Here is a 68,922-nt window from a genome sequence, read left to right as displayed (position 1 = left end):
CTAGGGATTATTTCAGGGTCTGTGTGCTGTGCAGGGCTCTTTGCCATCAGTTTCTGGAGGGTTTTTTAATCAAGAGCTGGTATCTCTTGGTGCTGGAGCAGAATGTCAGGCACATCTGGAGTGCTGCATAGGAGCCTTTGGGATGAGGATCTGTCACGAGGAAAGCAAAGTGTGGCTCTTCAGACAAAAACTTGTTGAAAAGAGGAGAAAAAGGAGGCTGGAAGAGACTTCTCTTGGTTTTCACAGGTGAGGCTGGCATGCAGCAGTGACAAAGCCTAAAAGCCCACAGGATGCAGCTGGGGAGGGCTGTGTCATCAAGCTGCACCAGCAGCTGGCAGGGGCTGGGCTTCAGCTGCTGCTGGAGAAACCACACCACAGGAGCGATGGCTTTTATGTTAGATGTGGGCTACAGAATCAGGTATCCACTGAGCAGCAACCTTAAGTACATTTCAGTACTGTCTTCTCTGCTTTTATATTGGATAAGCCCCTGGTTCAGTCCATTTCTCCCAGCTAGAGCTGTTAGTCTAAATAAAACCCTGCCCTCTTTCTGGCTCCAGGCCCTGCTGTCTTGGTTTCAAGCCCATCACCCTGCCCTGCCAGAACCTGGCAGCACAGTGGGATGCTGTGCCCAGAGCCACCCCTGGGAGCCTGCCATGCCCCCAGGAGAGGCAGTGTGCCTGATCCCTTTGGTGTCCAGCTCCTGTGGATCCCCCCTGCCTGTGCCTGCCCAGGGCTGCCCAGCAGTGCACTCACCAATGTTGCTTTTTTTCCAAATAACTGAGCCACTCCTGTGTGCATCACCTTTTGGAGGATGAGATGTTGGTCACACAGGTCTGGTTCACTGCCTCTTCCCTGCCCAGCTGGGAGGTGCTGCTGGCTTTGGGCTGCCTGCCCCTGGCCCTGTCCCAGGAGGGGACCCGGGGATGGGGAGAGGTGAGCGCTTGGCTTCTGCCTCCTCATCTGGTTTTGAGCTGTGATTCCAGCACAGAGCTCTGTGTTGGGGCAGTATTTCATGCTTGCTGGTGTCGGCTGATAAACCTTTGATTTTCACTTCTGGGAATAATAGCACAGTAATGAATTATATTCACAAGAATAACTGTAATAGTCATAAAACCGCAAATAGAAGAAAATTGTAAATCAGTCACCCCCTTGTAATGTGCTTGCTTCATCTGAATCACCCTCCCTGGGCAGATTATCAATTTTATTTGGCTTTTCCATCCTAAACTTTTATTAAGTGGGGTGCCTCATGCGTAAAGATACCGAGCACAGGCCATATGTTCCAGGGATTTATCTGTTTACTTTGCCTTCCTTCCCTCCCTCTTCCCTCCCTCTCATGGCTCTCAGGACCCACAGGCAGCTGACCTCGGACCATAAGAGACACATGTCCCCAGTGTCACTTTACCTTTATTATGCAAAAGAAAAAAAAAAAAAAATCAGGCTGACAGTGATGCAGAGGCCTTCCTCTGTGCCATGCAGCATTAGCCAGACCCTGCAGCTTGTTTAGACTTCCATGTAATTAAAATAGAAAGCCATTAGCATAGCTCCAGGGTAATCAAGAGGACACATCCTCAACTCCAGCATATCCTGGGCTGTGGCATGAAGATGCTGCTGCTCCCAGTCCATGGGACAATGCTCATCCTGAGCCCTCTGGGTACATGGGACAGCCCCTGTGCTCAGAGAGAGGTGGGAGGCAGCAGGGAAGCAGCAGGGGCAGGATGGTGACAATTTACTGCTGTGCTGGTGACAATTTGCCCCTGTGCTGCTGGGGCTGAGCAGATGGAGAGTGTGGCTCTGAAGGCAGAGCCGTGGCACCAACTGCTGTCTGTGTCTCTGCTGTGGAACTCCCTGTGTTTTATCCTGGCCATGGAAGGAGGCAGCAGCAGACAAAACTTCTGGGCCCAAAAATCTTCTCTTGCTTGGTGCTGCATGGTAATTTTTAGCAAAGTCTTCATCTTCTCCCTTTCTACGGCAGAATCATATTTTTAAAAATCCCTTTCTTTTTCTCTAAAAGGCACCTGTTCATGGCTTTTTCCTTGTCTTCCATCCTCTCCAGAAATCCTCTGGTTTCAGTTGTGTTCAAGGGGTGCAAGGCTGGCACACAACCAACTCCAAATCAATGCTGATGGGAAAGAGGTGAGAGTAGCCCAATGAGCTGGGGAAAGGTGCAAGTTCCAGTCAGCAAAACACAGCTGCTGGGTTCAGTGACCCTTTTGGAGGCAAGCTGCATACAGGAGTGGAGTTTGCTTCAGCTGGATGTGAACATGCCAGGGCCTGCACGGTATTTCATGGCTTTTGGAAACACCAACTGCAATTTTCCATCAGAACACAGCAGGAGAAAAGGGAAAAACCACAGACCGTGTGATTTACGAGATGCTTCTCTTGGATTTCCATCTGTGATCTGAAATTACCAAGCAATGTAGAAACCCCAAATTGTTGCTCCAACTGCTCCCATCGTGGGTGCTTTTGCCATGATTTTTCATGCAGCTCCAGCTTCTCCTTCCCCATGCCCAGCAGTGCTGGCTCTGGCCTCTTGCCCAGCAGCAGGTTGGTTTTGTGGTTCACGATGGTCAGAGCATTTTGGGTTGTTACTGATGGCTAGTGGAGCTGAAACCATCTGCACCCATCAGGGACTCTTGGTCAGTCTTTTTAGAGCTTAGCAGGACCTGGAACATCTGTCGAGTGAAGGATGTGCTGGAGACCAACATTTTCTGCTCTGGCAAATAGCTCCTTGCATGCTCAGGCTCATTTGGCTGAGCAACAGGGTCTTGGCAACCACTGGAGCTGTGAGTGTGTGTTAGTGCAGGCACCACCCTGGGCTCGTCCTCCTGGCCCTGCACACGTGGGCATTGCCTGGCTTGTCACGAGTGCAGGCTCAGGGGTGACCGGAGAGGAGTCAGGGGGTTTTGTCCAGCTCCCCCATTCCTCCTCTCATCGCTTCTGCTGAGGGGCTGGGCCAAAGCCAGGCTTGTGATGTGGTTTTCCCAGTCTTCCTGGAGGGGCTTGCATTTTCAGCCTGGAGCTATCTCAGATCAGCAGCCCTGCTCCTGCTGCTGCTGGATTCATTTGGGCTTTTCCAGAGCTCCTGTTTGGCCTCATCTAAGGAAAACCAGAGCCTGCCAGGCATGCACAATCAGCAAGGCTCCAGACCTGCTCGGCAGCTCAAATTGTTCCTGGCTTTGGCAGAGCTGGAAAACAGGCTGAAATCACCTGAACTGCAGAGGTGGCTGGGCAGGGGGTGGGTGGAGGACAGGCACAGGGCATAAGGTCACTGTGACTCGTGCAGGTGCTTCATTCAGCACCCAGAACCAGGCATTACCTGCTCCTTTGTGACCCAAGAGGCTCATCAGGGGGGAAGAACTGTCACCGGGGCGTGGAGAAGGGAGGTGGGAGTGGGAAAGCTTGAAAATACCACAGCATCTGCTGGCAGCTCAGCCCAAGAGCTCCTCCCCAGAGAGGGTCTTGCTTGCATTTTCCAGGTGATAGATTGACATGTGCTCTCCAGTCCTCTGTTTCCAGAGATGCCAGAGGCTGGGGGGAGCCCATGATGAGAGCCTGAGAGCAGAAAATCCCTTGTGAGATCCCTGCAGGGTGTGTGAACTGCCCTTGGTCCTCCAAAAAGCACTGTGGGAGTGAGTTGTTGCTCGTGCTGCTTCACAGCACTGCAGGGGGTTGGGACAAAAACCTCACAGGAATTGGATTTTAAAGGCAAGTTCAAAGTTCAAAAGTAGCTGTAATGTGAACAGAAATCTGCTCTTTGCAGCCAATTAGCAAGGCTGTGAAAGCAGCAGGAGCATCTCATGTTTTGACAGCATTAAAAAGGCAACAAATCTAAACAGTGTGGATTGAACATGGCACTCACAAGAGCTGCTCAGAGCCGATCTGGTGGTGGCTGCAACAGCACAGCAAGTCCGGGGACCAGCAAGGTCCCAGCAAGGTCCCAGGCTGCCCACCAGAACCAGCATCCCTGCCCTGGCCGGCTGCTGTTGGCAGGAGAAAATAACACATTTTGTGTTGACTCCATCCAGAGCAGTTTTGTGTGCAAGGGTCTGTGTTTGCTCCACGTGGCCCCCTCTTTATTCTTTTTGGGTTGAAAATTTTCTTGGGTAGACAGGTCTGGTTTTGGGCTGTCTCTGTGCAGGGCAGGCAGCATAAGGGGATGCTCTGTCTGCCTGGCTGTGCTTGCATGAACAGATGAGCATGCAGCTGTTTCACTGTCCCAGCAGAGTGAATCAATGAGTCTTTAATTAATTTATTAATAAATAATATTCATTAGTTTACATTAATTATTTTAGCAGACTTGGGGAATCACATAGGTCTGGCACAGTATTCAGGGTGTCACCTAGGGAGGACAGAGGAGGAGGATTCTTCCTGAGAGGGGCTTTCCTGTGTGTAGGGTGAGGGATGCTCCATTGTCCTGAGGATGCAGGAGACGGTTCCTCAGGTGATTCCTTTAGGGCCTATGGAACACTGAGGCTCCCAAAGAGACAGATTTTGCTTCTCTCTTGACTAACAAATAATGAAAGAGTCCACTTTGGCTGACTGGGGCTCACACACACAGAGTCCCTCTGGGACCTGCTCGTATCAAGAACCTCTTGATGCAATCCCCAATGTTTTTATTGCTCTGAACAAAGGGGGAAGTGCAGGGGATCAGCAGCATGTGGGAGAGGAGACTCTGCTTCCCGTGGGTGCTGGTGGAGCTCCTCTGGCCAGGAGCTCCAGAAGGACCATGAGGTTCACCTGCTGATTCTCTAGGTGAAGCAAGAGGACAGCGGGCTTGTGTGCGAAGCCTTCAGACTTTTATTGTGAAAAGGGGCTGATGTGATTACCACAGTGCAGGTGTGCCCGTAAGTGAGGGCTCCAAGTGCCTTTTGTCCCAGCTGAGGCAAGAGGAGGCTCTCCAGACATTTGTTGCACGCAGCAGGAACGGAGCAAGCAGGATCCAAGCCCCCTTTATTCTGGCACCTGAGAAGGGTGGACACCCCGTCCCTGGCGACCGTCCTGCCCCACTGACGAGCCGTGTCTCTTTCTCGGGATGCTTCCCCGGCAACAGCAAGCGACCAAGCCAGTGGCTTCGGGAACGGCACTTGGAGGCAGCTCCGGTCCCAGGCGGAGCCGGGGTGGAAGCGCAGCCCCCGCAGCAGCCCCAGCTCCGCGAGCGGGCTAACGAGGAGCAGCAGCGGGGCGCACCGGCAGCGGGAAGGGAGGATGCTCTCGGTGGCTCTGAGCCGCTCCCTGCTCAGGGCTTCTGTTCTGGAGGTGAGCACTGGAAAGCAGCTGCCTCCCTCCCTCCCTCCCAGCCAAAAAAAAAAAAAAAAAAAAAAAAAAAAAAAAAAAAAAAAAAAAAAAAGCGGTGACAGCTTGATTTAGGGCTGGATAATGAGACAATTGTGAGGAGGATGGGTACAGTGGGAGCCGCCGCTTGCCAAATCATTTGGCTTAATTGATCAAATATTTTTATGCATCGTTTATTCCTTTAAGGTGACCATAAGCCGCTTCTCCTGCAGCTCTGAAATGAGCAGAGCAAGGCTGGAATTCAGCCAGGCTGAGCCCGGTGCGACAGAGAGGGGTGGGTGGCCCCAAAGGACCTCCTGGCCACCGAGGACTCGCCCGGCAGCCGGCGCTGCCCGCGCCGAGCGGAGGTGGGCGAGCGGATCCGGCCTCTCCGGGGCCTCCCGGGGCACCGCCGCAGGTACCATCCGTCTGGCAGGGCTTGTGCCACCCGGGCTGTGGCTGCCCTTCCCCGGGGACGGCTGTGTGCCGTGCCAGGCTGCTCCTGCCATCCGCCGTGCGAGGGAAACACCCGGCGAGCCAAGGCGGGCACGCGAGAAATTGCCAGGAAATGTGCTCCCCGTGCAATTAAGTCGCTGTGATCGCTAAATACTTCAGTCAGAGCTGGATCTGTTAACCTACAGAGGAAAAAAGGACAAATCAAATCCGTTCCTTGTCGGCTGTTAGCTCCCACCCTCCCGCTGCAGGATGCCAGGGGTGGGAATTGCCCTCGGTGCGGGCAGGAGCGGGGCACACACCTCAAATTCCAACCTTCTCCTTCGGGTATCGCTGCTCCCTGGTGCCCACTTCAGCCCCCGGAGCCCCCCATGTCCCTGCAACCCCTCCTCCTTTGGGTTCAGGCTGGCTCCCACGGGGGTTTCTTCGCCCACGCAGGCTTTAACACGCGGTGAGTGGAGAAAAGCGGCTGCTGAGGGTGCCGTGGGTGCCCGGCTGGGCTGTGGCGAGGGGTGCAGCTCCCCGGCGGAGGAAGGGCCGGCAGGAGCAGCCCCATCGCTCCGGGCACAGCGCTCGGCTGCTGCTCCGTGCTCACAGCAAACCAAGAGCTGCCTCTAGCGGGGCTCCGGGCGAGGAGCTCCTGCCCGGCCCTGCCCCGGGGATGCTGCCTGGCTGCGGTGTGTCCCCATCACCCAGCAACGGCACGGAGAGGCGTCCCACCGCATCCCGTGCCATCCCGTTCCCACCTGCATCTCCCTTTGTTATCCACGTTTCCCTGCTCCCTGGCACGGTGCTGCCCCTCCCTCCTGCCACTGTCAGCCCAGATCCTGGCTCCGAGCTCACCTGCGTGTTCTCCTGTTTCTGCAGGGCACATAAAAACCTTGACCCAGGCTCCCTTTCAGCTGAACAAAAGAAAGCCTTGGCTGCTGAGATGAGAGCGGCAGCAAAGGTACACCTGGCACTTGGCTGCGTCACTCCAAGGACAGTTAAAGGGAAGAAAGGCACAGGTGCTCCCAGGAAAAGGAGAGAACAGCAGGGATGGCTGGCAAAGGATAAACACCTGGAACCTGTGTTTTCCTTTCCAGGGGCGGCTTCCCTGGTGCCCCGGGAAACGTCAGGGACTGAAGAGAATTGGTCAATCCCATTGTCCCCATGCCTGAGGGGTCCTGATCAGCCCTCAGCACTGTCCCCTCACAACCTGTGTCCTGTTCTGCCTCTAAGTGTTGTGTGTAGGTAAAACCTTACAAAGAAACCTTACAAACCTTGTAAAACCATGGCTCAGGCCTGCTGCTTTGGCTAAGCAGAAAAGGACTACGGGAAAATGACTCAGCTGAATTAGAGGTAGAAAAACAAGTCATGTAACCATCGTGTGTTCACGTCGTGGTGTGTGGTCGTTGGTTGAATGATGTTTGTTATGATTTAATACCATGTAGCTGATAACAGGTAGTTGCTTTAAAAGGCTGGGTTTTTGCAGTATAGCAGCTCTCCTTTGCACCTGCCTGGGGGGGGACCCTGCGTCACTATGGACCCTCACCTCACATCTAAGGACACGTTTCCAAGCCAGGGGATGCTGGAACCTGCTCTGGCTGAGGGCTAAGAGAATGGGGCAGCTCATGAGTAGAACATCCCCAGATGCTAATCTGGACTCTCACAGCCACCAAATTCTGTTTTCTCTTAGTCAAAAACCTCCCTGTGACAAACCTCCACTAACTGTCCTCTTGCTTCACCTAGAGAATCAGCAGGTGAACCTCATGGTCCTTCTGGAGCTCCTGGCCAGAGGAGCTCCACCAGCACCCACGGGAAGCAGAGTCTCCTCTCCCACATGCTGCTGATCCCCTGCACTTCCCCCTTTGTTCAGAGCAAGTCAAGTGACATAAGATTGCCTTGATCACACACCCAAGGGTGCTGCTCTAAACTTCTGTGCTTGAGGAATGAGCAACTAGACTGTGGGGCTTCAGAAGAAGGCTGGAAATCCTGGAAACATTGGAATTGAAATGCAGGGAAGAAGACAATGAGATAGAGGTGAATTGGCAGCTGGGGCTGACACTCCCAGCCCAGACTCATAGGAGGAAGAGCGGCTGGCCTGTGCTCCCTGCTGCCACTTGAGGAAGGTGGCACTGCGGCTGAGGCATGTCAAGAGAGCTGCCATTCTCTATGACCACTAATGGTATTTGCAGCTCTGCATTTAAAAATGATGATAAAGGTCATCAAACTGTCAGGAACAAAGAGAGATGGGGAGCTCCCTGGAGCCAGGGAGGGATTCCCTGCTTTCAGTGACCAGCATCCATTTATATTTCACTTGCACTATGGACTCAGAGCAAGGAGCACGGCAGAAGTGCTTTGCAAAAACACAGTAGGAAGGAGCACAAAGACATTGAATTTGTCTCTACTTGAGCTTCTAGACCTTTTTATGCCTTCTTTAGACATCACCAGGAGATATTGCAGGGGTTATAAACTTTTCCCAGAAATTATTTTGATGAGCAGAAGTCCCTGATGGGATAACAACAGGTAACTTCCTGTAGCCAGGTGCATTCTTCCCTTCCTTTTCCTCTTCTCTCTCAAGGCTTTGATGAGGTCCTGCTGGCAGGAACTGCAGCTCTTTAGATCTATCTGAGCTGTGAGGTTCAAGGTTCTTTCAGAAATACAGTCTGCAACACCAGTGGTGGAGATGAAGGGGAGGTGAGAGGACTCCCAGCTGCAGAGCCATTGACCTTGGCCTGCCAGCCAGATCCACAGCTCAGGTCTTTGATCCAGGCTGTGGATCCAGAGCTGTAGAGTGGAGACCTCTCTTGCTATTCTCTGAGTTCTCCCTTTGTCACAACTATGGCACCCCTCCTGTCTTCTGTCTTCAGATGTTGTCTCTTTTCTCCCCTTAACTTTGTGCGCTGTCACGCTGGCAGCGGGGACAGCTGGCAGCCTTTCTTCCTTTGTGACACAGAGTCATGCAGCATGGGGCTGTGTCTGTGCTGATACCACATCCATGCAGGCCTGTGTTTCAAGGACTGTGTTTGCTTTATTTCTGTGGGTTGAAAAAAAAAGCCCCAAAATCCAGTAAGAAAACAGCCTTGCTCAGAAGAGGTCTAGCAGTTAATTAGTTTCAGCATTGTAAGGCCCACTGCCCAGCAGCTAAAAATCATCGTGTTTGAATGGTGAATTAAGTCAGCCAAGCAATAAATCTGAGCAACAAAACAGTCTCTTTAGCTCAGAGATGTTCTCTTTCCCCAAAACACTGAGAAATGGCTTTTTCTGAGAGCTCACAAGGTCATCGAATTAATAAAGCATTTCAAGTAATGTGTGGAAGTGAAGTGACACCCTGCTGCAAGAGATTTGCTGTTAAGGCCAACTTTCTGTAACAGAGTGTGATGCATATAGGATTTCCAAAGCAAACCTGTCCTCTAATTTAGGACAGTTGTCCAAACTCCTTCATGTCTGTTCTGGTCCATTGTCTCCCTCCCTAGTCATTATTTAGGAGAGTTAAGCTTGAGAAAAACTAAGAAGAGAAAAGAAAAAAAAGAAAACTTGGGATTCTCCCATTGACCAGGCAGGATACTTCTGAATATTTTTATGCACTAAAGGGAAGACACCAAGGAGAGAAAGTGAATGAAATGCTGAGAATCTCTTGAGATAATGGTGGGACAGACTCATGTGCTTTGCAGTGGCTGCTTTCCATTCCCCTACCACATATAAATACAAAGCTATCATGAGACTGCTGCACCCAGAATACTGGAGCTACTCCTTTGATATAAACAGCTCTGGTGTCAGGGACATTTCCATCACCCAGCACAGACAGCAAGAAGGTCCAAAGCCCAAGAAGCATCACTTAGACATCCAGGCATTAAATAAACAAAAGGAGTTTGACTTCCAGTTAAATTCTGCCAGTTTAGGCCAAGCACAGAAGGATCTCTCCAGGCAAGGCAGGCACATGGAGCCGGGTATGTTTTTGTGTTGCCCTCCAGTTCCTTTCCTGCATGTTTGGTGTGGCCCTGATTTGGGCAGCAGATGTAGCAGCAGTAGGCATGGAAAGGATGAGTTGGGTGATGCATTAAGAGATGCTTTGTGGCAGGTATTAGGGAAATCTTTCCAGTAGTCTGGAGGGTTTAGCAGAACAGATTGCCTGGGAGATGCCAGCAGCTGTTTTTAAGCCAGGATGGACATCTGTGGCTAAGAACATGTCCTAGGTGGCCTCTCATGCTCCCTTCAAACCCAGGGCTGTTCTCAGTGTCCTGGTCTTTAGAAGAAGAGAAGGTAGGACAGGACAGAATTTTCACTTTCAGCTCATGCAGATTGCCCATAACAGGTCTTATAGGAGAGCAGGGAGCTCTCCTCATAGGAAAGCAGGAGGAACTCCAGCCAGTTATCTCCAACACCTTCAGTGGAAGTTTGTGGAATGGCAGCCTCCGGCTTGCACTTAGAGCTGAGTATGTTCCTTCACTTTCCACTGAAATGGCTTTTTGCACATTTGTAGAATGTAACATGAAATACACACTTAATAATATGGTAGCACAAAGAGGCACTGAATAGGACAAATATAAAGAAGAGATGGCAATAGCCTCTGCAATATCGTGTCCACTGGGTCCCTTCTCCATTAAATCCTAACCCAGGTTCCATTTGCCTTGGATTCACTCAGCACAAACCTCTTCAGAGAGTGTCCAGTGGCAGAGCTCTGCCCTCCCAGCACCGCAGCTCACAATGACCGTGCTGCTGCAGGCAGCTGAAATCCCAGGGATGCTCATCCCTCTGCAGCCCCTGACAGCACTGACATCCAAACCCTGCAGCACACAGGACGTGGCTGCAGCCTCTGCACTCTCATTGCCATGCAGCAGGACCCCCAGATCCCATCTGGAGCGTGGCTGCAGATGGATGGACATATGTGGATGTGTTCACACCCCCACTGATGGAGACGTCCCCGAGCAGCCGTAAGCTCGAGTGTGTGGTTTGCGTTTGGGGCAACAGAGGATTTTTCTCCCATTAAATAAATAAAAGACGTTCAGAGCAACTTGGGATAAAGCCATTCTAATCCTTTTATTCTTTCCAAAAGGAAAATGATTCCATATTCAGGGCATTGTGCAAACAATTAATTAGCCTAACACAAATGAAAGGCCTAATTGCTCAGCATTATCGCACTCATTGGCAGCCAGGCATGACCAAAGAATAGGTACTGTTTTACCAGGGAAAAAGAACAACTTCCCCAATTTTAGGGCTTTTTTGAAATTTCAGCATCTAGCAGAACGATTTTTTTTTTGAATGATGGTGTAATTCTCACTTCCACATGCAAAAAAGCTGGCAGTATTTGGAGACATCTGAATGAGCTGCTATCCAATTAAAAAATGAGGAGAGGAAAGAGACTCAGCTGGTGTGAAATGACCTGGCTGAAGGGAAGTCGATAAAGCTGTAACTTGCCTGAGTTGAATGACACTGTGGCATCTCCAGCTGGAGACTTCACTCACAGAAGTGCTGTAACATTGAGAAAAAATATGTATTTTTTAAGGCGTGCACCTAAAATGAAAGTACAATCATCCTTAATGCAGTTCCCTTTGCAATGATCTGTTGTTACCAGATGGAAAAGTGCTCCAAATGGATGCAGATGAATTTGTTCACTGTGGATAGGATCATGAGGGATCAGATTACAGGAGCTTTAAAAAACTGAACTGTTATCATTAATGCATCTCTCACAACAAGGAGACAGAAAGCAGATGCTGACTGAGTATTGACCTAGCCTGAGGAGTATGGGTCCAATAATTCTTCCTTTAGGCAGCTGATTCTCATGGGAAAATCCCCAAATATTCAGCTGTAATCCATTCTCCACCCTGTGCAGAGACTAGCAAACAGAAACTTTGCTTTAAAAGCAATCTGGGTAAATTCTGCTCTCATTCACACTTGCACACCCCCATGGAAGGCACTACAGAGGACTCCTTAGCAGGGTGAATTTTTGAGTTTGGGGTGAGGGATTACAAAAAGAAAGGTGCTTACAATACAGAATAGTACCAGCATGTGAAAAAGTTAAGAACAAATAAAACAGATTCCTGGTTGAAGGTCACACACACAATGTGAAACAAAGAAGTAAAGGCTTGAGGGCCTTCCTGAAACCATTTCAGGTCTGTACATGTTTGTATATGCAGCTGGGAACAATTATTAGATGCTGTTGAAGACTGTGAGACAAAAAAAAAAAAAAAGATGTCATAGCAGGAATGGTCCTTCAGATGACTGAATATCCCAATAACCTGTCAGGATGATTAACAACATTTTGCTGAGCTCAACACAGCTGCTATGTAACCTTAGAGAGACAGGCACTCCTCATACGTAAAACAGAAAATTCCAGCAGAACAAGGGTTTTTTTTTTCAATTTATTTTGCAAATCTACCAATTCATTTTATGAAAGTATGAAATTCTACGTGGTTACATTGAACAGTTACATTACAATCCAGGTAATACAAATAATCACTACAAAGTTAGTTTTAGGTACTCTTGGATAACAAGTAGATTTCATATTTTTTAAAGTAAGTCACAAAAAGAGAGAGAATAGCCTTGTGATTGTCAGAGACTTTAGTTTAAAGCAAGGAAACCACAGTAGATTCTCCTCATCCTACAAAAAGTTGAGAAACACTTTCAATGTTAATGTTCAATTAAATTCATCAAAGACATTAAGTGCACACATCTACTCCCAGGGTAACAAGAATAGTTCACAAGTTGTTTGGAAACTGGTGTCAAATTTCATTCTCTGGAAATCACTTTTACCATTTAACATCACCTTCGTCCTTGCTTTCAGATCCACTAAAATCCTGTAAAATGCACAGAGCTCCAAATCCTCCCTAATTGAATTCAGTGGGAGTAGGATCAGTTCCTCCATTCAGAAGGTACTCCTGATATACTGAAATCCTTACAAAACAATCTCCTTCCCAGGAATGAAATTCATGTAAGGAACAAAATACTGTAGTAATTTAGGAAAACTCTCAGCTTTGCCATCCAGCAATTGACACTGCAACTGCATTTCTGAGGACTTTATGCATGGTCACTCTTTCCTCTCAACCAGCAATAGGATGTATGAAGACACCAGGTAACTGTGCTCAGTAAGAACTTGGAGCTACGTAAATAAAGTATAAAAATCAAAAAAAAGATCAAATCAGTCTTGAAACTGCTCTCCTGGCACTCATCTGACACACCTTCAGTGTCATTCTGCTGCCTGTAAGCTGCCACTTCTGATGTGACATGTGTCAATCACAACTGCTTCTTAGGAAGCAATTAAATAGTTTAGATTTTGTAGTGGCATCTCACACTGTTTGTGTATTTAGGGGTAACACATCCGTATGTTGCATATCAGTTCCAGAAGCAAGGAGAGCTGTTCATAAGGAAATAAGGCAGATGCAGCTACATTCTGATGGCCTGTGGCACAAAGGAGATTGAAGCAGATCGTTCTCTCTTGTAGCCTTCACCTCTTTGGACCAGTGCATCCTAAAGGGTGCAAACTCCCAAATCTCCCCTCACACATGCACAACAAACCTGCAGAACCCATTGTTGCACAGAAGTGAAGCCAGCAGCTTCCTTCTTCTAAGAGAAATAAATATTTATCCACAGAGTATCTTTTAACACTGATAACATCAAAAAACTTAAAAGAAACCAGACAGGTTGCACAAAACTGTACACAATTTTCACCTGGACATAAAGTGCCATCAAACTATGGAAGGAAAAAAAGAAGTAATTGCTGAGGCAGCTACTCAAAGTATGTACAGAAGGTTTTATTCCCCTGAAACAATGTTTGCTACAGTCTTGGAAATGGCACCAAGCTGGTGGGAATGTTACGGTAATAAAGGCTAGCAATTTCCTTCCTGACTAACACTACTCTTACCTGACAGGCAAAAGGCAACTAGGGTGATTTAACTGGTGGCTGACTGCAGGAATTTCCCCAGAAGGTAGTTTAGAACGGTAATAGATGCTGTCATTTCCCTGTCTCTGATATGGTAACTATAGTTCATTCAGCCCCTTCTTTCTGAGCATGTATTACCACAGACAGCCCCACCCTCCTATTACCACTGTGCCTGCTTGTTTTCCACCTCTACTCATGTAAATGTAATGTCAAATCCTCTTAAGAATCCTGAGCAGTCCTCCAGAATCACTTGTTAAACTGACATTTCTGTAATAATAAGGAAAGAAAAAAGAGTTGTGTGAAATTAAATGGCACTCCTGTTGCCAAGCTGTTAAAATTATATGGCAATATGCTTCCAGTAGTTGTAAGAAATTAATATGTGGAGTGCTTACAAGCTTTACATCTACTAAATCTCAACAGGATATAAAATGCTATTTAAGTCATACAAATGTTAAGGAGAAAAAAAACAGCACCAAAGAGTGGAAGAAGAAAGCAGATTCTTGTCTGCACTCTGATTCCTGGAGCCTGGATCTCTACAGCTGAGGAAGCCAGGTGGGAGATCCTTGGTGAAGTACTTGTGTACATATGCCAGCAGCTGCAGCTCTCCCTTCTGCCACCTCTGCAGCACACAAGGCTGGGCTCTCTCAGTGAGTCACTCCCCTCCTGCAAACAGCGGCTGGCAAACAGCTCAGCCAGCCCCCACTCTCTGCCACTGCCTTCTGACAGGACCAGCTGGAGCAGAGCGACTCAGTGTCACTACTTTTCACCTGCTTTATTATAATGCTGTTCAGGAAGATGTGCCTGAGACACCTGTCTGTAGATGATGAATTCATTTCTTAGTTTTGCCACAATGTGATTACTGTCATCCTTTTCTCACCACAACAGCAAATACAATATAAAACTTTGGATTTTCTATAGTGAGTGAAATCAGCATAATGAAAAGCCAGGCAGTGCCAGAAATGCTGTCACTGCTCCTTTCTGTGGGACAGGACCGGGGTAAGGCGCTTTGGCAATCAGCACCAAGTTTAAGCAACAAGCTTTTAAAATACCCACAAGTTTCCTGCAGATGCACAGAAAACTGAGACCTCCTGGTTGTTCTCTAAGCTGCTTTAAAACTACAACAATTCATTTAATCCAGCAGCAGATCCTGGCACTATTCTTTTCTAAGTACAGTACATTTTGATAGCAACACAAGCATGTGACACAAAACAGATTTGTTCAAGCTCACTGTGGTTCTGATGGGCTACACGCACCAAGAGGCAACTCAGAAAGAGCACAGAACTCAATTCATCAGGACAACACCAGCAACTCAAAGGAATTTCAGCACAACTTTGCGAAGAAAGAAGGAGCTCACAAAGGAAAAGTTCTTATTGCAAGTTGTACTGCTCAGCTTGGTCACTTCTCACACAGATCTGAAGTATCAAAAGCTACCAAGGAGCCAAGGACAGAGAATTCCTGTTTTGTAGCTATTTTAAATATAGCAAGCCTGCTTTAGAAAGAAAAGCCCCCGCACAATATTCCAAATGGCCTTTTCTAGCAGACTGGAATTGTTAAATCAATACTGACAGAAAATACACACTTCAGAACTACTTCTGGCACCTTGCAATTTGGAAAACTCTTGTGCACACGGGATGAGGCAGCTTGTTTGCAGACCCTTTTCTCACAGTACCCTTGGATCCCCTGAGCTTCCTTCACCCCCTCTGTGGATCACCGGGCTCAGCAGGTGCCTTCCTCAGCAGGCACAGAGTGGCAGCTGCCGTGAGACACGGTGTCGATGCTCTGCCCTTGGCACTGGGGGTGGATGGACACCTGCACGGCGATCTCCTGGCCCTGCTCGCTCAGGGAGCCATCGTCCGAGTCCCCGGCCGGGGAATCGCTGCGCTTCATCTCCGCGCTCCCGGGGAACAGCGCGGCCTGGGCCCCGCAGCCGGGGGGCTGCTTGTCCTCCTTGCCCACCTCGTCGGGGTCGTCCACCCGCACGGCCTCGAAGATCTCTTCCATGAACGCCCTGCAGTTAAGGATCAGAGGCGGGAGGGGAATGCTCCTGGCGAGCTCTTCGATGTAGCGAGCAAACTCCATGGTCTTAAACTGAGTGACTTTGGCCAGCTCGAGCGTTTTGGCAGATGTGATGATGGGGATACGCTTGGCTATCTCGAAAGCCTTCTGCAGCTTCTCAGCCCCTTCTGTCCGGAAGAACTCGTTGATGGCCTTCTCCGTTTTGCGGAGGTGGCTGCTCATCATGCACAGACGGGTGATGTTCAAAATGAGGGTGATGGCAAAGGCAACGAGGCACACGATCATGTAGTAGATGCTCATGTCCCCCGAGGTGAAGATAACCCTCAGGGTGACTGTGTGGTACAAGGTCTCATTATGATTAATGCCTGCACACGTGTACCGGCCTCGGTCAGCAAAGCTGACCTTTGTGATGTTGAGGCAATTATCAGCAATCCTCCACCGGTCATCTGCAGAGGGGCAAGATATAAACAGAGCTCATGAAACAAAAATCCCAGGGTAAACATCATCAGGAGTCAAAGCTTGGCAGCGAGCAATCCACTTCTAGCATAGTAACAGTACACCAAGGACTGAAATGTCCTTTTCATGCCTGTGACACAGAAAGCCATAACCCACTTACCCATCCTACTGCTTAATGCTAAATTATTCTGCATGCTTGTTACACTACTTTTACTTCCTTCTCTCAGCTGCACTTTCCAGTGAGCTTCTGATTTTTTCTGATAGGAATCCTAATTCTTAACTAGGGCTTCTCACCCTATGTTAAAAGAATGTCCTCTATAAAGTCTAATTTTCCATACGTTCAGAGTCAAAAGTCAAGTGACCCATGAAAAAGATCAGTCTGTAAATGGCTCTGTTGGCAAAAGAACCCAGAATTTTCTTGAGCCAGTTTTCTGCTGAGCATGCAGTGCTGACATGCAAAACCCAAGTAGAAGAGAAATCAATACAAGAAGCTTTATACAGCATTTGCTGTGCATTTATAACGTAGGGGGAAAACTGTTTTCATAACTCATTTCTTCTAATTACTCTGCTTTGAACTGTTTTCATAACTTATTCTTCTAATTACTCTACTTTGAACTAATCTCCAGATGGCATTATAACTACAAAAAGGTTACTGAATACTTAAGGCAGAAAGATGGCCTCCAACAAGATCCTATCAATTAGTTCGATGACCTTCATTAATACTAATAGAGAAAAACACATGTATCTCTAAAACATTTTTTTAAATTAAAAACTGCAGGGATAAAACTGAAAGAGCCAATAGCTAGAAAAATATATTCCCCTTCAGTTCAAAAGGGTTAAATAGCATGAATTTCATCGTTGGCCATTACATATTGTGTTACTTTCCACAGTCTCACTGGTGCATAAACAAAAAAATAAATGTATGAATTATGTTTTAAAATATATCCCATAACAAAATTAAAACACCAACTGCCAGCTCAAAAGGTCAAAAGCAAGTTGTGGAGAATTGCGTTTAATTCGTGCATTTGGAAAAATATAATTTCAACCAGAGCAATAATAAATAAAACCATCAGTTAGTATTGGGTAAGATGAAGACTCATTTCTTCTGTACACTGGGAACACTGGGATGACTCTTGAACAACATCATTCTGTGGGGCACCAAAGCAGGATGGATGGGCTGGGACAGAAATACTCAGGTGTAATTCCCACGCAACATTTCAGAGGGCAAAGGACTTTGTTTTGCTCTCTCCTTATCTCCCAGTTGTAAAAATGGGAGGATAGGAAGAGAAAATTATAATAAAGTCACAGGGGTTTTCCAATACTGTTTAAAAGGGGAATAATGATGGATAGAAAACAGCAGGAAAACTCACCTTCATCTTTCTGTTCAAGCAGGTGTCCTCTGGAGTTATACCAAAGGATATGTTCATACTGGCTGATGTTCAGTTTACATTCAATTAAAACACTGCTCCCCTCTTTGGCTATGATATCATGGTGTGCTGGAGAACTTATTAAAGCCTGAGACACTGCATGAAGTGATGCATTGAAAGACCTAAAAGCAACTGTCCTGTTAAAAGCTACATTTTCCACTGTGAATCCAACTGAAAGACCAGCACTAACAGTCAAAATTAACAGGCAATAGCTGAGCTTCATGGAAAGCTAGTGAAAATTCTTCTTTCATTTAATTTGGAGAAATGAGGTCATACGATATTAAGCTGTCTGTATTGCTCGGAGATAGGAGAGGAGCTCTTGATTTGTTCTGTGATGGAAAATGTCTGGGATCCAAATGCACTTTCAAGACCATCAATATCTGAAGTGGAAACTGGAAGTAAAACTGGAAAAAAAAAGGCAATAAGTTTATTAACGACAGCAAGGTTACCATGTATTTAAATTTAATTTCCAGTAAACAGATTTCAAATATCATAATGTAAACTGTCAGCTAAGAGGTTCCAAATCAGAGCTTTGCTCAGAACACAGTGATAAAATGAGGGTAAGAAGGCATTAGCACAACCTCCAGACCACTAGTTGTTCATCTTCCCAACCAAATAAATAATCTCTGGAACAATAATCATTAAGGGGAAAAAGGTTTTACAAAAAGAACAAATTGTTCAGACTACTCGAAATGCACAATTATCTTTAAAAGTGGATACTGCATTTTTTACCAGAGAAAGAGTGCTTTCTCAATAGAGGAAGAAAAGCAAGAAAGAGGATGTAATTTCTGCCTCCCTCTCCAGCAACATCTAAGTGCTTTTAAGCCCTGGTTTTCTAAAGCCAGTCTTTCATTTACTCCCCAGAGAAAAACCAAAGGACACACACACACACATCTGATTTTCAGCATTTACATCTATGATGTAGGGGCACAATTGGTATTAGATGTCTAAATACTATATAATATGATTTAATTACTGGTTGTTATCTATAGCCAGAAGAGGAAGTCCCTTTCTGAACAGTAGGACATTGATGTCTACACATATTTCCTTTTTTGCAATATCTCTTGCCACTGCTGCGTTTTCTAAGTCTGCTTTCTGTTATTCTTGTTTGTTTTACAATGAGCTCCTGTTGAAAATCTTTTAGTTTAGGCCACTTCATCTCAGCAGTCATATATTCTTCATGTCTTCTCTACCCAAACTTCATAAACTGTGAAAAAAATTGTTTCGTCTAGGGACAGATACTCTTCAAATTAATGTGCACAAAAGATATTTTAAGACATTAGGATACAGCCTTTAATTTTCTGTCTTTTGCACACAAGCCAAAATAAAACCAACTTGTAACAAAATGAAATGACACTGATAAGAGACGATCTGAAATCAATTTCCTGGAAGCCTGATTCAAGAAAATTTCTAATCCAATATATGTTCCCTGAAGTTATGATTCCATTTAGACAGCTCCAGAGCCTTAAAAAAACATTTACAAAGTACAGAAGCCACAAGCTCAAATATTATCCTAAAAAATATCTCACTTCATACCACTGACTGTGTGATTTCAAATTTATCATCTTTTCTTCTACAAATAACAGATGTTAGTGGAAGGGAATTTCAAAAATATCACAACACAAAGGGACCCATTTACTTAATAAATAATGCAGACACTTTTCATCCTTCCAGAATTACCAGTTAACACTAGCTAAAGCACTTCTGAAAAATAATGTAACATGCATAAAACCAGGTGACTTCTAGTAATTGTCTTTCATCAGAGACAAACTAAGCATATTCAAAAGGGGGAATTCTGTTGATGCTATCCAGACTGGGAATTTTTTTCAGTGAAAGTTAATTTGTCGAAGGTCAAACCAGATTCCAGACTTGACATCTGATGAGAAATGTGTTATCTGACCCATTTCCATTTCTGTTGCAGCTATTGCCAAAACCAGTTTAACAAAGAAGGCAAAGAAGACAGCTGGGTCCAACTCTCCTTCAAGCTTGACTAACCAACTCACCCACTGAATCCTGCAAGAGAAACTGGAAAACAGGCTCCCTACTTGTTTCTCTGTAAACAGCAATCCCTTCATCTGCTGCCTTCTTCTTTTTTTTTTTTTTTAATCATTGGCCCCACTCTGTTTTCTATCATGCCTCTTGTCCTTTCATTTAAGATTAGACTAGTGCAGAGAACTCAATTATACCATTGTGCTGAAGGAGCTACTTTCCCACAGCTAAACAGTTAAAACCACTACCAAGGCCTCTTTCATTCCTGTTTTTCACCAGCTACACTTTAGGGGAAGTGTTACTGAGTCCTGCTGCCTCTGAAGAAGAGCATCCCATCCACAGCAACAGCACAGGTCTGAAAAAAAAATACTAAGGCTGCTGTTGATCAGCAACTATTCTTCTGTTTGAGGGAGTGGTTTTAACCTTCCATTTTCATACCCCTGGTATTTTCAGAGTGTTTCAGAGCCTGCAAAGGCTGCTGACACTGACCTGCTTGCTTTATGCAGACCCCACACAGACAGGCTGTGGACTGGTAGTGGTTTGTGGACCACTGACATTTGGGTTGCTTTAAAGGTCTGTCACAGCTTGTGGTGGCAAGCGAGGTGCTGTGGTCCCAGACTTTCAGCAGACATCACCCTGTGACCCAGCTGCCTTCAGCTACATACGCACTTTTGCATGCATCAAACTTCACAGAGCCTGATGCAATTAAAACTGACCACAGTCCTGCAGCAAACACAAACCCTCATCTTCACCCTTGAATCACAGGCACATTATAACTTCCAGTCTTCTAAAACAATAACATCCCAACTGATACTTTAGATTTATTAGAGAATAATCCCAGTGCCTCTTGTACTTTGCCTGTGCTATTGTAATTTTAAATTATTAAATTTGAACTGTTAAGGTTTCCAAGCGTCTGTGACGTCTGTTCCTAAATGACATTAGGAATCTCACTCATTTATTTAACACAAGAAATACTCAGCAACATTTTCCCTCATAGAATAATTATCTTCAGTAATTGCATATGCTCTCCACTATACTTGCACTGAGCCTGCATAATGCATAAACCGTTGGTGATGGGTCATTTAATTTTACTATTAAATTCTTCGAGGTCTGATTTATTAGAAATTGTTTGTCTTTTGGAAAAGCCATTATTGCTAAGCAGACAATGATCTCTCACTGGCGAGTGCTGGGAACAATAAAATGATTTGCAAAATCCATATTCTTCATCCATTGCACTTATGCAAAACAGCTGCTAAAGGACCCAAAAAGGATAAAGCGTGATCAGTGCCAACATCACAATCCTTCAACAAAGTGTTAAGCTCAATCAAGATGAAATGTGCCAGAATAGAAACTGGCTATTTTACAACTGAACCTGAAGCTGAACTCAACACATTTAACCTTTATTAAACCATAAGTTGCAACAACAAATAGCAGTGGAAAGATAAAAATCTGTGATGCATGTGCTTGTATGAGTCATCCTTGGCTCCTACCCTGAAGAAGTGTATTTGTGTCCAACTTAGAGCACTCTAAGTAGTCCCACTGAGGTCAGTGGAAGCACTGATAGTACTTAAAATTACACACATTTATATGGCACTGCAAAATTGGGGCCCAAGAGGTTGCAAGTTATATGGTTTTACATTCACTGCTTATAACATCACTTCATACCTGGAGTAACGTGAAGCAATAAACCGAGACACACCTGACAGAGCACAGGCTGCTGATGGCTTGCAAAAATACCATTTGCAAGCCCCCTCTGACCCTCTGTCAAACCAGGGAGACGCATTTGGCAGAGCCCTGCAAACAGGAACTCTTGGGATGTTTATGAACACAGACAGCATACAAGAGCCATTCCAGGTGCTGCCAGCATGGGAGAGGCTGCGGGGAGGGCTCACCTTCTGCTGGCACCAGCCAAAGCTCTGTGGGGGAGTGGCAGCACCCAAAAACCAACCTAAGGGGCAAATGCACAGCACCCCAGGGCCAGCCTCACTGCTGCCAGATGGGATTTGTTGTTTTCCCGTGCACATGCCCTGGCTGCCTGACAGGACACGGTGTTTTGCTGTGCCTATCCCTTGGCTGTCTCACACCTGTCACGGGCTAACTCGCCACAACATGCGCGCCAAAACAGGTTTTTTCTGTCCTGTCAGCTAAAAACGATCAGGCACAATGTTTCACTTAGCATTACACTGTCCTCACACCCCCTGTAGGCTCCAGGTTCACTCACGGAAAAGCCCTGGTCCCAGCTGGTGGTGGCAGTGGGACACACAGGACACGCGACATGACCACACTGCAGCCGAGGGCACCGGCCCACGGCGGGTGGCGTCACGCGGGCCGGTGCCACTGGGGCACGTCGTCATGCCAGAAACACAAACAGAATATTCTGAGTTGGAAAAAAAAAAAACAAAGGGATCATCCAGTCCAACTCCTGGCCCTGCTCGGGACACCGCAACAGTCCCACCCCGTGCCGGGCAGCGCTGGCCAAACGCCCCTGGAGCTCCGGCAGCCTCGGGCCCTGCCCATTCCCTGGGGAGCCTGGGCAGCGCCCAGCACCCTCTGGGGGAAAAACCTTCCCCTCGTCTCCAACCTGAACCTGCCCTGCACAGCTCCAGCCGTTCCCAGGGTCCTGTCACTGTCACACGAGCAGAGCTCGGAGCTGGCCCTCCGCTGCCCCCCGGGAGGAACTGCAGACCCCGATGAGCTCTGCCCTCCGTCTCCCGATCTCCGGCCTGACCAGAGTAACTGACCGCAGCCGCTCCTCCCGTGGCTTCCCCTCGAGGCCCTCCACCGCCTTCGCTGCCCTCCAAACCTGCCCCCTATTGCCCCTATTTCCACGCCAAAACAGCGAGGCAGGACATGGGCCCGCTGCCCTCCGACCCCGTCCTTGCCAGGTGAACCTGGCGGTTCCGCCGCTCTCACCGGGACGAGGGTGCCCGGCTCGGCCTGGCCCGTCCCGCAGCTCCGCCGCCGCCACCGGCCCCGCCGCCCGGACGCGCTTCCCCGAGCTGAGGCCGCTTCCGGGGCAGCGCCGGGGCCGCTCTGCGCCGGCCTCGCTGGTCTCGGTCCGCCCGGAGCCGCGGGGGCCGCGCCGGCCGCCGACGGTGAGGGGCGGCACAGGGTCCGGGGCTCTGCGGGGCACAGCGAGCCCCGCGGGGAGACGGGCGCTGGGGGGCCGCTGTGGGGCAGGCGGGACCATGGCGGGGTGCTGTGGGCACCTGGCGGGCTCCTTGTGCGGCAGAAGCCCCACGGGGAGGTTTAGGGAACTTGGGGTGCCATATGGGGCAGCCCCGTGTAGGGGTTATGGGACTTCGGGGGTGTCCCGGGAAAGCGGAGGCACAGGGAGGCCTCCAGGGCTGCGGGGCGGGGAGGGTGCCGGGGGTGAGCCGGGGGTCGCGGTAGTCGCTGTGGAGGGTCCTGGCAGATGGGTGGCGGTCCCGGAGCTGTCGCTTTCCTTCGCTTGAGGCGGCAGCTGCCCCGATTGCAGCACTGAGCGCCTGGCCGGGGACACAGCGGTGCCACTGTGATCCCGGGGACCCTGCGCTTCTCGCCTTGTCCCTGCCTGGCCCTGCAAGTCACTGGAGCCGCAGCTGCTGCCAGAGGAGCCCGGAGGGGTGACACGGGGGCCCCGAGAGCAGCGTGGCAGCCCCGCTGCCGGCTCCCTGTCCCTGACCCGCGGTGCTGGGGCGGCTGCTGTGGCAGCTGGGGTCATCGCAGCTCCTGGGGGGGTGCTCATGCCCTGCAGTGCTCATCCCCAAGTACAGGAGTGACCCAGTCGCTGCCCCCATTTGTCTCCTACACTCCTCAAACCAGCCATCCCAAGCCATCTGTTTTCACTTTTATTTTGGTGGGACATGTAATGGATTTAATTATCTGAGGCCTTTTGTACCTTCATTTGTTTTTCAGAGTTAGCAAACTGGTTTATTTTCCTGTGGAGAGGGTGTGTCAGTTAGATAAAGCCACGTGTTCCTTGTGGGACTTTAAACTTCCAAGTGTGCCATTTTGGAGTCAGAGTTATTTGGTGTACACACATGTGGGTACATTTGGCAACATTGTTTTGTTTAATTATTCAAATCACCAACGTCCTAACGTCAAAGTGCGGAGGAGAGATTAATTTTTGTACTTTGCTTTCTATGGATGTTTGTAGTCATGTCTGAGAAAGACAGTTGTGAAAATCTGAAAGATGAAACCTGTTGCGAAGTTGAAAATGAACAGAAGACCGAGGAACTTGGCTGCTCTGAAAGCAATGAAGGGAGAGAACAAGAGACTGTGCCTGTGACTCGGAAAAGACCCGAACCCAAGCCCCCAAGCCAACCTGCTGCCACAGAAAAGCCTGCAGGTGAAACCATCAAGGTATGTTCCTATGCTTGCTTGGAGAGATGGGACTTCACATTTCATGGCTTTGAGCACAGGACAGCTCTGAGCATAAGCCCCACTCCTTTCTGAAAATTCACATTGCTGTTCTCTGAAATGAAAAAGCTACACAAAAGTCACATGTCACAGATTGCTTGTGTTCCTTTCCTCACCATAATGCCTGCATCACTCTTCTGTTTTTCTTCCTTAAAGGTCTCAGATCCTCCTGCAGTTCAGACAGGGTGGGGCTACTGGGGAAGCTGGGGGAAATCTCTTCTGTCAACTGCATCTGCTACCGTAGCTACCGTAGGTAAGGCTCTGGTATTTGATAAATATTTTAATCATGTTTTGTGTCTCAAGCTGGTGCTTTAGAACTTGTTTGTAGAGAAGAGGATTTCAGTTATAGCAGCCATTATTGGAAAAATGTCAAGAGAATTGTTCAAGTAATGGGAAAAGCTTGTACGAAAAGGTACAGTGAGATTGAGGAGATATGCAGAGACAGAATTACTTTCAGGTTTTTAAGGCATTTGTGTAATTTTCACCTGGTATTTTAAACTAGTATTCTGCCAGTATTTACAGCTTTATTTAAAAGCTAAGATGAAATCTTGGTTCATTACATTGGTAGGTGAGCTCGATAGAAGGAGGCTTTAGTGCTGGTTAAACTGTTTTGAAGAGAAGGAATCTGGAATAATAAAAAAGAATATGCAGCTCTAATTCTGTTTCTGTTCTGATTTCTGTCTTCTCTAGGTCAAGGTATTTCAAATGTCATAGAAAAAGCAGAAACAACCCTTGGGATCCCCAGTCCTAGTGAAATCTCATCAGAGTCTAAAGATGCTGCAAGAGGTCTGTTTTGTACTGCATGAGAACAACCCTGGCATGTTTTTTCACAACATAATGAGCCTCAAAATAACATCACCTTACTCTGCACCTTGCACCTTGAGACTGATAATAAAATCATTTAAATAATACTCTCTTGATTAGTTCTGTTAGCTCTGAAAAGTAGAGAGGAAAATAATCTGAATTGTACTGAATTGTAGGCTTGCTCCTAGCTGATACTTGGTGTCTGTTGATTTTCTCCACTCTGTGGCTGACAGGATCTTTTTTTTTTTTTTTTGAAGTCAGGAAGTTAATTTTCTGCCTTATAATGCAGGAAGTGAGAATCCTGCTGCTAGCAATGCTGATGCAACTGATGATGGCAGCTCCTTCCCTATTGCTGGGGCTCTTGAAGTTTTATCAACCATCTCTACTGCTGTCCAAAGCACAGTGAGTGAGTTGGGAATGCAGGAGAAAATGGGTTTAAGGGAGCTTTGGGGTTTTGGCCTTTGATCTGAAACATTGTAAGAAGAAACTTAATTTTGGCATTTGTGGAATGCATGGTGATAAACTCTTCCAGCCTTCAGACAACCATTATCCTGGGCCTTGCTTCTAACTGGCTCCTAATGTGAAAGATATTATGAACTTTGATAGTTCTGTACTGAATGTTGGTACCTAACAAAAAGTCCTAACGGTGGATTGTGCAGAGCGTGCATTTCTGTACGTGTCACCTCTGTACTCTGTCATCTCTGCCTTTCCTTTGGAGTAGTCAGCTAAATGCAGGGTCAGACTCATTCCTGGAGTATTTCCACTGATTTCCACAGAGCTAGAGATGAAATCCATTCTCCTCTTCAAAACACCTATGTGAAACTAGCTCAGTTCGCTTGAAAATCAGCTTGCTCCTGTGACCATGGGAAATGCACTTCAAAGGAAGCCATTACCCTTAGAAACTGCTTTTGTGATCTGCTGTCTTGTCAATTTGCCTGGGAATCTGAAAGAGTTGCAGATGGAAAGCTGGCTTCTGTTTCTGCTTTTAAGGCTCAAACAAAAGTTAGCAGTCAAAATCCACAGGTCTGGTGTTTTCTCATTGGAAGGATGAGAACTGAGTACTGTAATGTGCTGAGACCCAGCTTGTTCACAAAGTAAAAAAATGTATTTCCCATCAGATTGCTGCAGCTGTCTGGGTGCTGTAATAAGCTGTTGGTTGATAATGTGCTATGGCTCTTTCCATGTCCTGCTGCTCTCTTTGTGATGATTAGGGTTGAATTTAGGGTGACAAGGACCAGTTTGGCTTTTATGTGAGTGCCCAGCATAAGATTGCTGATAAAACCCTCCCAATTCCATTTCTTCCATTGTGTAATCTTCTCTGAGTTTTATGTGCTGTCTTTATCCAAATCTGATTCCTAGGGTAAGAGTGTTATTAGTGGAGGTCTGGATGCCTTGGAATTCATCGGCAAAAAGACAATGGATGTAATAGCTGAGGGAGACCCTGGATTCAAAAAAACAAAGGGCCTAATGAACAGAACCTCTACATTATCTCAGGTACAGCACTTCCCTATCAGCACCTCATTGGTTTCTCTCATCTCTTCTCCCTTCTTTTGTGGTCCTGTCATTAAGCAACCGTTTTTTGCTATTGAGCCAAAAGCCTTCTCCTCCTGTATTCTCTATCTCCTGGCACTGTCACGAGGCCTCCGCTTTCTTTTTCAGGTCTTACGAGAGGCAAAGGAGAAAGAAGAGCAGCAGACAGCTACCGAGGTTACCATGGCTACTGAGAAGAAAGCCCATTATGGGTTACTGTTTGATGAGTTTCAGGGTCTTTCGCATCTGGAGGCCTTAGAGATGCTTTCCAGAGAGAGTGAATCAAAGGTAATGGCCTTGAGCATTTTGCTTTCTATTTTGAGTTCAGCTGAGCAGGGGAAAAACGATTAGAAACGTATGTATATACATGTAAAATCAAGTGCTCAGAACTTGCTGTAAAATGATTACAGAACTTCACTTTGGTCCTTGTATTAGCATCTGGTGTTTACCTTGGTAGCAGTTTGTCCTGTCCTCAGCTCCTAAAGCCATTCCCTTTACCTCAGCCAGTCTCAGTTTCTGCAGCTCTCCAACTTCTCACAAGTTACTCTCCTCACACCTGCTGGTTTGCTACCTTGGCCTGCATTTTCCATCCTGTTGGATGGATTTATTGATTCTCTCTTTGGCTGTGCTGCCTCTAACCAGGTGAAAGCAGTACTGAATGCCCTCTCTGGAGAGGAGTTGGACACTCTGAAGGAGGAAATGGAACAACTCAAAGAAGCATTTTCTTTACCTGAATTCTTTGAAGAAGAAGAGGAAGAAAAGAAGGGTAAGAGAGCCCCAAGTTCTGAGAAGAGAAGCTGGTCCTTAGTGCAGAACCAGCCAGCCCAGATCAGTAGCAATGGGCATGATGCCAAATTTAAATTATTCTTCAGCTGGATGTTTAATCCTAAAGCCATCTCTGTCCAAGGGCATGACAGTTAGCACTACCCTTCATCTCTGAGAAGCTGTGCAGTAATTCTGTAGCAGGAATGATTTCTTGCCCGAGCAGGGTTAGAGTTGTTTGACTCATGGGCAGTTCATCCAACTGACCCTGAGCCAAGATGCTAATTTAGAGAGAGAGTGGGTTTCCCTGACCAGGAAGGAAAAATTGTGAACAGAGTTGTCCAACACGTGGGAGAGCAAAAAGCCTTTTTATTTGTTTTTTAAATGAGAGTTAGCCACACAGAGCAAAAGATTCAGAGATACCTTTGCACACAAGAGCCCTGATTCTTGAGAATTACATGGATTTAAATGTAAATTTCTTGCATTGCTTTTACCTAAATGCTCATCAGGGAGGGCTTACACACCTGAACTTGCTATCATTCAACATTTAATGTATCTTTTATATTTGCACATAATGGATCTCACATCTGCTGTGCCATATATAATAGGGGAACCGTAGGCTCTAAGTGATATTTCAGACTCTCCAAGGTGATGTGCAAGTTAGTGTGTTGTAAAAGGCTGCCTGTAAAAAAAAATAAAAATAAAATAAAAATAAAAAAGGAGTTACTTTAGCTACAAAACCAGAATTGAGAAAGCAGGAGCTAACCTTCAGGCACTGATGTCTCCACCTTTGCAGAACTTACCTTAGAAATTGTATTTGAAAAGACTGGGTTTGATGCATTCTTGCCCGAGGTGATGATTCAAAGAGAAATAAAGGAAACAGTTGACAGACTTGTGCAGAACTAGTTGTGCATTGAAGTGCTGCTTATTCCTGAATGTGTCCTTTGTGTGGATTCTTTAACCTTTCCTCTCCTTTAGGAGATGAAGAGTTCACAAAAGAAGTAACAGAGTTGTTTTCAGCATTGCACATCTCCTCCACGCCAGACAAAGTGATCACGGTGAGTTATTTTCCATATTCTAAAAGCTGGAGAGTTTCCTCACAGGACGGGCTTCTCTTCACCTGCCTTGCTTGTGAAAATATAAAATGCACGAGAACAAGCCATATTTTAGATCTTTTGGCAATGGTAGGCAAAGGAGATGGGCCTTTAACTTTATGGGGCAGCATCATGTGAGCCTTCAGTTGCCACAGTCAACCTACAGTCATGAACTGAAGGCCTGCTCTTGGTACAAAGCACCACGTTTTACTATGTTCAGGAGCTGGTATGAGGAAGAATCATCTTTTTTGCCATCATTTCACTACCCTTCAGATCCACCAAGTGGCAGCAGCATTCTGCAGACATGTTTTTAAAGCACCTCTGATAGTTTGATCTTGTTGGTAAACTCCAGCCCCTGGTGCTAGAGAAACAAATGCCCTCAACTGCATCAGTGCAGCCAAACTTCTGCAAAATTCTGAAGGCACTGGGATCATTTGTCCTGGTTCTTCTCAGAAGCTCAAAAGGAGTTGTAGCTGCTTCTTTCTGCTTCTTTCCATTGTCTTGCGGTGTGCAGGGGGGCTTCATTCCAGTCACTAACTATTATGGCTCATCTTGCTCCAGGTGAGGACATCTGCTCATGAGTGGATAGCACGATTCAACAGCAGTCTTCCTAAAGAAGAAAAAGAAAATGAAGAAAACCAAGAAGTAGAATCCAGAGATGGTGACCAGGATGCTAAGAAATCAGTAGAGGTAACTGGGTAATCAAGGAAAAGAATATCTGCCTGCAGAGTGTTTATCTGGCTGCTGAGTTACAGTTGTGACTTACAGGGTTTATGGGTTTCTATTTCTGTGTGGGTTCTGAGGTCTGAAAGGGCAATGATAGTATGTTGTGTGATTGACTTGTTTTAAATAATAAAAGCTGCTATTTTTTGTGTTGTATGCAAAATTTTTGTCACTCTTGCAGGATATTCATGCATTTGCCATAAGAAGCCTGGCAGAACTGACAGCCTGCTCCATTGAAATGTTTCACAAAACTGCAGCTTTGTTTCTCTATGGTCAGAAACAGGAGGTGACAGTCACAGACAGAGCCAAGTCCCTGTCACAGTGAGTACATCTCTCAGTAAATGGATAGCATATAATTACTGATTAAACTGTCTTATGGTTCTTTGGAAATCCATACAATGCAGAGCTCTTGAATCCTGCATAGGTGTTTAAATTTGGGAATTGGGCAAATCTGTGAATTTGTGATGGGTGGCATCATTATCTTCCAACAGAACTCAGCTGTCTCTTTCCAGCTTAAAGACATTTCTTGATAAGAAAGAGGAAACTCTCCTTGAAAGCTTTGTGTAGCCTAGAAGAATATTTGCATTAAGCTTGTGCTAGTCAGTAGGCAGAGATTTAAAACATGACAAAACAGTTGTACAAAAGTGATTCCTGATTACCTCTTTGTTAATCATTTAGTATGCTTGGTACATGAGATGGCAAAATTACTGCACAGGAGACAGTTGGCATGTGTCTGAAATGTGCAGTACTTTCAGAAAATGACACTTGTCAGTAAAAAAAGGCAAGTTAGTACTGTTCCTTCTGGAATGGATGTGTGTCCTCTGAGTGCTCTTTAAGATCTTCTGCTTTAATTACTTATTTCCCCGTCTTTTCCCTCTCTGTTTTTTTTTGGGGAACTTCTGAATCTGCATACACTGTTTATATAAATTTTCATTTAACTTACTAAGCATAGAAATAGAGCATTTATGTTTTAGAGGAATGCTGAAAGTAATTTAATCTCGAGGACTGTGTTTACTTCATTGTTTTCCCTTTCTTCCACAGGCTGACGATCATGCTGTGCAAAGAACTGTCAGCTTTCTCTAAAGAGTTCACAACATGCTTAACAACTGCAGGGGTAAGAGTTACACCACAGTTCTTAGGAATGAGATGTGGTTATTTGATAATAGCCTTTGGACCTTTGCCAGGAACTGCTTTTTGGGTTTGCATGTTTACATAAGGAGTTTTTAACTTGTGAACTGATCTTTTAGGCCAGGGTTCCTCAAACTGTGGCATCTGAGCTTTTGAGAGCCTGGCACAGAATAGGGGTGGGAATTGATGCTCACAGTGCTAAGGAGACAGAGGCAAATAAAGTTTGTGAGCCTGTTGTGGATTTTCCAAAGCACTCGGTGTTCCTGAAGATGGTATCATCATTCTGGATTCCCCACTTGTCCCCAGTTCATTTGAAGATGTGATGTGTATTCATACCCGACCTGTGCTGGGCACATGCAGGTTACTTTGTTCTTATTTGCATGCTACAAGGCTGCTAAGCTTGTGGCTTAGCTTTCCTCTAGTTAAGGGAGCAGTGGTGGTTTTAAACTTAGTGGGGGTTTAGCTTTATCTTGCTTGAAGAAATGTGATCAAATTTTCAATCAGGATAATATATGTCTGATCTCTGCAGGTCAAAGAGAAAGCAGATGTGCTTAATCCCTTAATCACAGGAGTGTTTTTGGAGGTCAGTTATGCTAACGTTAAAACTTTAAGCTAATACTTTAAAAATAGATGTGCTGGTTCTTCCCACTTTAGGATCCTTATGCATGCCAAGTTCTCTAACCCATGGTCTAAAATTGTACTTACCTGTCTAATAACTTGAAAGTTTTGATAAATGTCTGTAGATTTGCACAAAAGATGAGTTAGTTAGTGAGGAGTAAGTGTCAGCTCACAGTTATGATGGGTCAGGTGACACATATTAAATTCAGCAGTCTGGATTTTTAGAATTTAAATGTCCAAAGTCAAATATTAGACAAGTTCAGAAATTAGCATACAAGAGTCCCCAACACTTCCTTACTGTTAAATTGGTTTTCAAACTTGCAGAGCTCTGAGGTGTGCTAGGAAGGGGGTATTTCATGTTCACGTGTTCTTCCTTCCTGCCACAGCATGCTATGCTTCACTTAGAAATAAACACTTTTCTTCTCTTGCTGAGAGCAGTATCCTGCATTTGGATTGGAACTGATCTTGTTTGGCAGTCTTTAAGCCATTTGCTTTTTTTTGCCTACTGGCATAAAGCCCCTCAAAAACTTGACATAAAATTGATCTCTAGAATGAAACCTTTAAAATCCAGCAAGCACTAGGCTTCTGTTTTTTCTGTGCAATAATCAATGCTGTTTGAAATGAATATGTGATGAGCAAAGCTGATTGTTAGCATGGCTATTTATGTGAGTATTTTGAATTTTGTTTTCACAGGCTTCAAACAGTGCTTCCTATATCCAAGATGCCTTCCAGCTCTTGCTGCCTGTACTGCAGATCTCTCTTATTGAGGCTAGAACGGAACTATCACAGTAATAAAAATCCTTCTAATTAAGAACTTTTTGACCTTCCCACTTCGTAGTTTCCATGCTGGAGAATGATGTAATGGCTCTTATTAAAGGGAAAAAGATGAACTCTGCTCACTGCTTCTGCAAGAACAGTGATTAAGTGCAGTCTGGCAATGACAGCTCTTACAGCACACTGAGAGATGTGATTAGCATAGTCCAGGCTGGTGGACAACGTGACAGACTTAAAGTGCAGATTGCTTCTCTGTTTCATGGACTGTCTGTGTCTTTTCACTGAAATCTCTCTGCTGTATGTGTTAACAAGCTCTTTGTGTTCACAGTCCAGAGAGTTTCTCCAGTGCTGAAGAGGAGAGAAGCAGCTGGCTAGTTAGTTAGCTAAAATCATGGTGTGATTTTTAAGTCAGACATAATTGGGTTCCCAATAGCTCTGCATTCGTGTTGAAGTGAATATTAGATAGGAGGTGCAAGAAAAGGCAAATTTTTGTGATTATGAACCTTGCAGTTCCTAGACTGGGCAGAATAGAGCAGAGAAGATTCCTGATCCAGCTGTTGCTGAAGAGAAGCTCAGCTTCCTGAAGATGTCTGTACTGACTCAGGGATGTGGGACAGGGGCTCTCACCAGGGTGCTGTTTCTCATTCTCTCACGCTGTGCTTGCTTCAGCACGAGCTGGGAAAATGCTGATCTGGCCCTGACAATGCAGGTACTTGGCTTTATAGCAATAAATGAGAACTGACTAAAAGGGATTGATTAGTGTTTGGGCACTTTAATGAGAGAATTCAGCAGGAGGATTCCAGTTTTTCAGTGCAGCTTGACATGTCAGCCACAGACTGTTCACAGACTCACATACTGCTTGTCTTCTCTTTCTGTGGAAAATGACTATAATGCAATGCTCCTTCTTGGAAGGTATATATTAAAGTAGGGAGAGAGGCAGCAATTTGGTTCTGTTAGGAGTCCTAATTTGCCTCAGAAGCTGCTCCACATATGGTATCTGTTTCTTTGTGCTGTGCAAATTCCCTGCTTTGTTCCTTTATCTTTTGAGCCTGCCCATGGGGAGGCAGCAGCCTCTGTTGGAATCGCAAGAGCAGAAATGCACAGCTAAAATGGAATTTCAAGAAGTCCATAATAGCTAATCAGAGGTGACTGAGTGTCACACCTGCCTCTGCACTTGCTCATTGGTAACAATGATGCTCAAATCCCCTTTTGAAAATCCTCTGGGTTTTAGCAGGTCTTGCACATCTCTCCTATACTGAAGGCTTAAAACATTCCTCTGCTCTAGTTGTGCAGTAGAGAAGTGTTTTTTGTATTAGAATACCTTTTGGCTAATGCTCTGATTTTATATATATATATATATATATGGAAAAAATCTGCCTTAGTCATGGTTAGCCTGATCAGATCTCAAAAGGGAAAGCTTTTTCTGGCATCTTAAAACTGGACTTGAAAGGAGTGTGTCTGGGGTAAAAAAATCTGCACTACAATAAAATCTGTATTTTTTTCTTCATTTGGTTGATAGCATTATTAAATAAAGGATTTGTTTTGACAACTGTTTCACTTAAAAGCTATCAAGGTAGCAGTGGGCACAAATGAAATAAGAGAACTGTGGGGTTTTTTTCTCAGCCCTGAATGTGTTTTTTGGGGCAGAGCTGGGTGCAGCTCTAGGGCCAGGACAGCTGGGATTTTTCTCATGGCAGGAAATAGTGCTCTGAACCCAGGCTGGGGAGTGAGAGCTCCCACAGATGAGCTCCCAGTTCCTGTGTCAGTGCAAAAAGGCATCTTTGCTCCTGCCAAAAAGCCAAAATGCACAGGAATGTCAGAAGAGAAGAAATAAAGGTAATGGAGTTTTATGAAGCAGCAGCTGCTTTTTTGCAGATAAGTTCTACTAACCTGCAGTGCTTTAGTGTAGAGTAGTTTAATAATTAAAGGAAATGAGGTGATTTTTTTTAGCATGCAGACAGTAATTCCTTCAGTCATGTGCCCACATGACTGTTATAGCAGCCAAAAATCAAACATGCACCAGCTTCATTTGTGTGCCAGTGCAAGGACTGCAATTGATAGACAACAAAAACAGTTCCACGATTGCTGAAATCTTTCTACCCAAAGGATTCATCAGAATTCAGCATCCAACTGTCTGGAGGTCTTCCTGCTTGGCCTTGCCTTCCGTGTGAATCTAATGAAAGCTGACAGTAATTTGAACACTTCTGGTAGTGTTTGGGGAGGTGAGAGGTGGCTGAGAATAGATAAGACTCAGCTAAGATGCTGGCAGTGACTTGGAGGGAAAAAAAAAAAGCCTTCCACAATTGTTTTCTTTCCTTTGGAGTGATTTAGTTGCAGCTGTAAAAGCTGCTTCCTGGCAGCTGCTGTGGAAAGGTTCAAAACATTAAAAAGGCTTGGGCTTCCCAATGGACTTTGGGATGTGCTCCTAGACCTTGGCAACCACCTTCCCAGGGACTCCATTTCCATTATTAAAACACGCATGGTCAGTAGCAGCAGACCCCCTGGCAGTTGTCCTGGTGTGGAAGAAGCAGCAGCTATGCTGCCACTGGTGGCCCTGACTAAAGGGACACCTGTCCCATGTCACCCCCAGCACAAATTAAAGGGTCTGACTCAGAGGCAGGAACAGGGGAGCTCATGGCAGGAGGAGGAGGGCTCTGGCATTTCCTTCTCAGGTATGTTCACTGAATCCAAAAAAAAGAGTGGTCTGTGAGGATGTGACCTAAGCAGAGATGGGTCAAAGTCTCCTTAGCACAGAAACAGGAGAAAAGGGGCCTGTACTGTGCTAGTCCATGTTTTCTGGGAGTCTCCTGTGACAGCAGCTGGAGGTTACCATGCACTGGTGCTTTGGGTGCTGGCTAGCAGGCTGCTTTCCCTCCTTCAAGGCCAGCTTTGTGCCTGTTGCAGGGTGAGACCAGAGCCTGTGCAGTCTGTGGGCTGGGACCAAGAAGTGTCCCTGGCTGCCACTCTGCTGTCCTGCTGCAGGGAGATGCTGGTGGCTGCAGCCTGACCTGCTGGTCAGGATGGTCCTGGTTCCCTGGGTGACATTTTGTGTCCCCGTGTCCAAAAAACAATGGCAGGGCTGTCCCCTGGGCTGTTCTCACTGGAGGATGCTGGAGGCATCAGAGACTGAGAGCCCAGCTGGGGCTGGCAGGGAGTCAGCAGTGTGGTCACCAGTTAAAAATAAGTTTGAGTTTGGTATTTGTGGGGAGAATCCTCCTAAGGTGGCAGGAGCTGCTCAGAGGTGTGGGTTGGATGCCTGTGCTGTCCCAACACCAAACAGATCCCAACACCCTGGATCTGTTTCAGGGTGCTCCATGTGTACATCTCCACCAAATTCCCTGGCTGCACTGACCTGGCGGCTGCGCCAGGCTGGCACAGATGGGATTGCTGCCAGCATTTATCCCAAGACCAAGTGCTGGCAGCAGGAGTTCCCTGAGTGATTTGTGTGTGAGCTGAAGCGTCTCTGCAAGAGACCAGAGCTACTGATTGTAAACTGGGCAACAACACCGACTCTGCTACCAGCCTGGCTGAGCTGCTCCAGGGTTTATCCGCCCTGGACGTTGAAACCTGTCCCTCATTTCTGACCTAGATCTGCCTTGCTCTGGGTTTGGGGCTAGTGCAGGCTGTGGTGGAGCAGGTCTGGGGCAGAAATACCCAGGCTTTTGGGACAAGTGACTCCTGCAGAGCTGCTTGCTCTCTGCATGGGTTACCCAGAGTTAGGTGCACTCTGTCGGTGGGGGCTCCACACACCCTGCAATTACTGAAAATGAAAGTCAAATAATTGTGGGAGCAACTTTGTTGTAGAGTTGAAGGCATTAAATGGGACAAATCTTACGGGAGAGCTAATTCCTTTTATTAGGTGTGGAAAACAAATTAGCTCTGTACACAAGCCCTTTCTGACACTATTGTTACTGTTATTATCCCTTACTGGTGCTGTTAGAAATGAGGGCATTGCATTAGAGGGAAGGCACATTATGCAAGTGTTTAGATGTGCTGGTAACTGCTCTCTGCTGACAGGTATTTACTTAATGATAGGTTGGAGTGAAAGCCAGCAGCAAGGGCAAGCTTTGGAGGGAGCTGGGAGTGCTGAGCTCTGCCTGGACCTCCTGGAGCTGCCTGACCCACAGCAGGCATCTGCCAAAGCCCCTTTTCTGTACTTTGAGCAGGGTCCTGGCCATAGCATGTTTCCAGACTGTCCCCAGTGCTCTCCCTGGTCCCAGGCCTGGTTCCCATGGATGTCTGCAGCCTCCAGAGCTGCCCTGACTTGCTTGCAAAAGGTCTTTCTGCTCCTGCCTGTGCTGGAGGCAATGCCTCCTGTGGGTACCAGTGGGACTGGTCACGTTTCCGGTGTCATGTGCTGTCCATGACGGATGGCAGAGCCAGTTTTTCTGCTCCAAAAGTGGGACTGGGGAGGAGACCACAACACTCAAATACCCGGAGCCCTGGTTGCTGCCAGCCAGCCATCGAGGAGATCACTTCTTTTTCAGTTCCAGGTAAGGCTCTTCCCTTTCTCCCTTATGCCATCCAGGGAATTTACAGACTCACCTGTGTATTTGACCAGCTGGAGAAGCAGAGCAGGACAGCAGGGTGAATGAGGGTGCAGCAGGAGCATCCCTGGGACAGCTCGTGCTCCATGTGGTCTTGGGGATGGCAATGGGGGCCTGAGCTTTGTGGGAAGGACTTCAGTCCCCTGGCTGAGAAAGGAGTGGGCTCACTGTGAGCCTGTTGTGCCTGGGGAGAGGGGGTAAGGCCACTCAGGCTTCTTCTAGAAGGGTGTGAATACACAGGTTTGCTCTGTTAGCCAAGGGTCTGATCCAGCTGCCCCTCCTGCCCAGCTTGGCTATGGACAATTGCAGCTGCTCCGTGGGGACCTTTAGCTGGTCTCTGGGTTTTGCTGGTTTGTCTGCCTGGGCTTTAGGAAACCAGCTCATCTGGGGCAGGCAAACCTGCCTGCGTGAAGTGCCAGGTTCCAGAGGAACAGGCAAAACCAGATCTGCTGGTCGGGGGTGGGATGGAAAGGGAAAAAGCTGAGCGTTGGCAGCCATCAGGAGCCAGCGCCCACAGCAGGGGCTGCACAGGGTGCTGGGTGGCACCCCCAGACAGGGGCTTGTCAGAGCCCACCCCATCTCTTGCAAATCAGCAGGGTTGGTCCCCAGGGACAGAGGTAGTAGTGCAGGGAGGGGATTAAAGGGGTTTAACCCCCTATAGAGGCATTTCTTGGCATGGGTTGGGGTGGAGCTATCCCTTCCCAGCCCTGGCTGCTGGACTTTGGTCTGGTTGTCCATCTCCTAGTGCAAAACTCAATGTCCACCTCTGTGCCTTCCCTATCTGTACCCATCTGTACCTTGTGCCTTCCCTAGCTGCTCCCCTCTGGCAGTGAAGGCACAAGGCAGGGGAATCCTCATGGATTCTGGGCTGGGCACACCGTGGGAGCCATGGGGCAGCTTTGGTGAGCAGGACCTGGGGCCAGAGCGTCACCTGCACCTTCTCCCATCCCTTCCTAGGGCTGCCTTTTCTTTTGTTAATGTTTGATTATTTTCAACGATTTTAGATTAAAATGTGATTATTTTCAATTAGTAGTTGCACTTCTTAATTACGGAGATGAATTAGATTGCTGTTCATTAATAATTAGATTTTACCTTTGCACTGATTACATCTTCTATCAGTCACTTCCCACACTCCTTTCCTTCCATCCAATCTCCCTCTCGCCCTGTGCCACCCCAAAACCCACTGCTTCCTGCTCCCCTGCAGCATCCTGGGGGTTTAAAAACCTTCCTAGAAAATACAACTCAATGTTATCGGCTCAGAGGCTGCAATTGGCTCCTTCAGAAGGGCCAATAACCCCAACCAGATGATTTCATTTTGTGGCTAAAAACCATTAAAAGGAAGCATTAATAGTCTGCCTCCCTCCAACACTTGCTGGAAGAGAAACTATTTCCTAATTACCTTCTGCCACAGGGGTGGATCTGCTCTTCCCAGTGAGCAGAAGGGACCTGATCCCCTCACCCCTGCTGCCCTATTTGTGCATGAGAGGGAGGGTTTGACCTGCCTAGGCTATTTCTTAGGCTTTGTTTGGGCCTCCTATTTTTAAAGCAAGCTGTTTCCTTTCCTTTCTTTTCATCTGTCACCTTTCAGGCACCTAATCAATGCTTGGGAGTTTTCTTACCCTTGCTTTTGGCTTCTTCTCTGCTCGCTGCTGTCTCCATTTCCCTCTCTGCCATCACCCTGTCCCTCAGGGAAGGTGTCCTTTCTGCTGGGGATTCCTAGAAGCCTGCTCTTTATTGTTTCTTCCTCATTTAATATGAAATACTTCTGTAATTTGCACCTGTTCATGGTGGGAGGTTACGACATCTCCCTGCACATTTGCCCTGAGATTTCTCTGCCTCCATCCCTCTCCCCTTGCTGCTTTCCCGGGCAGAGGGTGCTGCCTGGGTGGGCACCAAGTCTGGTGCTTTTGGTTTTTGTGTCGTCCACAGATTGTCCCTGCTGTTTTGGGTGGTAGGAATTACACAGGACCTCCATGACAAGTGAATGTTCCAAGGAGGTGTTTTCATCCCTGAAAAACTCACCTTCCTCCACTCTCTTGTTGCTCCTTCAGGTCCTCTCTGTTCCATAGGTGTGACTGTCTCGTGCCCCAGAGCTCTTTGGCTTTGGTGACATGTCGACAATCCTGAAATGTGAGTGTTTGGTGTGGGCCCAGGGGCACCTGCAGGGTTTGTGTGTGCTGGATGCTCCATGCTGGCAACGAACCTTCCTCTGTGCCCTGCTGTAGGGTTTGGACGGGAAGACAAGGAGAGAGAGGAGGACAAAAAAGAGAAGGAAGAAAAGGAGAAGGAAAAGACCGAGGGAGAAAAAGAGAAGGAGAAGAGGAGGAAGAAGGAAGAAGAAAAGGTAGGGGAATGATGGAGTTTTCTACAGAACCATTTACATCCTGGCTGTAAAGGGAAGCCACAACTGACCCATGGCAAACCCACACCTGTAGTGGATGGAGCTATGCTGCCCACAGCCTAGAAATCACAGTGTTCCTGGCTTTTCCACGAAGAGCCAGCTGTTTCTTTGCTCCCAGCATTCCTAGTTAGATCTCCCTCCTTTTTCTCTTCAAATGGGATGCTGGTGTGGACAGTGATGCTGCCTGCACTGCACACACAGTCTCTCCCTTGGCTCTGGAGAGCTCTGTGGTGCCATGGTCACACGTGGTTCCACTGCAGCACCAGTGGTGCCAAGCCTGGCTTTACATACCCACAGGACCAGGAGTCTCTCTGACTCCTGACTCTGAGCTGCCAGGGTTCCCAGGGTTCCCAGTGATGCTTTTCCCTCTCTCTTCACCCCAGCAGGGAGATGGGGAAGAGGACAGGAGCAGCAGCAGCTCTGACAGTGACTTGGAGGAGGTAACCTCACCCCAGCTCCGTGCTGGGGCCTGGCTCCCCCTTGCACCCCAACCCTGTGGGGTTTGCACCTACAAACCCTAGTATGGATGCTACCAAATACCTGCGATGGGACACTCAGCACTCCCCTCACATGCTGTCCCTTTTATTTCTGTTCCAGGACCAAGGCATTGCCAAGGATGATGAGAAGGAAGACAAGGACTAGTCTTTCCGTGCTGGAGCAGCAGCACAAGCCCTGGGCACGCCAAGGAGGTGGAGATGGAAATAGCAGCTTGGGCTGGAGGGTGACTGGGCCACTCTCAGCCAAATAAAGATGCTGTGATCTCCAAAGAGAAATGCTATTTATTCACCCAGTCACACTGCCTACCCAGTGCTATCTGTCCCTCTGCAAAAGGAAACACGCAAGGAAAGGCAATAATAGGTGGGGAGCTGGGACCTGGGTGAGCAGGTTTTGTACAAGACCGTGACAGAGTCTGGAGAGAAATGCAGGGGCTCTTTCTGCCTGGCTCTGCAGAGTCCCTCCAGATTTGGCATCACCAACATCCTCCCTGTGCCCTCCACGCTGTTTGTTGTGGGATGGAGCAGTGTGAGCAGGGACAGACGCCTGGAGCTGTGCTGAGCTGTTAAAACTGATTTCAAATTTATCAAAAACAAACGAAAAGCAGTTATAGGGGGAAAAACCCTGACAAGCCTCTCTCTTTTTGCAGCGCTGACCCCAGCGCAGGGGTCAGCAGCCTGTTCATCCCCAGCCCCGCCGCAGCCGCCGAGGGCTGGCATCGGGCTCGGCGCCGGGAAAAAAATAAGTGGGAAAAATTAGGAAAAATGAGCTGGCACCGCCATCTACCGGGAATGAGACGTCTGGCAGCGGGGCCATGGGTTTCATAACCGCTCGGCTGTTTTGTAAGGCTCCCGCAGCGCTCCGGGGGCAGGGAGAGCATCGGGGACAGGGAGAGAACATCGGAGACAGGGGGAGAACATCGGGGGACAGGGAGAGAACATCGGGGGACAGGGAGAGAGCATCGGGGACAGGGAGAGAGCATCGGGGACAGGGAGAGAACATCGGGGACAGGGGGAGAGCATCGGGGACAGGGAGAGAGCATCGGGGACAGGGAGAGAGCATCGGGGACAGGGAGAGAACATCGGGGACAGGGAGAGAGCATCGGGGGCAGGGAGAGAACATAGGGGACAGGGAGAGAGCATCGGGGACAGGGAGAGAACATCGGGGGCAGGGAGGGAACATCGGGGGACAGGGAGAGAGCATCGGGGACAGGGAGAGAGCATCGGGAGCAGGGAGAGAACATCGGGGACAGGGAGAGAACATCGGGGACAGGGAGAGAGCATCGGGGACAGGGAGAGAACATCGAGGGCAGGGAGAGCATCGGGGGTAGGGAGAGCACCTGGAGCAGGAAGCGCTCCGGCGATAGGGAGAGAACATCGGGGACGGGGAGAGAACATCGGGGGCAGGGAGAGAACATCGGGGACAGGGAGAGAACATCGGGGGCAGGGAGGGCTCCGGGAACAGGAAGCGCTCCAGGAAAAAGGAGCGCTCCGGGAGCAGAGAGCGCTTCGGGGGCAGGGAGAGCTCCGGGAGCAGAGAGCGCTCCGGGGACAGGGAGAGCTCCGGGAGCAGAGAGCGCTCCGGGGACAGGGAGAGCTCCGGGGACAGGGAGAGCTCCGGGAGCAGGGAGAGCTCCGGGAGCAGGGGACAGGGAGAGCTCCGGGAGCAGGGGACAGGGAGAGCTCCGGGAGCAGAGAGCGCTCCGGGGACAGGGAGAGCTCCGGGGACAGGGAGAGCTCCGGGAGCAGAGAGCACTCCGGGTGCCCTGGATGCTGGCAGGGTCCAGCCGGCAGCAAAAGTGCCCTCAGAGGAGGACGCAGGGCCAGCACCCCGACCCACTGCTTCTGCTGGCGGTATTAGGACAAGCCCAGAAGTCTCACAGTGAATAAAAAACTTCAGTGCAAACTTGAGCATAAGCTCTCCCAGCTGTGTTGCTGCCTTGTTTTGTTTTCCTTAAGGAGTCTATTTTTATGAGTATTTTCTTGAGTAATGCAGATTTCAGGCAAACCCAAGATTAAAAGTCAACACCACGGAGGATTTTACTTGAAACCACAGAATGTGGCTTTGGATGTTCTTTCTGTGGAACAAATGCAGCCGGCTCTTGTATAAGCACAACAAACAGCAGGAAAAATGCTGAGGAATGTTGTCTTAATTATCCAGCACAAAGATTAAAGGGAAAATATGAAGATGGGAAAAACAAACAGCCCCAAAAGCTAAACTGGGTTTCAGTGAGCTAGTTTGGCTTCAGCAGGAAAGGATTGATTTTTAACTGCCTGATTGCTTCATGAACCCTTGGGTGCATTAATGTAAAATAATCCTCTGTGGGGTTATTTTACATATTTTACTTTTCCCTCTGTGCAAGTACACAGGACTCTTGCACAAGACACTAACTACTTCCAAATAGTTAGATGGAGTTGCAGAATTTTACAGTCCCCTCAGGCCATGCTACTAAAGGATGGGAATATCTTGGAATAAATTCTGTGTTTGGAAATGAAAAGGAGAGGCCCTGCCTTTGCTTTTCAAGATAAAGGTTGGAAACCCTTCAAGTATGGTGTGCCAGACTCTGAGGTGAAGCCTGCCCCTAGATGCTCAGTTGGAGCTGAGAGGTGCTGCATCTCACTGGAGTGGGATTCTGCTTTACAGCTGTCAGGTATTTAATCTAAAAGCCCTGAAATTGTCCTCTGTGCCTCATGCTCTAGCTCCCAAAATGTGTGGAGCCTGCAAATGTCTATCTGCAGCTGACCCCACAGCCATGTCCTCACATTGCCCCAAATCTCAGCATCTTCATGTGCTCAGGGCCAGCGCTGGGCACTCCCTGCAGTGCTGGGTGATGGTGAGCGCCAAGCCAGGTGAAATCTTCCTGTTTGCTGCTTGTGTTTTACAGTCCCTGCTTCAGGCCACTGCACCAAGCTCTCTGCAAATACAGCTTGTGCAGCCAGATCCCTGTGGCACAAGGGCAAAGGGCCAAACACACCCAGGGACTGGCTGTGTGAACATCCAGCTGTCTCCTCCAGCAGCTGAGCTTCTCCATCCTGCCTTCAGCACCTTGCCCTGCACTTAGCTCTCTCCCCTCTGTGCCCTTGTCCTACCTTCAAAAAACTGGCCAAGTTTGCCCAAAAAGCTGTGGAGGTGAAAACCATTTCAAGTTCCCTGGTGTCCGTAATTCTTCATTGCATCTCAACCCTGCCTTGAAGTCAGGTGACATGAATGGGCATACAGCACAAACATTCGTGCCAGCCACGGGGATTATGGCTCTAACAACACTTAGTGGAGGAGGCGAAAGGCAGGTGGAGCATCTGGTTTTTGGGGATGCTGAGGTCCTTCAGTCAGAGCAGCTCAGTAGCTGTCCTGAGGGACACGTCCCCCAGCATGACCTTGGTGTGCTGAGATGAGTGTTTGCCGCAGACGTGCCAGCCAGCGGCTGCCCAAGCGCTGCTGGGCTGAGGTCTGACTTCACCGGCGTGTTTGAACCACCTCCTTTGCTTGAAGCATCTGCAAGGTTCAACCAGGGGTTCCTTGGAGCTGCTGTGTCTTCAGCTGGCTGGGAGAGGAACATGGAGCACAGAGCTGGGCCAAATGCCCATCACACCAGGCTCTGGAGGGGCGGAGTAGGAAAAGAAGACCAGCAAGAGGAACTGGCAGCCGTGGAGTTATTTAAGCAAGTCTTGTTTACACAAATTTATATAATAACTTCGGCTGGTCCTCGGGGAACAGGAGGGGTTGTGCTGCCCCTGCTCACAGCATCTGGGGGTGCCTGCAGGGGTCCTGTACATCATGTGGCTGTCTGGGGTGCCAAGAGAATTTAGATGTGGAGAAAGAATTGTTTCCTTTACCATTTCACACAGAGATGCCCCCAGATAAAGGCATTTTTCTATAAATGCCAAAAATTTCAGAACAGAAAGGCTGGGCCTTTCTTTTGTGATGAGACTTTTCATCTTACATCTAGGGGCTTTATTATATAAAGTGTCCTATTAGGGAAACAAGGCTCTCTAAGGTAGAGATCAAAAAGAAATCTTTCCTCTGTTCCCAAGTGACCTTCTTCATGGAAAATTTCAAGCTGCTTTTTCATCCCACTAAAAAATGGGAACAGTTAAAAATCCTCACTTTCCCCAAAAAGCTGATTCCTGCAGCCCTGCTTATGATCTGCTAATCTCTGCAGAGTGCTGGGCAGAGGTTTCCTATGAAACCACTCTTCTATTTTTGAACTGAATAAAAAGAAAAGCAAAATTCAAATGGAACTGGAGTCATACAAGTGAAGGCTGTTTTGGAAGGTGAAATCCCTCCTCCTGCTTCCTGCACAGCACTCAGACTTGCTCCTCTCTGCGCTGCATCCTTCTACAACTTATCCCTTCATTCTGAATATCTGTAAACTAAGACTCTTTGCTATGTTAATCAGCAGCTAAAAGTTATAGCTTTATTAATGGGATTTGTTTTCATAAAAATGATTCTAAGGATACACATCTTTTCCAGCACCTTTCCCTCCCTTGCAAACCTCTCTAGGATTCTGCATTTGCTCTTTCAGAAGAGCAGAGCAGGCTCCTTACTCCCCAAACCTTCCTGCAATAGCTTCCTAAAACCCACAGTGGAATGGTGCCAGGCTTCTTGCGAAGGAAAACCTTCAATTTGCTCTGGCAGATTCACTAGGACAGGTTTCTGGGTGACAAATGTTCCGAGCGCTAACAACTTGACCTCTTTAAAAGCCGTGACGTCTGTGCGTTATGAAAGGAGGAGCTGGTGACGGGCTTACCCAAACATGATTCACCTGCTGTTCAAAGTGCAGCAGAGGTGGAGGCCAGCCAGCCCGTGGAACGAGAAGGCACAGACAGAAATATTTGTCTGCTCCTTGAGCAGAAAGCTCTGCCCAGGCCACCACTGCTGCGAACAGGCCAGGGGCCCACAGGCAGCTATTTATAACTGTGGGAGGGACACAGGCCTGCTCATCCTGCCTGAAATCCAGCCCAGAGTGTGTTTAGGGCTTCATTCTCTCTGGCTGAGGAGAAGGCAAACTGCAGGGAGACCCTGAGAACCCTCTGCATTTCTCCCCGCGACTTCAAGGCGCTTCCTTCTCCACACAGTCAGACACAGCTTTTGGATGGAATTGAGACACTGGCTTTGCAAGAGCTCTTCTGTCCTCACCAAGAAGGACACATAGGGGTGGTGGAGATGCTGGAGCTGAAGGAACAAGGACCAGGGCAGAGGATGAGGCAGAGGCATCCCTGCAGAGCAGGCTGTGCCAACTGCAGAGCCCACCCGCTGCCACTTGCAGCCTCCTCTGGCAAAGCCAAAAGGCAGCGCTGGGTGCCCGCCAGCCCTGCTGGCATCTCTGTCAGGTGGGTGGGAGCTGCACAGGAAAAATGGAAAAAGGAAGAAATGAGGGAAGCGGCACGTACTCGCTTCTTGCTGAGGCAAGGAGCCAAGGCCACGAGAGCTGGTGAGAGAGTGGGGCAGGGCAGCTGGCGAGTCCCCAGCTGCAGTGGTGGGCCACCACGGCGTCATCCTGGGCCACAGGTCAGGCACACAGACACACAGCAGCTTGTGAAGCGGGCAGCTTCTGTCTGCCCTGCAGTAAAGGCTGATTACAAATCTGCTCTCCTCATCCAGAAGATTAAGAGGGTGATGTGACCTCCAGGTCTGGCCCGTGGGGATGCACCTCCCTCTGGACATCAGTCTTCTTGGAAGTGGTGGACCTTGCTGCAAGGTAGAGGTGTCCTCTGGGAGTTGTCTTGTTATGACTTTTCCTCCTTTAATCACTTTGTTATATTATCCATAACATAGTTTAGGTGGTTTAGGTGGTGCTGAACAAGCGCTGCTGACTTCAGGCTCCTCCTTGGGAACTCCTATAGATGGAAGATCTTCAGCTGCAATAAAAATACCAGTAAAACAATTGCAAGGCATTGAGGCAAGCTTACAGCACCCTGCACCACAGCCCATGGTCTTGCTACCCATCCCAGGGCTTCTCCCCAGGATAATGGGGACAGTTCTGGTTTTGTATTCTCTTCTCAGGGGTATGTGGTTTGTACATGACTGCCCATACTGTGGAAAAAGACATCTCCATCTATTGTACGTGGGACTTGCTTCCAAGGCTGATTGATAATGTTCTGCCAACCTCTTTGCCAAGATGTTTGGCTCGAGAGACTAAAGAGCCAGATATGAATCTGGGCTGTCCCGCTGTGACTCTCCAGTTTCCAGGAGTTCAGGCACAAGCCTAGTTACATGAACAATGAGATAGTGTTCCTTTGCAGCTCTCTGTCCCACCAATCCATGTGCAAGTCAGCTCCTTTCTCTAGGAATGATGCTGCCTCAGGCAAAGCCTGTATGAGTCAGAAGGAAAAAATATTAAAGTCTTCTTAATCCCCCGACCCTGTTTACATCTGATCCTCTGTACTGAGAGGCAGGACTCCTCTGAGCACTCAAGCAGCAGAGTTTCAGGACTTGGGAACAATACCATGTAATTTATATGATTGCTTCCTGCCCAGTGCCTGGTCAGCACAGCACAGAACTCGAATCCCAAACCTCACGGAGCACTGTGGCAACCTGCCTGCCTCTGCCAAGAGAAAACCAGCAGCAGCTCCCCCAACTGCACACAGAGACCTGAGAGCAAAGAAAGAAAGAGAGAAAGAGAGAGAGAGAAAGAGAGAAAGAAAGAGAGAGAAAGAAAGAAAGAGAGAAAGAGAAGAAAGAAAAGAAAGAAAAGAAAGAAAAGAAAGAAAAGAAAGAAAAGAAAGAAAAGAAAAGAAAGAAAAGAAAGAAAAGAAAAGAAAGAAAAGAAAGAAAAAAAAGAAAGAAAAGAAAGAAATTCCAGGAAGCTGATGTGTTTGTTGACAGGTTTGGGGAGGGGGCGGGGAGGGGAAGGGGGGATGATGCAAATAACTCCCTGGATGTTACAGGCAAGTACTGAGGTGTAAAAAGAATTCCTTAGGCCAACTCTCAAGGCTTTCAGACAGCCGGGATCCAGGTGCAGCAGTGCTGGGGCACAAGTGTGCCTGCACAGGTGCTGAGGCTCTTTGCCTGATCACCCAGCAGGCTGCCTGGCACTTGGACATGCCACTGTGAGCCCAGTGTTGGCCCTTGTTGATAGCAACACTCCCCCTCCTTGGCTGGGATTCTGACGCTTTCCTCCTTGTGTGGGTTTAGAAATGGGAGAACTTGTTTCACCTCTGTGCAACAGGACTTTCAGGTCTGATGGTGCTGGAGGGAGCTGGTGGGTAGAGCAGGGATAGCAGTGTGGAAAAGGGGTCATGACATTCAGGGTGTATGTTCCTGTTTACAAGTGCTTGTGGTGCCTTTGAAGACACCCTCAGGAGCACGCAGGCCTCCTCTCTGAACAAAAAAAGGCAACACTGGGAAGGTGCCTTCACCTCAGAGCCACTCCTTAAACCCCAATGTGTCAAAAACAAGTGTCAATGCTTGCAACAAATATTTATGCACTAAAAATGAGCAAACAGAGCTGGTGTGCAATCCCTGATCCAAGTGCTGGGCTCTCAGCAGTCTGGACTACATTAATGAGGCTGTGCTGGAGCCGAAGCACAAGCGGACGTGTGGCTGGGAGCCAGAGGAGGAGCTGCAGCAACACCTGGAACTCCTCACCCTGCGCTGACCCTGGGATATATCCCACCTCTAAACTGAAAAAAAAAAAAAAAAAATTCCAGTTGTGCTTTGCAAATAGTTCCTACACACAGTGTGATCTGTCCTGTGTTATGCAACACATGAAGTTCTAATCTGGCCAGCAGAACGCTTAGCATTAAGCATTTAAAGGTTTTTTTTTTTTGTTTCGTTTTTTTTGTTTTTTTCTTTTTCAGTTATGTACTGAGTCAGCACAAATAGGGCAGTGACAAGAGAAAGCATTCAGCGTCCTGAACCAGCTCAGCTCTGAACAGATTGAAGAAAACAAAATGTTCTTGCACACTGGTGCTAATGAAGCCTGGTTTGCTATGGCCTCGTGTGTCGTGGTTGATTGGTTTTAAACTATTATGCAAAGCAGCAGCACTTCTGCTCTGCTTGTGAGGCGCTGGAGAGCCCACACATGGTTGTGGAGTGAATCAGGAGGTGAGGGAAAGAATGAGGCAGGTCCCAGGTGAACAGCCTGGTGTCTCCCACAGGAACTGGCTGAGGTGATGAAAGATGCTGCGCTCCTCACCTGAGAGCAGCAGCCCCTGGCAAAGGGCTGCTGCTCCCAGGCTGAGCCACACAAACAGGTTATTGTGCACTTTGCTGCAATGTTGGCTGTGGTAGCTAAAATCACCCTCATTTCATGGCTCACGAGCCAGGAACGTGCCCTTCTTGAGGGTGAAACCCTCCTGGTGGCAATCTTTTTTTTTAGTCAATAGCCAAGATTTGGTGGAAAAACGAGCCATGGTGAGAACTAAACCATGAAAGGAGAGGGTTTGGGGTGAATGAGCTTAGTCCACCTGAGGAATGCCCAGGGGAGAACTGCTGGGGGAAGGGATGTGCAAAGTCCTCTGAGGCAGGGGGAAGAGACGAGCTGAAGACTGACCCTGCAGATGGGAACACGGAAAATGTCCCCTGCTGGGCAGAGTCCCAGACAGACTCCAATGCTCCCAGGGTGACCACTGTGCCTAATGCCATGCTCAGCTTTTCAGGGCAGTGTAACCAAATGTCACCGGAGATTTACCCAGTCTGGAGGGATCACTTAAAAAGATAACGGAGAAAGCAATGAAGCCTATCAAGCCCATTTCAAATGCTTAGTTGTTGAGCTTTTAAAACCACTTATGAGCCGTTTAATGTAATTGCAATAGATTTGGAAACAAAACCTGCTCCACAGCCCAAACCTCCGCCAGCCACTCCCTCAGTGGGGCATGGGTTTCACCAGCACTGACGTCCCACTGGTGATCTCCCTCCCTGAGCAGCCCTGCCAGTGTGTGCGTGGGTTTGGGTTGTTTTTGGGGACACACAAATGAGCCCTTGGGGAATGTCTATCATCCTTATATAAATTCTGATCTACTAAGCTCCAGAAGTGACAGATTTCAGCTGTTTTTCTCGGCACCTGCTGTGCAGGAGCTGCTGGCTTTTTGCTGTATGATTGTGTGGTGAGGGGATGCATCTCCCTTGTGACACCGAGCCCATCCTGGGGGTCTGCGAGTGGGAAGGGGATTGTTCACATACAGCCACATTCATTCAGTTCTGGGTAAGCAGAGCAGCTGAGGGAGATGCAGTTTTGCGTGTACGTTGGAGAGTGCCTCTTTGCCCCCAAACGTGATGAGTTTCCATGGAGGGTAATGCAAAGAGGCATCGGGTGCAACCCAGCCTCACCAGCCCGCCCTGCTCTGGAGCACCGCAACAGCCGGCACCCCACTCCCACTCTGGAGAGCCTCAGACAGCTGAGGGACCCCACGTATCCTGTGCCAGCCGCTCTGGAGCATCCCACCCTCCTGTTCCCACCACAGAGCACCCTGTGCCCCCCAGGACTTGTTCCCCAGCCCTACTCCACAGCATCTCGGATACCCCAGGCATCCCGCACCCTGGCTGGCTCCAAATTGCCCTCGCCCCACTCTGGGGCACCCCGAAACACTCACAGCACTCTGCAGCTTGGTCCTGCTTCGGGATGCCCCAGACCCCCAGGGCTCCCGTGTCCATCTGGTGCAGAGCTCTCCTCGCCCGGCTCACCGCTTCAGAGCCGGAGTCCAGCTCGTACCCGCACCCCGGCTGCTCCGGAGCCCCCCAACATCCCCGCCTCCCGGGAATCGGCAGCGGAGTCCCCCACACCCCTACATCCCGGCTCGGGGGGTCGGCACCCACCCGCGCACCAACCCCGCCGGGCCCGTGTCCCGTGTCCCGTGTCCCCCGGCCCCCGCCCGCCGCGGCGCCCCCGGTACCGCGGGCTCCGTTACGAAACGCGGCCGGGGCGGGGCGGCCGGGCGGCGGCGGCCAATGGTGGCCCGGGCAGCCCCGCCACCGGCGCCTGCCCCGGGTCCCTCCGGCGGGCCGGGCCGGGCCGGCAGCCGCAGCCTCCGCCGGGCCGGCCGGGGCGGGAGCGGCGCGGGGCGGAGCGGGGCAATGCGCGGGGGCGCGGCGGCGGCCGGGGCGTGCGGGCACCGCCGCCTTTAGGGACAGCTCCCCCGACTGCCGCCATGAGCGGCCCCTCCAGCCCGAGCTCCTCTCCGCCCGGGGAGAGCCCTTCCGGGCGGCCCCTCGGGATGGACCTGCTGCGCTGCCCCTGCTGCCGCCTGCTCCTCTGGGAGCCGGTGACCGCGTCCTGCGGTCACTCCTTCTGCAAGCCGTGCCTCGGCGGGGCCGGGCCGTCCCGCTGCCCGCTGTGCCAGGAGCGGCTGGAGCTGCTGGGCATCGGGGCGGCGAGGTGCAGCGTGGTGCTGTGCGGGATCCTGGAGCGATGCGTGCCGCGGGAGCGGCGGCTGGCCGGGCTGGCGGAGCGCGTCCGGGACCGCCTCGCCCGCGGGGACGCGCGGGAGGCGCTGAGGATGGCGCAGAGAGGGGTCGAGCTGGGTAAGGACCACCGGGCTCGGGGCCTGGGAGTGCGGGTGGTGGGCTGCGGGGTGCGAGGGGCCAGCCCAGCAGCCCCAGAGACGGGGATGCACGGGCTGGGCTGTTGCAGCAGGCGAGTACCAATGTGGGTAACAATGTAGGTCACCGTGTCCCTGCAGCTCTGCACGGCGCAGAGCTGGAAGACGTGGGAATCTGGAAGTGTTGTAAGGCAGAGCTGGTGGGGATGGGGATGGGAAGTGGGAACGCTGAATTCTTCCATATCCGTGGATGTCCCGAGGTGCTGGGAGCGGTGGGCTGCCCGACAAACCGCGCTGCTCGTCCCCTGCCAGGGCCGCGGCCGGGGCTCGCCGCCTGTGTCCCATCGGCCACGTGCTTCTGGAGAGGGAAGAGCAGCAGATACTCACATCTCGCAGCCCGGCAGTATTTCAGGGTCAGAGAAAGAGTTCTGCCCAGGGGGTGACCATTATGTAAAGTGGTTGGGACTTGTCCAGTCGGGGATGGACACGTCCTCTCCCCCAGAGCCTGGCGAGGACACAGCCTTGGCAGAGCTCCTGTGCCAGCCCCATCGTGCAGGTCAGCGCCCGGCCCGGCCTCTTCTGCAGCCAGCTCTGGCCAGACATTTGCCTGCAGGGCCAGGATCGGTCCAGGAGTGGGGGGGGGGTGGTGGGGTGGGGTGGGGTTTGATCTGCTTTAATGTGTGGCTGTAAGTGGATTTCTTGGAAAGTAAATAAAAGGGGTTATACAATGCGTCTGGAGCAGGGGGCTGGGGCGACGGAGGCAGAATTTTCTTTCTCCGCGGCGTTTCTATGACAGCACTGAGCTCTCCTCCCGCAGCGAAGGCTCTTATTCATCCCCTGCTGCGAGACAAGTGCCAGAGGTTCAGGGTAAGCCTGGAAACGAAGGGCTAAGCGGACCGGTCGATCCTGGTGTTGGCAGCAGAAAACAGGTCCTTTTATGCAACCTCCAGAGGCATCCGTCTCTCCCTGCACACCCTCCTTCAGAGTAAAGGCACATGCACCCTCCTCTAGTACTCATTTGCCAGGCTTTTGCCTGGTTGGGGTGTACAATTACACTTTTCTTTAAAAATCCTTTGCTAGCATAAAGAGGAAACATTGCAAACTCTGTCCTCACTCTTCCCCGCACATTCTGTTCCCCGAAAGACAGGAAAAGTCTGGCTGAGGGCAACGAGGAAATTGCAGTCACAGCCTGGGCTCCAGTGAACCTGCTCTTGCTGGGGCTGCCAGTCTCAGCCACGTGGGTGGTGCTTTCAGGATGTGTTTTCCAACTCCTGCAGCCAGCTTTCAGCTGCACACACACTTTTTTACGGGCTGCCTTTCACTTTGAAACAGACCCACTGACAAATGTTTGACCCATGGGCATGTTTTGTTTGTGGTTCAGTGTGGTGTGATAGGTCAGTTTGCAGTGCCCTGCTCAGCCCAGCCTGTAGAGCAGCTCGCTTTGCTTGGGTGGAAATAAACTGTCAACTTTTAATCTTCATTCTTTCTGAGTGAACAACAGGAAAATGCAGTGTAATGTGTAGCACAGGAGGCCCTCTGACATGCCTGGAGCGTGGAGGCTGGTGAGTCTCTGAGGCTGCCAGCTGGCTGATGTCCCCGGTGTGTAATGATATCATAGATCAAAAATAGCTGCAGCAGCAGAGAAATGCAGAATTCATTGCCCTGTTTTACACATCTGGGGTGGGTTTTTTTTTTTTTTTGCCAAATCAGTCACTTTATTGCTGGGCTGTGCAAATGTTTGAATGGGTTTGCCCACATGGAAAATAACCCTCTAGACTTTGTACCTGTTTGTTCATCCCTTCCCGTTGTTAGGGGCTGGGATATTTCATCTCTGGATGGGTGCTTGTAGGATGGGGTACTGAGCAGCACGTTCCCATGTTTCTTCACTTGAGCCCTAAAGTCTTGGCTAATATTATAAAGGAAAACAAGCTCCCAGGGACCATGCTCTGCTGCACAGCCCAGCATGGCCAGTGCAGCTTTTGGTGCAGGAGTGGCTGTGCCTGGCTCTGCTGCTCTCTGGGTTAGGCAGGGAGCAAAGTCTGGCTGTGCTCCATGCTGGGCACGGGGACGAGGAGGCAATGGCCGTGGCAGAGTTTGCTCCTCTGTGATAAGAAGTGGTGGGTGCCTGGGCAGGGTGTCAGCAGAGGCAGGCAGGGAAATGGGCAGATGCTTCCTGCACTTGGCTGTCGTGGAGCTGCCAGTCCTGACCTGCAGTTTGCTGGCAGAGCTGCATCAGCACCGTGTTTGAACCGAGCCAGGAGGAAATGCTGCCGGGTTTGGAAGTGCAGGAGAGACATCATCAACAGTGACGTTTCCTGATGATTGCCGATCAGCTGCCAGCCAGGCCCAGGGACCCAGCTTGCCCCTGAGAGAGCTCCTGGCCCTTCAGCAAGGTGGTGTTGCCCACACCACATTTGCCACAGTAAATGCAGCAGCAGTGCCTGCAAATGGTGCCTAATTTATATGATACAAGGCTGGCCTCAGTGCCAGCATCCTGCAGGCCACCACAAGTTACCTGTGCTGGATCTATCATCATCCCACAGGGAACTGGGAGCCTGTGGGGGGAACTGCATGACACTGGAGGCCTCCCCAAATTGACCAGGAAGCAACAAGTCCCCAGCCCCAACCCTCAGCAGCTTTGAGCTGATGCTCAGAGCTGGGGGATGCAGGGCTGAATGCACAGACCTGTTACCTGAGCTGGAACACCAGCACTGCACTGGATGTAGGTCACCTCCACGAGCTGTGATATAACGGGGTGGGTCTGGGCATCTCTGCATTTCAAACCCACAAACATTACCACACCTGGTTACTTCACGAGTGTGGGCTCTTGGGGTGCTGCTCCTCACTCTCCCCATCATCCCCCAACCCAATTCTGCCACTGGCAGTGCTGATAGGAAGGAAGGTCTTTATGTGGTTTTCTGAGGCAGGAAAGAAAAGGATCTCACTACCAGTTTTTTAGGAAAAGGCAAGAGCATGTAATGTTTGGTGTCATGACTAGCAATGTCCGTGGGACCTGTGCCCCCCCAGCACCCTAACGTCCCATCAGTGACATGTTGCTGACAAGGAACTGGATCCTCAGTTCTCTTCCTCATTTTTGGGAAATCTCAGCCTTTTCTCATGCTTGGAAACCCCAGGTCATGTGGTGCAGGCAGATTCTTACACCCCTTTGGCTTCTCATCTGCCCCAGGAGAGCAGTGACAGCCAGGTGGGTCTGGGAATTCAGGTATCCAGCACTGCAGTCCTGTTGGGTAACATGTTATTGTGACTCTGCTGGGTGAGTCACATCACAGAGCCTGCTGTGGCCACAGCCCTGTACGTGTAGGGTAGAGCTTTTTTTGCTACATCCTGAAAAGATGGATGAAAGCCCAGATCCCAGCATGGCTGAGCCCTGAGGCAGTGGTGGGGCCTCTTGTCTGAGGGTGTTTAGGGGGGAAAAAAACAAAGGGAAGAGCCTCAAACAATTTAAAACTGGGTATTTAGGGGAAATAACTTCCTTGCAGAGGCTTGCAAAGCCAGTATCTCCCGATGAAGAGCACTGCAGGCTGTGCTCCTCGTGAGGCACAGGGGCTGTCCCACTGTGGTGGCCTCTCCCCAGGCTCATCCAGCCTCACTGGCCCACCAGGGCTCATGTCACACATTTCTCTTTGCAGCCCTGGACTGCAGCTCCCTGCGGCTGTGCCGGGCAGAGGCCTTGGTGGCACTGGGGCAGTATCCACAGGCACTGGAGGACCTGGATGCTGTGTGCAGGGCTGAGCCTGGAGAGCACGAGGTGAGTGAGGGCCACATGGGCTGGAGCCAAACCTTACTGCACAGGAGCAGCTTCCCCTCTCCTCAGTTCTCCATTGGATCCATCCTGCTCAGAAATGCACTTTGCAGACCCATTGGGTTGCTAATCAAGGTGGCAGGTGCTGTGTTGCTCTCACAGGAGAGGTCTGGCACCGTGTCCATCCTTCACTCCTTCTCCAACTCTTCCTAGGCTTGGCTTTTGCAACTGCTGCACTTTGGAGAGTGCTGGTTTTCTTTAGGCAGATCTAATCAGGGGAGCAGTGACATGTCCAGGTGCTTTGGCTTGGGATGGGAGCAGGCCGGAGGCAAAGGGACATTCCCTTGGGGCTGGCATAGGAGCTGAAGGGGCACATGCTCAGCTGGTCACTGTCTCATAGTCACCACATGTATCTTCTGCTCTGCAGGCCTTCTTCAGGAAAGGAAAGGTGCTCCTGGAGATGGGGCAGAGAGCTGAAGCCCTGCTGGCGTGGGAGCACTGCCTGACACTCAGTCCCCATTTCCAGCTGGCTCGGAGAGAGATGGAGAAGGTGTGTAGCCTCTGCCATGTTCCTGTGCTCTCACATCACACAGGGAGATGTCCTTGTCCTCTGAAGGACTCAACAGAGTGCTCAGCCAGCATAGCCACCTCCTGCAGTGAGCAGAAGGGTGCTTTGGGGAAAAAGAGGGAGCCTGGCAGCCTCCCACCTCCTTGCTTTTTCCTCCTAGCATCCCCCAACCCTTGCTTTGTCCTTGCAGATCATCATGGAAGGTGATGCTCCTCAGCCTTGCACGGCTGCACACCTGGGTGATGCTCACCTGAGCTCAGCTGGTTCCCAGGTCGATGGAAGGAGCTCAGTGCTCCTATCTTCCACACAAGCTCAGGTAAGAGCCTGCAATATCTGAGTCTGCAAGGAGACTTCATGTCCCTCTGGGACATCCCAGTTGCCCAGTGATGGGAAAGGAGGTGTGATAAGGGGAGGCTGTGCAGGACATGTAGCCATGTTTACCTGGTTGTGTGCTGGGATGAGAATCTGCAGCTGGTGGAGGGTAGGAGAGCAGGTGTCGTCAGGGCTGATGCTGTGGGGACTCAGGAAACAGAGGAGACTTTCTCTCTTCATCTCACTACATTCAGGGAAAAATAAAAGGAAAACAAAAAGTGAGTTTCAATTCTTTTCATCTAAAAGACACATTTGAGAATAGTTCAGACCATTAGCAGCTATTAAGGAAGTTTTTATGTTCCTCTTTGCCTTCTATAAACAAATTTAGCAGGCTTGGAGAGAGGAGGGAGTTCAGAAGATGGGTTCAGATACACCCAAACAGCAGTTGGTATGTCTGGACAGAGTGAACCCATGTTTTAACCATGTGATGGGTAGCAATGTCTGAAGGCCACTCTCCTGCTGTCCTGCAGATGCAAGATGTTAACGTACAGCGACACAGCAGAGAACCTCCCACTGCCATCGGGCTTGGTGGGACGGATGGGGCTGTGCATTCAGAGGGAGAAGAGGGTTTGGGCTTGATTTCATCTTGCTGTGCCTAGGATCAGGAGGGAGAGCTGGCAGATGGCCGAGGGGGTGCTGGGTCGGAGCACAGGCAGGACACAGCCCTCGTTTCCCAGCGGGGACAACAGCCAGAACTGGAGACATCGGCAGAGAGTCAGGGCCAGTGCTTGTTGGGTGAGTGTCATCAGAGGTACCACAATGTTTTGTCATGCAAACTACTTGTTTGAAATCCATTTTGACACCAAAAATGTGGTGTCTGCACTGTGTCCAGCTCAACAAACAAATATCCCCGGGGCACATGATGGGGCAGCTCTGGCCGGGACATTCGCTGCTTCTCAAGCACGTGGGGAGGATCCATGTGATCTTCCTGTGTGAGCAGGTGAACTTACACCAAACCTTTGCCTGCAGCTTGGTGACAATAATGGCAATGAGCCATCACTTATTCCCTGTGTGGAGTCAGGGAGAGGCTTTCTTTGGTTCCCACGTGTTCAGATGGGTTTTGGTTTACATTAAATTTCCCTGTGGGGGACAGGATATGCTATGAGCTGGGGAAGCAGCACCTCCATCAGCATTAACTTGCCATCAATGTCCAGCCAGGTGGCTGCCACCTACCTGGGTTTGCATAAAGCAGTGATGGCCTACGGGAAGTCTCCAGGGACTTCCATCCTGGAGCTTTTAGGGCCACTTTGTCTCCCAGTGTCTGAGTTTCCCTGCCTGCAAAAGGAGGAGATACCAGCTTCCCCTGCCAAGTACCATGAGACCCACTGACACACCAGCTATGAATGAGCATGGGTGGGTTAATAGAGGGGTTTATGTTGCATTTCCTAGTGCATTTTGTTTTTCTTTGACCCTTTCAAAGCACTTTGTGGGGCAGTTATGCCTCAGAACGAGGTCAGAAAGCAAAGATCAGTTTCCTGTATTGAAATGGGGGATTGTCTTCTCTTTTACCACTAGATAACAAGGAAGAAACAGCAGCAGCAAAGTGTACACAGCCATGCCTTGGAGAGTCACTGAGCATATCTGACTTGGAGTGCTCCCTCTGCATACGGTGAGTTCTGCAGGAGAGCTTTTAGGATGAAGAATTGGCAACTGCTGGGTTTTCTTTACTGATGTGCATCTTTCTTCACATCTTAATAGCAAGCTCATTCCTGAAAACTGCTGAGATGTAGGTTTTGGTACAGATAAGAGGAAAGGCAGGGCCATGGGACACCCTGCCAGGCTTCAGGAGCTCAGATCACCCTGTCTCAGGGTGCAGCATCACTGGGGCTGCATCCCTTGGGACAGAGATGTGGAGGTGGGGATGTTCAGTGGGGTCAAAGCAGTGGTTGCCCTTTGTACCTGCAGGCTGGAACAGGAAGGTGTTGCCCAGGGAAATTCCCTCCATGCTGGGAATATTGCAGACCTAGAGGGGAGCATTTCAGAGCTCTTTGCCTGGTGCATGTGGAAAAGGGAACGGGATAGAGCCTGTGTTTGTCTGCTGGCTCAGGGCTGGGGGGGGACTGGTGTTGCACTGCCACAGGGCATGCTGAAACCAGGCTGTTATTCCTGGTGTGTCCCAGGACGTGGAGCAGTTGTGCAAGCGGCGGCTGGCAGAAAGCTGGGTGGGTGTTGCACTGCCAGTCGTGCAGGTTGGTCAAGGTCCTGCATGGCAGCTTTTTCCAGGTCTGTCCATGGGGGAGAGAGACTTGAGGCTGCATCTGATCTGAATTCTGTGAATTTGGGTCTCTTCTGAAAGAAGAAAACAATGTTTAGGAGGAGTCAGGGCTTTCTCGAGACCTTAATTTAATGTCTGATCCTGGAGCTACCTGTGAGCAACTTGAGTACTTGCTGCTGGCTCTGCTCCTGCAGCAGGGGAGAAGGAGGAACTGTCCTGTCACTGCCCTTTGGATTACACACCACTGTGGCTGTCTGGGGAACCACAGACCTGGCAGGACCAAGGGGTGCCATGTGTGAACTGATGGGGTCTACTGGGACTCCATGGAGACCCTGCAGAGAGGGGGAGCAGAGCTCAGGCCTGGAACAGTTCTCATCTTACATCATTGTGCAAGCCCAGCAGTCTGAGCCCAGACTTTCTAATTAAAGGGCTAATTAAAGTCTCTCTCTGCCAGACTTACCTGTGCTCCTTTCCCTTTGTTGCTCTCTGCAATCCATTGACTGTGATCATCCTTTGCAGGATGTTCTTCGAGCCGGTGACGACGCCCTGTGGTCACACCTTCTGCAAGGAGTGCCTGGAACGCTGCCTGGACCACCGGCCCAACTGCCCCCTCTGCAAACAGAGCCTGAGAGAGGTGAGGGCACGAGTGCCATGGGATGGAGCCCGAGGAGGAGCTGGGAAGCAGCTCCAGCTGCTGGCTGTGTGCCCAGGGTTGGGGTGGGAAGGTGCAGTGCTCTTACATTAGCAGCTCTCTGGCACGGCAGTGTCAGCTTCACTCACATGGGAATGACCAGACAGTTGATAATTAAGACCAAGAGATTCATTTCCACAAGATGCCACAGTGATTTAGTGAGATTGTAAACAGGAAAGGAGAGAGAGAGAGAGAGAGAAGAAAATGCAAATGACTTTTAAAAAATGGAAATGGATGGAAAACCTGCTAGCCTGGAGATTTAATTTAATCTTTAATGAAAAGGGATTCAGATGAGAACATGAGGGAAATTAGGTTGTCATACAAGGACTGCATCACTGTCAGAGACAGGGCGCTGTGTTGGACGGGCCCTGGCTCAGAGCTGTGTCTGGAGGTCTCGGTGGAGCTGACATCCCATCCTGCTCAATGGCTCAACATCCCCTGATAGGTTTTATCCTTGACTTTCTCTGGTCTAAAATTATCTTCAGTTCCAATAAAAGTGAGTGTGATTCAGGGTCCGGCAGGGCCTCAGGGCTTCCTCCCTGCTCTTCTCCAACCTATTTTTGGGTCTAATTCCTTTCAGTACCTGAAGGCTGGGAGGTACAGCCCCACGGTGCTGCTGCAGGACATCATGCTGACCACCTTCCCCACACAGCTGGCTGAGCGCCGGGAGCTGCACCGGGCGGAGATGGCAGAGCTCTCCAAGTAAGCAGGGACTGCTTCTCTGTGTGTGTGTGGGTGCACATGGGAACTGGAAGGGGCTCTGATAGGACTCTCCACACCTCATACCATTGCTGTGGCTTGGTTCTGCTCAAGTGATGTCTGTCCCACCTCCAGGACCACATTGCAGCTGTGCTGTGTGGGTGTGGACATGCCCCATGAGGCACCTGGGGGTGAGGGACCATCTTTGCAAGGTGCTGTTTTGTGGGCAGAATCTGTCCTTAGTGCCTTGTTGAGCCAAGTGGGAGCTTTAGTGTTGCTCTGTGCTGGAGCATTACTTCTTGTGGTTAAGGACACACCTGGTTTGGGGAAGCAGCTGATGCAGAGTCATTGGGATGGGATTTGCTTGGGGAGGTGTCACAGTGGTTTCTCCTTCTGTCCCTCAGCCTGACCAAGAGCATCCCCATCTTTGTGTGCACGATGTCCTTCCCTGGCATCCCCTGCCCTCTGCATGTCTTCGAGCCTCGGTACCGCCTGATGATCCGGCGGTGCCAGGAGAGCGGCACCAGGAGGTTTGGCATGTGCATATATGAGAACGGGAAAAGGTGAGCTCCTGGGCAAGCTTCCCCCTGCCCCAGCTGATTTGGCTCTCTCTGCTCCAGCCCCAAATGTCAAAATACTGAGTAGTTCTGAGAGATTTCCTATCAGTGCCATCGCGCAGATAAAATCAGCAGGGAGGTGGTGTGTTCCCCACAGTGCAGGGTGAAATGGGATCAAGGAATGAGGCCAGCACTGGAGCTGGACAGAACCAGTGGTAGCTGTCAAATACAATTCAATACAATTCTTGGGACAGCTTCTGACTCAGGATGTCTCTGAGCTCCGTGGTTCTCTGCCTGTGACCTTCAGCTCCTCTTAGTGAGCACTGGGAGGAGACTGGATTGAATCTCTGAATTTGCCCCTGCCCTGACATCTTGTTCCTGGGCCTTTTCCTGCTTTGGAGACAGTACCTTTAGGAGAAGCAGTTCTCTCACCACCCATTACCACAGCTCAGCCCCTCTTTTCTGTCCCTGTGTCCCTGCAGCTTTGCTGACTATGGCTGCATGCTGGAGATCCGTCAGGTGGAGCTGCTGGCCGACGGGAGGTCCTTGGTGGACACCATCGGCCGGCAGCGGTTCCGGGTGCTGAGCCGCGGGCACAGGGACGGCTACCACACCGCTGACATCGAGTACCTGGAGGACAAGAAGGTGAGGGCAGGGCTGGGCAAAATCCTGGGCTGCAGTGGGACAGATCCTCCCCACGGACACCTGTGTCCCTCTTGCCTCTGTTCAGGTGTCCGGGGAGGAGCTGCAGGAGCTGCAGTGCCTGCACGAGAGCACCTATCGCCTGGCCCAGCGGTTCTGTGAGCACGGAGACCTCACCTCCAGGCACATTCTGATGCAGCATGGCCCACTGCCAGAGAAGGAAGAGGACATCCAGGTAATGCCCAGAGGGAAGGGATGCACCAAACAGAGTACCAAGAGAGCCTCTGAAGCAGTGCTGTTCCTGCACTAACCACCCAGCTTCCCTACTCGGCTTCCCCCCGAGAATGAACTAAAAAAAATCCAGTTTTTCACTCCTGTTACTACATCTCTCATTCAGAGAGTTGGTAGGGCTTGTTTTGTGAAACTGCTTGATTTTTCTTTATGGTTTTAAACTGTTCTTGGAAACTGAGCACTGAGTTCTAAAATCTTTCCCAGAGTCTTTTCCTAAATGAGAACTGAGAAACTGAACTGTGTGTGTTTGAAAACACTTCAGGAAAAATAAATCAAACAAATTGGCAAAGAGATGAATCCTGCAGCTTGTTGAGCTTGCAGTCCCCTTTCTCACTGTGATCCTTTGAGACAGCCATAGCTGGCCAGAGGTAAGGAGCTAAGAGGACATGATCCAATTTGCTTATTATACTGCTCTGAAAAATTCAGATTCTGAAGGAGAAAAAAAAAATCCCCAGATTTAATTTTCACTCTTTCAAGAAAGCGTTTCCTCTCTGGATTGTTACAAATACACTCTTGCTGACTTGTCCCAGGCTAAGGCTGTCCTGGCCAGCAGTCATGTTAATGATGTGCTCAGGAATTACAAAACAACTCACCCTCCTTCAGCTGAATCGAGCTCTTCCCTCTTAGTTTGGCTCAGGTTATAGAAAAGCCACTTTACAGAAGCAGTGCCCAACAGCTGTGCCTGCCTGGCCTGCACCTCACCTCTTCAAGTGATGGCCAATGTCCCAAAAATATTGGCCGTGCAGGATTTGGTCTGTGTTTGCAAAAAGCACTGGCTTAAACAAGGAAATGCACAAGATATTTCATTGTCTCTCTAGTATAGACTTTTTACCGCTGCATCTGCATCTGGAGGCTCCCTGGGGAATGCTTGTCTGGAAATTGAATTAGTTCGTCCAGCAGTTTTGAGCTTGGACAACAAAAGGGCTGTTCAGATGAGTACCTTGGCCAAAGCTGGTGTTGCTGTCCTGACAAGAGCAACTGTTTGCCATCAGCGATGCTGCCTGAAGGCCACCCCTGCATCCACCTCACAGCTCCTGACGTGGGGGTCTCTCCCTCTCTGCTCTCCAGGCTTCGGCAGACGGCCCGACGTGGTGCTGGTGGCTCATCTCCATCCTGCCCCTCGACCCGTCCTACCAGCTGAACCTCTTCTCCTGCACGTCGCTGCGCGCCCGCCTGTCGCAGCTGCAGCGCATCCTCACGGCCCTGCTGCAGCAGCCCCCGCCCCGGCACCTCCTGCCCGAGCGCAGCCCCCGGGGCCGCGTCTGAGCCGGCCCTGCCCTCCCTCGGATTCACCTCCGCCCTCGGGTTTCTCTGTGTGTTCCTCCACGGTTGTGCGTGTGGTTTGAGCCCCCCGCTCCATCCCCCAAAAAAGCGACGTCAGCGATGAGCTGGGCTCTGCCCAGCTGCGCCGGCAGCGACACTGTGCCGTCCGTGCCACCCCTGGGAGCTGCTTGGTGCCACTGCTGCTGTGCTGTGCCACCAGAGGGGATACTGGGCTGCAGAGCTGGGTTGTGTCTCCAAAGCCAAAATCGCTTGCTGAGTGGCTTCTGCACTGAGGAGGATTCTCCTTAGGGAGAGGACTGAGTGCAGGGATTGCCTCAGTTTTGGTTCTTCCGCTTTGAAGGACAGCTTAGGGGTTTTGGTAGGTGATCCTGATTCACACAGGAAATTTAGAGGCTGGGGAGAGGTGGCACTGGGAAGCAGAGAGGTTCCAAAGGCTTCCCCCAGCCTTGGGAGCTGACGGCTCTGCGACTGCTTACAGCTTTGTCTCAGTTTGTGTTCAAACAAGAAGACAGGTTAAATTAAACAATCTGAAACTCATGGTCTTGCTCCCAACCACCTCCATGGCCACATGGTGAGGAGATGGTTCTCTTTGAATGCTCTCAGGTCCAGACACCCCCTTCCCACTGCTCTGCTCGGTGCTGTGCTTGCCAGACCCTTCCCTGGGACACTGCCAGCCACTCCCCTCACTGCTGGCTCCAATGCTGTGAAGTGCCGTGGGAGGGGGGATTCTGTCAGCTTTGGTGCTTTTCCCTCTACCCAAAGGCTGCTGTTCCCAACCCTGGCTGGGTTCAGGTTACAGGGTTGGACCTGGGGGCTGGGAGGAGCTGATAGCACAAGGGAGTTAAGTCTGGAAGTTTTGTTGTGCAACTTTCTGTTCCTTGACTAATGGAATTTTCCCCTGTTCTGTGTTTCTTGTGAACTTTCTGCCTCAGGAGAAAATCAGGATCTCAGCTGAGGCTGGACTCTTGCACTTGGGTCCCAGAATAGTTCAGGATCCCCCAAAAGAGCACAGAGAAGTTAAAGGGATCCAAATCTCTGGAGAGGCCTGGAGGGAGGGGGTAGGATCAGTGACCCAGGCCATGAGCCACATGTCAGGGGAGCAAGTGCTTGGCTGCTGCTTGTCTCTAGACACAGGGCAAAGACTCTCTGGACAGACCAGGAGAAGTCCTGAAGATCTGGGATTTTTGTCTTTCATCCATAATTTCAGTGGCTTTGGGTTCAATTGTAGGAGTGACATCCACTTAGTTGTTGGATTAACATTGCTTCTGGAATTTTTTCCCTGCATTTGTCAAAGGCACCACACCTCCTCAGAGAGCTGTTGGATGTGTGTGTGGGAGAGAAAATCAGGGCACTGGTCCTTACTGCAGGTGTTTCTGGGCTGAGCCTGGGTGGGAGACTGGGCATAGCTCCAGAGAGGTCCCTGCTCAGGGCCACCACCTTTCCCTGTCCTTCTGTCTCCAGGAGTGAGAAGTCCCTGTCCCTCCTCTCCATCAAAGTGCCTCCCTGGAGCAGCAGTCAGGAACTGAGGGCTGGTTCCCCAACAACCTCTGCGAGCACAGGGCACCTGAGGACAGCTCAGAGCTGGATTTGCTCCTCTACCTTTGAGCCATGGTGATGGCCCAGGAGCACTAGGACTCCCAAGGAAACAGGGGACATCCCTGGGATGTCAGATTGCCAAGGGCTGGGTTGGGTGATGAAGGGATGCTTTGCAGTCCCAGGGCAGGTGGCAGGATGACACTGAAGTTTGGGAAGTGCCTTTCTTTTCCCCCGGGTTAATGTGGGCTCACCCTGTGCCATCCCCACCCCAAGCCACTCACCTACCCCCTGAGCTGCCGTTTCCCCAGGGTTGAGAGGCTCCTGGGGGTCCCTCCAGCAAGGGGTTGGCATGGGGGGGATGCAGGAAGAAGTGGCTCTGTCACACTGGGGAGGAGCCAGGGAACAGAGCCACCTCTGCCTGGCTGCTTTGGGAAGGGGTCTGTGCAAATTGCTCCAGTTTGCTTGGAGCACCTTTGTGGTTTTTATTACTGTCTTTGCTCTTGGAATTACATTTTCTTTCAGGTCATTGAAATAAAAGACCTTTGTTGTTATTGTTGTTTTGTTGCTGGTGTTTAACTTTTAGCTGCTCACTAATAAAAGTGCTTGGGCATCCCCAGGGAGATCTGGGGACACGTGGAGACGTGACACCCTGGTCTTCAGACAGCAAGGTAGGCCCAGTGACCACGGTCCAGCAAAGGCAGATGGCAACAAGGGGAAATAAAAAAGTGGTTTTCCTCTCAGAATGTGTGTGAAACAAGACAGGAGGAATGAGCCATGAGGGTGAGGAATGAGCTGACCAGTCTACCTGTCATTGCAGCTAAAGGCTCTGAGGAAGGATGGGATGGGAGATGAGTCCAGCAGAGATGCTGGCCAGTGTGGGATGACCCTGGAGGCAATGTCCCCAAATGCTGTGGCCAGCATCTGCCCCTGTCCTGCCTTTGCAGCCATGGCAGGGGGCTGTGAGCTGGGAGTAGGTTAGCTTCTGGCAGCTGGCATTAGGGATGAGAGATGATCCAGGGCAATGTGCATGGGGTCTAAAATGAGAGGGTGGTCCTGGATGGAAGGTGATGTCCTGCTGGGACAGCTCTCACCTGTCTCTTGCTCCCATCTCGCCTCTTCCCTCTGCTTCCCAAAGGTGCCATCCAGAGCAAGGACAAGAAGGGAACTGCCCAGCTGTTCTGTGCAACTCTCCTGGGAACATGGAAGAGCTGCAGCAGAGAGAGGGAGAGGGCTCAAGTGGTCTGAGATGGCAGATAACCCTAAACAGATCCCATGCCTCAGAGCAGTGTCCCTGCTATGCCAATAATAACTGCCTCCATGGGGAATTACACCTTGCATTCCTCCCCAGCAGTGCTCTACAGAAGCAGCTGTGCCCTGCTGAAGCCCAGCTGTGAGCTGTGGCCGGTGCCAGCCCGTTTGGTGGTTCTGGCAGCCCAGGCCTTGTGCCTGACCTGTGGCTGGTGTGTGCCCTGGAGCCTGGAGCTGACAAGGATCCCTTTGCCGTGTTGCCCTGCTCCCACTAGATGTCAGGAAGAGGCTGAGTGCGGGCGAGGAGGAAGGCACAGCAGAAGGGATGAATAGCATTTGCTGTTGCCAGAGCCTTGGCTTTTCTCTTCCTCAGCCCCAAAATCAGCCCTACTCCCAGCCCTGGCCCCAGCTGGGCTGCCCTAAGCTCTCCATCAGCCCAGGAGAGCTGGGGCCCTGTGCAGGTCACTTTGAGTCCACCTCCAGCTCCCCAAGCATGCAAGCTCTGTGCTGCAGGCTCCTCTCCCCACTCCAGCCAGTTTGCTCTCTTGGGAATGGAGCAGGCACTGCGGCATTTGGGGGTGTCCTGCTCCCCATCATCAGTGCCCAGGTGGAAAAGGACTGGGGGCAGTGGTCAACAGCCCACTGACCATGAGCCAGCAGTGTGCCCTGGTGGCCAAGAAGGCCAAAGGCATCCTGGCCTGGATGAGGAATAGTGTGGCCAGCAGGAGCCAGGAGGTCATCCTTCCCCTGTGCTCAGCGCTGGTGAGGCCACACCTCGAGTGCTGTGTCCAGTTCTGGACCCTCAGTTTGGGAAGGACGTTGAGACCCTTGAGGGGCAACGAGGGATGATGAGGGGCTTGGAACACGAGCCCTGTGAGGAACGGCTGAGGGAGCTGGGGGTGCTCAGCTTGGAGAAAACGAGACTCAGGGGTGACCTCAGCACTCTCTACAGCTCCTGAAAGGTGCCTGTGCTCAGGTGGGGTTGGGCTCTTTCTCCAGGCAGCACTGACAGAACCAGAGGACACAGTCTCAAGCTGCACCAAAGGAAATATAGGTTGGATATTAGGAAAAAGTTTTTTATGTAAAGTGATAAAGTACTGGAATTGCCTGCCTGGGGAGGTGGTGGAGTCACCATCCCTGGATGTGTTTAAAAAGAGATGGGATGTGGCACTTGGTGACATGGTTTAGTTGAGGTATAAACCAGTGCTAGCACTGGCCCCACTTCCATCACCCCAAAATGACCTCCCCAACAGCACCATTTCCTCCCTTCCTGTTCCACACCTTCAAATCAAGACATGGGTGACAACTTCCCTCATCCAACAGCCTAGGCTGGCAATTAGATAAAGAGGTAAATAATTAATACAGCAGGTGTCAGACTGTGCCTCATCTTTCTTTAACAAATGGTGCATTTCCAAACTAATTAGACCAGGCAGTACTTGAGAGAACGGAAAATCAACACAAGATTGTTCAAGCTAAGATTTTCTTCTCTAGCAATGCTATGTTCGTGCTGGAAGAGGAGCACAGTACATGTTAAAGTTAATGAAGGTGGGAAGAAAAAGGAAAAAAACAGCATCTAATTTTTTCCACCCTTTAGCAATACCAGTTGGTGCAATGAAAGATGGGTTGTATTGTTCCTGATTTTTCAGAAGAAAAAAAAAAAGCAAAGGAAAGCAATGAAGACAGATGTGCCGTCTCTTTCAAGAAACTCACCCACGGGATGTATTCAAAGTTAGAAAATGGCAAGTGATGAAAAAAAAGTGACTCAAAGTCACTGCTGAAGCAGTTGGAGTGGGACCTGACTATTCACCTGGAGAAACATCAAATATCCTTAGTTAGAAGGGAGCCACGAGGAACATCGAGTCCAGCTCCTGGCCCTGCACAGGACAGCCCCAAAAATCACACCATGACAATGTTTGCAATCTCATGATGGTGCTGTCCCTTCCTCTGGCCAGGCTGCATGAGGGGGTGAAATTCACCCCTGTCCTGTACAGAGCAGAGCGTGGTGATGCCAGGCATGTGCTGAAGGTGATCCAGGGCAGAGATCAACTGGCAGCTGGACGAATGCCTTTGTCTCCTCTGCAGCAGCATTTTGGAGGTGCTGCGCTGGCATTCCCTGGCTGTGCTGCACGTGGGAACTGTGCAAAGCCAAGCCCTGATCCAAGCAGGAGTAGGAGATCTGGGATGATGCATCAGGTGGAGCTGCCTTAGCATGACGGTTGGTAATTTTCTCCATTAATTAACTGATTTACAGTGACAGCCTTTTTCCAAAGGCTTTTCCAAACCCATTTAGCTCCCTCACACCAGCAATGCTACCAGCCTGCAACTGAGAAGCTCTGGATTTGGGACAGTAACAAGGGGCTGCCTCCCAGCCCTCCCAAACCTCCTGATTCAGGGCCACCTTTCAGCGCCCAGGAGCACCTGGAGGAGGGATTAACCCCTGAGTCTCTGCTCACAGCCACATCCATCCCAAGTGCCCATTGGTGATTTGGGCTCTTTCTGCTGATTCCCGATTTCACAAACCCCTTTGAGCCCAGGCAAAATATTTACGGGACTGATTAAATATTGAGGAAATGGGAAACTTGTTAAAACTCTGGAACGTATATAAATACAGCATTATTAAAATAAAATGTGACTTTTAGCAAGGACAACTGTCTCAGCTGGGCTGCGTTTACCTTAATTTTTTCTCTCCATTAATTACAGTCTGAGAGGAAGACTTGTGCAAATTGAAATAAATTAATCAAATTTGTTTAGAGTTTTGTGTGTCTGGCTTATGGGGATTGCAATTAAGCTGGTATGTTTGGTGTATTAAATTATATTGCCTAGATCTATTCTTCCCTTTTCAAGCACCATGAACGTGAAAAGGCAGAAGTCAGTGACAATTAGAAGGTAAACAGGCAGTGTGAGTGATGGTTATTTTAGCTCCTGTGCCTCAAGAATTTCACTCTTTGCAAGTATTGAGGCTCGTTCCATAACAAATAGATTGCCAGCTCTGTGCAACGAAAGATAAAGGGGAGATGGTGGAGCAGAGACCAGGGCACATCCCAGCTCTGCCCTGGCAGTGGGAACAGTGACGTGGGTGGGAGTTTAGTCCAATTCTCCAGGAAAATCAGGCTCTGTGACTCAGCAGCCTTGAGTCTGTGTGTTCCTGCTCGTTCCCACCAGCAGCTGCCCAGTACCACCCACGTTTGACACAAGGGAAGAGGCTTCCAGATATACCGAGGTCCTGGCAAGGTCTGTTAATCTGAGAAATGAATGGATAAAAAAATCCATCTTCCTAATGGGGAGGGGAAGGGGATGCTCAGCCAGCAGAGAATCTACATAATGTTTTTTTTCAGGGTGACTATTAAAAAGGAAAGCCTGCTTCGCTGGTCTCATCTATGACTCAATCTTATCTGGTCTTGTCCCAAACCAGCCATAGGAGCAGGCTGAGTGTCAGCTTGCTCCAAGACCCTCTAGCCCCATGGAGAAGTGCAGCCAAACTTCATGAGGGATTCCAGCTCAGACTAAGGAGAATGGTGCAGTTTCCTCTCTAGAGTAAAAGGAATTCTGGGAAGAGGAAAAAGAAAAGAGAGAATGCAAATTTCAGTTGGTGGAGCTGTGCTGCCCACCCAAGGCGAGTCCTGGGGGATGATCCTTGCAGCACTGACTCAGGCAATGGGGCCAGGCAGGAGGTGAGGAGGCTGCCCCCACACACCCAGGGAACTGCTCTTCAGAGACATGGCCAGGGTGTAAGGTGCTTCACTGCCCTCCCTCGTGACTCATCTATGAAACCACAGAGGATTCAAAACTCATCCCCTGTCACTTCCCTGCCGTCCCTCTCCCTCCACTGCTGCCCTGAGCCATGCTCAGTCCAGAAGACCCTTTGCTGTTGGTGCTCCTAGTAAAACCCCTCCATCATGCCCCAACAGGAGCAGATTCCCGTGGGAATTCCCAGTGACATCACTGTGCAGAGCAACCCTACGCTGTTCTCACCTGCTCCCGCTGCACTGGGCTCTGCTGGGAGGGCAGGAGGACACAGCCTCCTCCCTGGCCATAAACAGAGGGTGAGCAGGGATGCCAGGGCCCAGCAGTGTCTGGCAGATATGTTTCCTGCAAGCAAACCTCTTCACCTGGCCATTGCCTCAGCCCCTATGATGTATGGCGTGGCTGAGCTGCAATAGGATTTCTACACAGAATATTGGCTGGATGATAAAGGAGTCTGTCTGTGGTGATAATTGCACCATAAATAGCTCTGGGTTCGGCAGTGAAGAGTGAGGCATTAGAAAACCTCACCCTCTGGATTCCTCCCACTTCCTTCCATCTTCCTTGCTGCTAACAAGCAGGGAGAGCATCTCGTAGGTTTTTACCAGCCACGAGAGGTTTATTGTGCTCAGACGCAGCTGGGCACCTTCCTGCCCATAAATCTTAATAGCAAGAAAGGAGAGAGGGGGGAAAACCAGCCCACTTGGGTGATTACTGAAAAGCAGCAGGTAGGGCTGTATTGTGGCACAGCTGTCCCTCCTCATTGTCTCCACTGCTGTCTCACTGCCTCCTCCAGGCTTCCCCTGGCTCTTCTGAGCACTCTTGGGGGTAAACATCCTCCTTGCTCCACTGATGGAAACTGAAAACCTTCCAGCCAGCCCCAAACACTGAAAAATGAGCTCAAACTGGGGAGTGCTATGGAAGTCAAGGCTGGACAGATGATAAATATGACCAGACTGGAAACTCTCTCTGGCTTTTTGAGCCTGCAGAAATCACATGGATGCCTTGTCTTCTCTTCCCCCCCCCAAAAAAAAGATGGGAAATGGATCTGACTTCACTAGTACATTTACCTGCTCTTGAATTCCAAAATATATTGAAAAACAGAAGGTTTAACCCCTCACATTAGGGCTTCTCACTCACATTAAATGCAGGTTTAGCTGAGGTCTGTCCTCTGCACAGATTTACTCACTGCTCACAGTCAGCCACCAGATACTTTGGGGAGTGTGGTGGAAATGGAAAAAGTGGTCAGGACTGAATGGAGGCATCTCCTCATCAAATTTTATTCATGGGTCAGTGAATTGCTTCTGAGGTTTTTCTTTTTCTCATGTTGCAGATTTGCTGCAAATAGCTAAAGGATGGACTGCGTAGCACAAATCCTTTTTACAAGCTTGGAGAGCTTGCAAGGCCCTGGTCAAAAGTTAAACCTTGAGGAGTCAGGTGTGACATATCCCAAATGCTGTGAAAATCCCATTCTTGGTTCCTGGTCTCAGTTCAAACTGAGGGGTTGCAACATACCATTGTAACTCAGACACACTGACATCACTATTGTTTTCTAGGAAGGTGATTAAATCTATTTTTTTTTTTTTTTACAATTTTGAAGGGTCCAGAAGTGAAGGGGGAAAATGGTTCTCCTTCCTGGACACTTTAGAAAGCTCCCACAAATAACTGCAGTATTAGGAGGGCAAGTTTTATTCTCAGATGGGGAAAAAAAGATGCTTAAAAGGCAATTTTTAAAGGCATTGAGTAGAACTGGGGGAAATCCACACCCAGTGTTCACATTGCAGCAGAATCGTTCAGCAGGGGTGGGGGGCAGTGCTGGTGCTCACACTGGCAGGAACAGGAGCAGCTCTCTCCTTTCTGCACACAGTGCAGTGAAGGCTGCTAAGCAGGCAGAAGCTTTTCAGCTCCTGTACAAAACTATAAGCTTCCCCAAACCTTCCTCTCCTGTACCAAAGACCAAATATAGAACAAGATTTTTCTTCTTATTTATTTATTTTATTGCCATACTGGCGTGTTTGAAGCAAAACTATTTATCCTGTTAAAGTTTTGGATTTGCAAGTTTAAAGCTTTCACAGTTCCAGGTGCAC

The 68,922-nt window shown here is 49.5% G+C and overlaps 3 protein-coding genes and 1 long non-coding RNA gene across 5 annotated transcripts; 3 read left to right on the top strand and 1 right to left on the bottom strand.

Moving 5' to 3' along the window:
• Positions 1 to 12,052: 12,052 nt before the first annotated feature.
• On the bottom strand, positions 12,053 to 17,925 carry MFAP3 (microfibril associated protein 3). Its single transcript, XM_068205976.1, has 2 exons — positions 17,428 to 17,925; positions 12,053 to 16,047 (listed from the first exon to the last, which is right to left on the bottom strand). Exons 1-2 carry the CDS (start codon positions 17,705 to 17,707, stop codon positions 15,302 to 15,304), a joined length of 1,026 nt encoding a protein of 341 aa, XP_068062077.1. The 5' UTR covers positions 17,708 to 17,925; the 3' UTR covers positions 12,053 to 15,301.
• Positions 17,926 to 22,381: 4,456 nt separating this feature from the next.
• On the top strand, positions 22,382 to 32,926 carry FAM114A2 (family with sequence similarity 114 member A2). Of its 2 annotated transcripts, XM_068205975.1 has the most exons (14): positions 22,382 to 22,568; positions 23,612 to 23,817; positions 24,031 to 24,127; positions 24,565 to 24,660; positions 24,968 to 25,080; positions 26,038 to 26,172; positions 26,338 to 26,496; positions 26,851 to 26,974; positions 27,949 to 28,028; positions 28,626 to 28,754; positions 28,969 to 29,108; positions 29,829 to 29,901; positions 30,445 to 30,498; positions 31,227 to 32,926. In XM_068205975.1, the coding sequence occupies exons 2-14, from the start codon at positions 23,614 to 23,616 to the stop codon at positions 31,323 to 31,325; spliced, it is 1,503 nt and encodes a 500-aa protein (XP_068062076.1). In that variant the 5' UTR covers positions 22,382 to 22,568; positions 23,612 to 23,613; the 3' UTR covers positions 31,326 to 32,926. The 2 variants fall into 2 exon arrangements, with proteins under 2 accessions (XP_068062076.1, XP_068062075.1); XM_068205974.1 differs by lacking the exon at positions 22,382 to 22,568 and having other exon boundaries at positions 23,602 to 23,817.
• Positions 32,927 to 37,960: 5,034 nt separating this feature from the next.
• On the top strand, positions 37,961 to 39,003 carry LOC137483122 (uncharacterized). Its single transcript, XR_011004348.1, has 4 exons — positions 37,961 to 37,984; positions 38,080 to 38,198; positions 38,639 to 38,695; positions 38,853 to 39,003. It is a non-coding gene; the product is annotated as an uncharacterized lncRNA (long non-coding RNA).
• Positions 39,004 to 48,727: 9,724 nt separating this feature from the next.
• Positions 48,728 to 62,422, top strand: LOC137483119 (LON peptidase N-terminal domain and RING finger protein 1-like). Its single transcript, XM_068205972.1, has 12 exons — positions 48,728 to 49,211; positions 52,879 to 52,997; positions 53,419 to 53,541; positions 53,750 to 53,875; positions 54,531 to 54,666; positions 55,447 to 55,540; positions 56,666 to 56,780; positions 57,418 to 57,539; positions 57,941 to 58,099; positions 58,576 to 58,738; positions 58,824 to 58,970; positions 60,095 to 62,422. Exons 1-12 carry the CDS (start codon positions 48,839 to 48,841, stop codon positions 60,290 to 60,292), a joined length of 1,875 nt encoding a protein of 624 aa, XP_068062073.1. The 5' UTR covers positions 48,728 to 48,838; the 3' UTR covers positions 60,293 to 62,422.
• The last annotated feature ends 6,500 nt before the right edge of the window (positions 62,423 to 68,922 follow it).

Source organism: Anomalospiza imberbis, chromosome 15, assembly GCF_031753505.1.
Source record: "Anomalospiza imberbis isolate Cuckoo-Finch-1a 21T00152 chromosome 15, ASM3175350v1, whole genome shotgun sequence".
Lineage (NCBI taxonomy): Eukaryota > Metazoa > Chordata > Aves > Passeriformes > Viduidae > Anomalospiza > Anomalospiza imberbis.
The sequence above is the reverse complement of the archived record's forward strand: the minus strand, read 5'-3'. Positions and strand labels throughout refer to the sequence as shown.

Bases quoted from the DNA above. Each gene is read 5' to 3' on its own strand.
- MFAP3 (XM_068205976.1), bottom strand. From the start codon at position 17,707: ATGAAGCTCAGCTATTGCCTGTTAATTTTGACTGTTAGTGCTGGTCTT. The intron at 16,048-17,427 runs GTGAGTTTTCCT...GCCCCTCTGCAG, and splicing joins GCTTGAACAGAAAGATGAAG to ATGACCGGTGGAGGATTGCT.
- FAM114A2 (XM_068205974.1), top strand. From the start codon at position 23,602: ATGTTTGTAGTCATGTCTGAGAAAGACAGTTGTGAAAATCTGAAAGAT. The intron at 26,975-27,948 runs GTAAGAGAGCCC...CCTCTCCTTTAG, and splicing joins AGAAGAGGAAGAAAAGAAGG to GAGATGAAGAGTTCACAAAA. The intron at 29,109-29,828 runs GTGAGTACATCT...TTTCTTCCACAG, and splicing joins AGAGCCAAGTCCCTGTCACA to GCTGACGATCATGCTGTGCA.
- LOC137483119 (XM_068205972.1), top strand. From the start codon at position 48,839: ATGAGCGGCCCCTCCAGCCCGAGCTCCTCTCCGCCCGGGGAGAGCCCT. The intron at 54,667-55,446 runs GTGAGTGTCATC...TTTTACCACTAG, and splicing joins TCAGGGCCAGTGCTTGTTGG to ATAACAAGGAAGAAACAGCA. The intron at 57,540-57,940 runs GTAAGCAGGGAC...TCTGTCCCTCAG, and splicing joins GAGATGGCAGAGCTCTCCAA to CCTGACCAAGAGCATCCCCA.